Genomic DNA, 64,185 nt, shown 5'->3' with positions numbered 1-64,185 from the left:
AAGACTTTCGGTTCACTTCATTTGCTTCAAAGAAATCACATATTAGTCTTCAATCTCCCCTACTGTTGTGGGAATTTTGGCGAGACTTAGTAGTGCTGAATTAAGAGGGCAGGGAATTGGGAGCAGATGCCAACTCCAGCTCTGACATTAGAGTCATGTCATGCGACAGTGATGCACACACACACAAACTAGTAAATATTAATGATAATATTTGTTCATTTTTATTGTTATATATTTGAAATGGGGGGAGGGAGGGAGTATATCCTGATTACTATGTGGTTTTAAACTGCCATTCAAAAGTGTGGGTTCAGTCGGTTTAAAAAAAAAATTTTTTAGAATGTGATTTATTCCTGTGATGGCAAAGCCGAAATTTCAGCATCATTTCTCCAGTCTTCAGTGTCACATGATCCTTCATGTGGATTTGATGGTCAGGAAACATTTCTTATTATCAATGTTGAAAACAGTTGTGCAGCTTAATATTTCTGTCGAAATTGTGATAGGCCTATATCTTTTCGGGATTATTAAATTAATAGAAATGTTCAAAAGAACAGGATTTATTCGAAATAAAAATATTTCGTAACATTAGAAATGACTTTACTGTCACAGTGTCACTTTTGATCAATTCAATCCATTTTTGTTAAATAAATGCATTAATTTCTTTTTCTTTTTTTAAATCTTACTGACCAGGCAGTGTATATAGTCAATAATATATTATTCTCAAATAATATTTACAAATAATTACATGAAATATTTCAATTATAAAATAAAAAATATATAATTTATTCAAAAGAAATCATTTATTTGTATCATTTATAATTTATTTAAAATGGAAATATAATGTATTTCTTAAAAAGATAAAACTATATTTATATTTCTTTTTAACATGGCTGCATTGTACATAAAGTTGTACAAGATGTACATGCACTGCACTTTAATCTACCAGCACCAACAGGTTTCTAAGGACATACGTACAGCCATTACATCTATGTACTCAGGTAGTTGCCCAATTCGTTGGCTACCATCTTAAAAGATTCAATAAACGGCTCAGATATGCAGGCAAGTCAGATCAGGGAAAATTCCCCAAGTATGGAGCAAGTTTACATTCCTCTTAACAGGTCAGCCTTTGATTCCAAACAACATTAAGAGGATATCACTTGCTGAGGTAATTCATTTGTGGCTGCGTGGTTTATTTGAGTAAGCTTTCTCCGCTAGACTCTCCCCCGGAGCAACATGTACAGACTTGTGCTGGGAGCAATTCAAACATCAATTTACATTTCCCTCCTCTGAGCTTTCCCCTTTTCATGCACTGTACATGCCGAGTAAATATTTTAATTGCTCATCCACCTTCAAAAGAATTCACACAGAGGGCAGAGAGTGATTTCGTCATACTTGCTTTTGTTCATGATGGCAGAAGATTTACAGTGGCCTGTAGTGCCATAAACATTTTCAGTGAATTCTGATAAACATTTTTTTTTTTTTTTTTTTATGTAAGGATGCAAAAATATTAAAATAATTATAAAAGTAGTCATACAACATGTGCACTATATTTCAAGTTTGGTTAGACAAACAGACTGAAATTGAAGTTGTTATTCAATGAAAATTTTGAGCTATGTCCAATTCAGGTTGATTCAATGAATCAAACCAGTCTGTATGATTCATATGTGAATCAGTTTGTTTGCGAGTCAGTTCTCAAGTTGAGCTCACTGACACAATGATGAAGCCACAGTGATTCCTCAGTTCACCAGAGAGGAAGATTAACAGTGAATAGCACACCTACATTTTTAATTGGTTAAAATATAATGGGAAAAAAAATTAAATAATGTTTGCTTTTTGCAGCAAAGCAAATCTGTTTACAGCACCAGCAAAAGTTTAACTTTGTTGCTTAAACATTTGTTATTTAGTTTTAGCATTAACTCCTTATGGATATGCAATAAGTTATTCTGCTTCTGCTCAGTGGGCGTACGTGACTTTTAAAAAGTCCTTTCACAATGTACAAACATAAGAAATCTGCCACCACATGCTGTGTATATTTGAACAATTTCAATGTTTGGTTAAGATTCCTTTGCATTTGTGAATGGCTGAGTGAAACGTGAATAAGATTTTAATTAAATCCTCTGTTTATTTCGAAATGCACTGTAAATAAACGCTTTGCACATAGACCGTCGGCTTTGCATTAGTTTCTGTTCATGGTATAGAAAACTAGGCCAAAAAAATAAACAGAAAAATCATATCAAGACATTAGGAACGAATTCTGTAAAATATACAGAGCCGATGTAGCCGTATCTCTTTTCAAGTCAAGTTCCTGAAGGGTTCTGTGAAAAAGAAAAAGTTCATTTGAGGTTTATCCAATGCACTACACTTGCTCACCAATCAATAATCATCTGAAGCTCCAAAGAAGTAACATTATCCTTCATACTGCGCAAAGATCTAACTTCGGGGATCAGAAACTACAAAGTAAGGGAAAGAAGTGACAGTTTAATTTATAGCATCATCAGAAGAATGGCCTTTAAAAGCAAGCTAACCTAAGATTCATGCACACGAACGCTCAGGGTGATCCACTGAAACCTTCCAGGTGGTGCACAATATGTAGTATTTTATAATATGAAGTAAAGCATTTGATGCAATTCATCACTTAAAGCCTAGATTCATGTTTCTTATGCATGACAGAAAGGGATTTTTTTGTAACATTAATATAGGCTACTATTAAGTTAATTAATTAATGGTCCTCAGGGTCAAAATGACCCCAAAATTGAAAATAGGAAAGAAAATACGTGTCATATCTGTTTTTTGGTGTTGATTTTATTTACCTTTTTCATAATTTTTTTTTTTTTTTTTTTTTTTTTAGATTTGGATTATTGAAATAAATAATATGTGATTACAATCAAGTCTTGTCTTTTACTGGCAACTTATATAGCATTTCTGCACAATTACGAGGCGTTATTGCAAAAACAGACACTTCAAAATCCCATTAAACTGTTGCAAACAATTCAAACACAAATTTCATTGAACTTGTGAGTCAGATACACTACTAAAAATAAGAATAAAATCATGTGATACAGATACATGATGGGACTAAAAGGCAAGTATAGCAGATAGAAATAAATTCAATTAAATGATAAAACACTTAGAAGAGGATATTAATAAAACACTGGATATATCAGTTAGTACCTCAGTAATCCCAGGTTGACACAACGCTATAAATATAATATGATTTCCTTCAGGCTTTTGGAAGGAAACATGGGAGTGGAAAACCTGTCATATGGAAGAAACATTTTGGCAGCAAACTCAAGGACTAAGAACAATTGGATATGGCTGGCATGGTATCATCAGGAAAAAAAAGTAATACAGTATCAAAGTTGTGCACACCAAGCACATGGTATTATGGAATGGCTGTTTTCCTGATCGCTTGCTTTGATGTGTCACAAACACTGTCACTCATTCTTTCCTCGGGACATTGAGGAAAAACACTACTGAAAAACAGAGAAAAACTATGATACTTGCGGGTTTTACTGCTTGGTTTCACACGTCTCCATGTTTCCTTTGTCTTTAAATATGACAGCACTTCACAAATGATTGCAGCTCTAGAAGTTTGGAGGTAGTGAACTCTGAAGATTGAGAGTTTGCAATATCAAGCAGCTCGCTTCCGCCATCTACAGTTCATTCACCAGTATTCAACCACGAGCCTGCTTAACCTACCGAATCAACACTAAACAAGAGAGAAATAGTTTTTAGATATTAAGTTCAACTCCTTAATAAAGTTTACTGTTGCTACTGTAAAAAACAAAAGGTACCAAGAGGGTTGCTATGGTAAATTCATGGAAGGGATTGTAAAAATTCTGATCTCAAGAGGGCGCTGTATGATAAGAAACTTTTTAAGCGCAACGTTGGCGCATTGGAATTTGTTTTCATAGATATATTTTCTTTATAGATTTTTTTAAAAACTTATTTTCGCTATACATTGCTAAACATATAAAAATCCCACAGCATATTGTCAATTTATGAAAACTAACTCGATCAATTAAAATAAATTATAATACTGGCTTCAATTATGACTGTTAAATATTAAATAAAATGAATGTCAAATTCAAAAGTAGATGTAAATATTGCACAATTTTGATAACACAATAAATGCTCCAATAACATTTAAATATTCGGGAGTGCTTTGTGTTCTGTGTTTTCAGAGTTCATTCATTCATTCATTTCATTCATTCATTAATTAATTCAAGAAAAAAACACTAAACATTTAAAGAAAAATGCATCCAGGTTTTATCCTTATATCGGAGGTTTATGTAACAAATAAGCAGAGGATCTACGTACGAAGGACTACGCACGACTTTTATTTTGGCATGTTTCCTCAGCCGGGGACATTTACGGTGCCTTAAACTCTCTTCCTTCACAGTTTATTATGCATTGATTGTGTAACAAGTTCACATCATGCTAGATAGTAGTACACAACGAAACAACGAATCTTAATGGATTTCACGTTAAACGAATAAATCATTTGAAAGAGTCGGGTCGTTGTGAAGGTTTGTTGTTTATTGCTGGGCTTTTTTAAAGTCTGAGTTAAGTTGAGGACAAACGACAATAATAATATGCTAGCAGTTAGCATTTAGCACATAAGCACTATTGCTTAAAACACTCTTTAAATTGTTTTATTTTTATTTAGAAAGGATATAATCAAATATCAGCATAACCACATTTGTCGCGTTGTTATTGTGTGTTACTGTGAAAACCGAGCCTGTTATAGCATTCAGTCATTGTGTATGTCTTTTGTTGTGTTCTTCAGTGACTGTAATTGCTCAGTCTATGTTTTACCATTTATAGAGATAACTACGAAAAAAATAAACTTTATGATTCTATATATAAGCCATTATCAATTACTGTAGAGTTTCCCTGTTATGATAATACTCTTACTTTGGTGTCTACTTAAATATGTCCAAAGTTACAGTCTTAGATCATCCTTATTCACAGTTACTTAACAATGCCAGTAGAAGGTAACAAGGACCAGGCCCTGCCTCCCATGTCCAGCCCTGTCAGTGCCCTTACTCCTGGAGTCCAAGAAGACAATGGCCTTTCCATCCCAGGAAGCAGTAAAGAAGAGCCAGCGGCTACTTGTCCTGATAATGTTGGGGCACAGAATCCTAGAAAATCACAGCCCCTACTCCACATCAACCGTCAGGAGATCCGATCAGTGGACCACAACTCTCAGGCTGCTGAGCTGCAGGGATTGGGAGTGGATGTATATGACCAAGATGTTCTCGAGCAAGGTGTGTTGCAGCAGGTGGACAGGGCCATTCAGGAGGCCAACCAGGCTGCGGCCAAAGCAGAGGCAGAGAAAGAATATGAGTCCGTACTGGATGACGTCAGGTGAATTTATGCTTCCTTTGTTGATCTTGAAACATTGAACATGTACATTTGTCAATGAATGAAATCTCAGTGTGAATGCTGGAATGTGATGTCACCTTTTGTAATTGACTTGTAATGTATTTCAGGTCATGTACAAGTGCTTTGAGGCACATCAACAAAATTTTAGAGCAGTTAGCCCCTTATGCTGCCTCGAGCAAGGACATCAGTCGGAAAATTGAGTCTGTCAAAAGACAAAAAGAGAACAAGGTGAGAATATGCTGGATTGTTGTTATTATAATAATTTTTTTTGCTTGGTCTAGCTTATACCACTATAGATTTTACGTTGTTGGAATTTGATTAGATATCTGCCATCTCAGTTTTAAAACATAATCTATCATATATATATATATATACACACTTTATATTCATAATGAAAAAAGAGCTTGTCATTTTCAAAAACGCACTGTTGTTGTTATTTTTAAACCCTTACCACACAATACTTCAGAAGCCTGTTATCTTTTACAGGAGAAGCAGTTAAAAAAGATCAGAGCCAAGCAGAAGAGATTGCAGGCTGTTCTTGATGGAGAGGATATCCAGAAGCTTGAGGCAGAATTATTGATTGAGGATGATGAAGGTAAGTTTGAAGCACAGTCCTTTGCAGAAGCTTTACATACATTATTAGCCTTATCATTGGTGCATCATATACTCCTTTGATCTTGCTGAACAATCACTTTGCTTATATGCCATGGGCGCCATAAATTATACACTTTCAGAATGTCTGTATCTTGGATGCTTGTTTTAATATGCTATTGTGGGACCAGTAGTGGTACTTTTTAAGGGGCAACGCTGGCGCCTTGGGATTGTTTTAAAAATGTTTGTTTTTTTTTTACTTTATTTTCACTATATATTGTTTTCTAAACATAAAACTGCACAGCATATTTGACATTTTTGACCACTGGCTCAATCAGTTGAAATAAATTATTTTATTGACAATTATTGCTTTTAAATATTCTATAAAATTATTTTAAAATTTATGATAACACAATAAATTCTCTAATGCAATTTAAATATTTTGGAGTGCTTTATGTTCAGTGTTTTCTGAGGTTATTTATTTATTTATTCATTCATTCTTAAAAAAAACACCTTGTACACATTTAAACAAAATGTTACGGAATGGCTGTATCATGGAAAGTTAATTTCTCTCATTATGTTCATTTGAATGTTTGCTTTAAAATGCTTTCATGACAATAGTGGTACTAATCTATACTCTGTTTGTCTCTGTTAGAACCAGGCCCATCCACTCTGGGCAGCATGCTTATGCCAGCTCAGGAGTCCGAATGGGAAGAGCTCATCCGCACAGGTCACATGACCCCCTTCGGTTCACGGATCCCTCAAAAGCAAGAGAAGAAAGAGCCGCGGAAGGTTATGCTCAGCGAGAACTCAGGATTTGACAAGTACCTTGACGATCAAGCCATGTTAGCGGATAGCAGGAAGAGACCCATGTTAAAGAAGAAGATCACCAAGAAGCTCTCAGGAGAGACGACGCATGGCAAAGAGCAAAAGAACGGATCCCTCTCCAGCAAAGATAAGAAGCTCCAAAAGCGAATGCGTAAGCTCCAGAGGACCGCCTTGAGGGCTCACCCCAAAGCTAGGCCCAAGGTGGAGAAGGAGCCGACCCGAGCCAGGAGGAGGAAAGGCGATGGGGAACAGACGTCAGATAGCGAGGGTTCGGAGTACGTCCCGAGTGATGAGCTGATGGATCCTGAGGAACCAGAGAGAGATGATGATGATGAGTTCTGGGTGGATAAAGATGAAGAATACGAACTCAAACCGTACAAGAAGAAGAACCAGGCCAAAACCAGGAAACCTAAGAAGGAGGACGAGAGCGACGAGTACATCCCTAGCAGCTCAGAGGATGAAGACTCTCAGAAAGGCGGAAAAGTCAAGAAATGTAAAGATGATGGAGATATCGAGTGTTACAGGCAAAGGATTAGGTAAGTTTAGTCTGAATCCATCATTTCCTAAACTGTCACAATCATTACAGTCAAAGGCCATTCATATGTTTAGTTACTTTGCCTAGCATGTATGCTAGAACAGATAGCCTAATCCACTGATGAAATTGGCTGCTGTTCCTTGACTAAGCAAATTCTATGCCTATTCATATTTTCTCATTATGGTATGCATGTATTTATTCCAGTGTTAACGTGCAAATAGATGGAAGCAAACCTAACAAGATTTATGCATTCGTATTTATAGGAAGCAAATTGAGTTGGCATGCTCTCTCTCTCCATAGTTTCCCTGCTCTGGTTGGTTTGAATGTGAATGCAGCCACTCTCTTCTGCTATGGTGAAGCACAGCAATGCTGAGTGGTGGAGGAAAGGGGGGAAAAAAACATAATTAACTGAACCAATGCTTAGTCTTGACTTAATTACAAGTGCAGTCTCGGAAGCCCCAGATAAAGGGAACAGTTTCATTGCGGAGTGACAGGACCAACCCCAAATGAAGATGGATTTTTTTCCCTACACTCCTCTCTCCGTTCCTTTCTTGGGGAGCTCAAACTCCTAATTGTCTGTATCAATCTTAATTTGCTTTTCTGACGACACTACCACTAACTGCTGTAGCTTTCCCTGAAGCCAGAAGTGGGTCAATTAAATCTGGCCTGCTGGAGTGAGGGGCAAAGGAAGGAAAGGTCTCTCGCTCTTGCTCTCACTCTCTCTTCTGTTTCTGTCTTTGTCTGTCTGTAGTTTTTTGGCTAGGAAATTAAAAACCGAGGCCAGGGACTTTTGGTACCTGACTGTACCTTTCCGACTTTCCCATTGGAGGCATCTTTAACGGAGTCAAATTTTAAATGTCAGCAGTAGACTTGTTTTAGTTTGAGAAGATCGTTAATCAAATACGTTATGTGAAGTCTTCAGCATGGGAAATGTCTCGATGGGGTCTGTCGTTTAGCTTGACGCTGTGTCCACACCGGTTTGTGGCCTGTTTCTATTTTTTAACACGATGATGCACGGCTACTCAAGCCATTTTGTTACTGAACCTTGTGCTTAGTGGTAGGACGATAATGATTTTTAAGGCCTTGCTGATATCTTAGAGAGAAGTGTTGCTGTAGGCCATTATAAATCTGATATATACAGTATTTCACACTTATATTACATTTCATTAAAAAATTTCACATTTCATTATTTTAAAAAAAATCTGTAAAATACAGATTTATACTTTAAATGCTGATAACTTAGACTGCAAGGTGGTCAAAGGCCAATGTAAAGCCTATATATATGATATCACACTTACATCACGTTTTATTTAAAGTTTGGAAATGAATGAATACAATGCAATGAAATTTATATTTATTTTACATGATATTATTTGGAAACAAATCAATGAGAACAGAATAATTTTAAGTTGAAAAAGAAAAAGCCCTGTAAAGTAAACAGGTTTATTCATTAGATTCATCTTCTTGATTCTGTAGTCCTAGTTGGTGAATGTACTGTGATTATGTGCAGCTTCAAGAGGCTTCAAGCTGATGCCGGTTGTGAAGAGAGCATTACAAATGTAGTGGTAATGTTGTGGTTTTGTCTTCTTGCAGGAAGTGGAAAAGGCAAAGACTTCGAGAAAAAGAGGCAAAGAGAGAAGCAGGGGAAGAGGAGACTGAGGAGAGTGAAGCGGAGTTTGATGAAGGATTTAAAGTGCCTGGTTTCCTTTGGAAGAAACTCTTCAAGTATGGCTCGCACAAATCACACATAGTGAAAGAAAACAATCAATAACTTACACATACACATACAATGGCTGCGTCCAAAAGTTAAAAAATGCTGCCTTCGGAGGATGCGTTCCGAGGTAAGAAGGCATCATGGCCCGCCTGAATCCAGTGTTAGCTTCATTTCTTGTCTCCTGAGATACCTTCATCTGATTGATTTTTAAAGGCAGCATAGATGTATCTTTCGCTGCCTTTGATATCCAACAATCCTGTGCATTCCATTCCGTAACTTTTTATGTCATTTATAGTGAGAAATTACTATTGTAGTAATTAAATATTCTTAGTTTTTACCAAAGCTCTCACTTTTTTTTTTTTTCTTTGGATCATTACCTTTACCATTACGTTTTCGAAGTCTCTCCGAAATCAGTTTCGTGAGGTGCAAATCTTCCCTGCAAAGTCATCGCCTGATAAAGCAGCGAGGCAACAAGTCAGCTGCCTAAGTTTTTGGACACAGCCAATGTGAAATATTAAATGTGTACAAAAATTACTCACAATTTTAAATGTACTGTATGTGTCCTGAAAGCTGAGCTGTGAAGTGCTTTAGGCTTAGAAAGAAGTACTCAGGCTGTTGTGTTCTGGATGTGTTTTACAGCACATCAATTGGGCAACACTTATGGCCCATTTATCCAGAATCAATAGTGATAATGGCCCTATGATTAATTCATCAGCCACTGTGTTTGTGCTGTGGCTGCGTTTTGTGTGACAAAGCGTTTGCTTTTGTTGTCCAGGTATCAGCAGACAGGTGTCAGGTGGATGTGGGAACTGCACTGCCAGCAGGCAGGAGGCATTCTGGGAGACGAGATGGGCCTGGGCAAGACGATACAGATAATTGCCTTCCTGGCAGGCCTGAGCTACAGCAAGCTAAAAACACGTGGCTCCAATTACAGGCAAGGGACCCTACGTGCTTGTAGACTTTTACTGTATTTATCAAATTTAATTTATGAAAATCTTTTTCTACCTCAGAATACAAATAATTTCTACGTAATTAATCATTTCTATATAAGAATAAAAATTATACACTGCATATTATTTATATATTATAATTACGTAGATATAGTTTAATATCTTTATTTGAGGTGGAAATAGTATTCTTTATATAATATATATATATATATATATATATATATATATAATATTTATATTTATAGAATATAATAGCTTCCATAGTATTTATACCTTCTCTCGCTCTTTTTCTATTTTTCTTCATTCTGTCTTTGTGCTTTGAGTCTCTTCCTTTCCAAAACACGCTCATCATCATCAGCCATTGAGTCCAACATGCACCCATACATGTGTACAAACACTCATAAACACGAGCACACATAAACACAGACGTCGGCTGTCTCCCCAACCCCTCCCAGACTCAAAGTCTCGATTGCGATGAATATTTCAGCAGCTGGATTTCTGGTGGAGAGAGGTTTGCCGTGAATTATTAAAGACGTTTCAATTATGATATTCCTCTAATTCTCTTAGTGGCGACATCAAAGGAGAAACAAGGACGTGACATGAAATAGAGACTGCTTGTTGGGAGGGGAGGGTGGAAAATGAAACATGAAACATGTAATTAAACACGTTTAAGGTAGTGCCTTTTTACTTTTTTTGCTTTTCTTGCCAAACACTCTCCGGGTGGAGGCCCTCCTGGCTGGTCAATAAGCTGTCTGGCGTCTCCCATCCGCAAATTGATTGTTTGCAAACTCAATTATGGCTCGCTATCAATGGCTTTCACAATCCGGAATATCATATCAAGCCGTAATGCTCCTAAAGCCATTTAGTGCATGTTTTTTCAGTTCATTTCTTTAGTGAACACTCAAATGGAGAGGAAGACCAGAGCAGATGTGGTGTAAGCTCATGGGGTTCATCACCTTAAAGTTTAATGTGTAATTGCAAGTAAAACATTTTAGGATTTCTCCAAAATGTAAAATGGACAATCAGCCAGTAATTATACTGACACAAAACTTACCCTCATTTCGATAAGGATGACATCACTGAAAATAATGTAACTTGTTCAGTAAGTGAGCCAGATGATGATTCACTAACTGCTGTGATGGATTCAATTCAGTGAGGAATATATATATAACATACAGTAAAACATAGTGTAGCTCAATTCCTCAGTGAATTGAATCCATACATATTTATTGATTCATTTAAATGCTGTGATGGCCAAAGCTGACTTTTCAGCAGCCATTTCTCCAGTCTCACATAATCCTTCAGAAATCATTCTAATTTGATAAATAAAAAAAGTAAAAAGAACAGCATTTATTTGAATAAATCCTTTTATGACATTATAACTCTTTACTGTCAATTTTTATCAATTTAATACATCCTTACTGAATAGTATTATTTCCTATTTACTATATATTACTAGCTCTTATTAATTTCTAATTAAAAAAATCATACTTACCCAAATATATATATATATTATTGCTTTGGTGCTGAGGAATGCTGTGCAGGAATGATTTTTAATCGAAGGCTTTCATTTACCCCAAATGAAAAGCAGATGACTTATTGCATATTAAACACCTAGTAAAAACATAGTTTCTCCAGTGTTGTGACCACATTCCCTTCTCCTATAGGTATGCTGGACTGGGACCCACGGTCATTGTGTGTCCGGCTACAGTCATGCATCAGTGGGTGAAAGAGTTCCACACATGGTGGCCTCCTTTCCGTGTTGCTGTCCTCCACGACACGGGCTCCTTCACCAGCAAAAAGGTGAGACACGCTCTGCTGGAGCTGAGGATGTCCATTCTTGTGACTTCCATAATGTAAACTGTTTTGTTTACTCTCAACATATGTAATCTCAATGCTCTAACTTTTCTATACAAGCAACATGACAACTAGATTAAGATGAACTGTGTCGCTTCGGCCTGTAACGTTTATGCCAGCGTGAGATTTTCCCCTTGTCAGCAAATATCCTAGTGTGTGGAGTCGAATTGGCTCCAAGGAAATGTTAAATTAATTAAAGCTAAGGTAGCAGGAGCTGCTGTGGGGCGGCTGTGAAGTGTTTACTGTGAGTGGTCTTCACTGCCCCCCTCCCCATCCTGCCTGACACAGTGATTAATGGGGGTTGTTGTCTGGCAGTCCGTGCTTTGCCCTCTAGGTGGAGAGATGGTCTCAAGAGCTTGTGGGAGAGAGACAGAGGAACGTTTATGCAACGTTGGCACCTAATGATACCGCCTTCACGCTAACACTAACACTCCTGTAGAGCAGATGTACCTGATTAATTGGCTACAAAGTAAAAAAAAAATAAGTGTGGAGGGGGGGTTGGGAACAGAGGTTAGTCGCTTTGCACGTCTATAATTGGAACACTCTTGAGACCGTTCATGTGAGACGTCAAAGCAGACGTATAGACTCGTCGTTCTGATGAAGACGCTATCGCCAGGGGCTTGATACCGGCAACCTATTGCAATTTCCTCAATTTAATTAACAGCCAAAAAGGACATTGTTGTGCTAGTGAGTTTACTTTCCGGTTTTACTTTATTCCTTATTTTCAGGAGAAGCTCATCCCGGAAATAGTGGCAGGTCACGGCATCCTCATCACTTCCTACTCATACATACGCATTATGCAAGATTACATCCAGAAGTACGACTGGCATTACGTCATCCTGGATGAGGGCCACAAGATTAGGAACCCCAACGCTGGGGTGACTATGGCATGCAAGCAGGTGACCGTTGCTTTCTTTTCAGAGATTTTTCCCGCATTTTACAATCAAGCTGTCAAATAAAGACTTGCGGTTTTCACAAAGCACGCAAGTAAAGCTAGTTGACCTTTTCGAAATGAACTTAGTTCAGTCTGCATCAAGTTAAATGAGCTCCAGAGCTATTGATTGCTATATTAAAAAAATCAATTGGAAATTTCTCAACACTTTGATTTGGTATTGAATAAACTGAAGCTAATGGAGCTTTAAAACCAAATCCATCTTAAACGGGGTTTCACTGTCAAGTAGTATCTGACCGCTTGCACAGGTAAGCTTCCAAAACTATTTTGATTACTTGATCAACTTACATCTTTTATGAAGGATTGTCACTGATTTCTTTTTTTTCCCCCCGTTCACAGTTCCGGACACCCCACCGTTTCATCCTCTCTGGCTCACCCATGCAGAACAACCTCAAAGAGCTGTGGTCGCTCTTTGACTTTGTGTTTCCAGGGAAGCTGGGGACCCTGCCTGTCTTCATGGAGCAGTTCTCTGTGCCCATTACCATGGGAGGATACTCTAATGCGTCTCCAGTTCAGGTGAACCACTCATCACCCGGAGCTTACTGATCAGTGCAGTTAAAATTCTCTTATTATTCATATATAAACCTATCATTTACATCAAATATAACGGTGTGATGAACGCAGAACACACTGTATATTACACGGAGATGGAAGTGCCTGTATTAATTCAAAGGCATATAAAAACCTTCTAACAGCGTACTGATGCCTGCATGGTGAATGGAATGTAGATGTGCCATTATTAGGAAACCTTTTTAATAGCACACTTACTTTATGGATTTCATTTCCGAACTGCTTTAAAAGGCTATTGATGTTTCCTTTGCCAATAATAAAAACCTTTACTAATTATTAATGTTATTAAATGGTTGAAGATAGCTAACCCCTGACTCATGGTGCTCTCTCCTTTCCCAGCTGTCTGCATAGTCCTGCTGTCCAGCCTCATACGCTCATACATTTTCTTTTAATGGATATTCATTTGAGAAATGAGAGAAGACTTTAAAATCTTGCAATTAGAATTTACACACTTTATGCTGTACATATTTCTTTGCACCAAAAATATATGAAAAATTAACTAACGTCTGTCCTGTGCACTAATTCAAATCATGTTGCAATCTCGTGTGTGTGTGTGTGTGTGTTTGACATTCTACTTTAAAAATATGTGTTTCAGAGATTAAATCTGGAGTTCTTTTTGTAAAAAAAACAAACAAAAAAAAGAAACATTTTGATATTATAGAAAGGTTTAAGAGCCTTTTAAACAACATGTATCTAATTCTTTTATAATTATGCATGCTTGTATGACCGTATATTAATTCAGAGACAAATTTATTTTTAAAAGTACAAATATTCTTTCACATTGCAGGACCGTTTAAAACGAACTAGTCTTGTAATAAAATAAAGAAGCAAGCACAGGCATCTAGTGGCTACACAATAACTCTGCAGACACAACAAAGGGGTCTTTAAAAATTGTCAAAAACTTAAAAGTGATAATGAAATTATTGAAGAAATTAAAAAACATTAAGTCTTAGCTCTTTTGCAGCCATCTCTATTATGAAGCATATGCTGTATCACTACTTATTCACACATCTAATCTCTGCTTCTCTGTCTCACTCTTGCTCTCTCTCTCTCTCTCTCTCTCTCTCTCTCTCTTTTGTCCTCTCAAATGGGCCCTAATCTGGGCTCGTTGTATGCCCTGCAGTGTTGTGGTTCCACTGCAGGCTTACTTTTGATCTGCAAACCCCTTTAAATTACAGCTAAATGGCATTTGGCCTAACGCTGGATCAGGAGAACATTATTGATAAAAGAGTGTAGCCCCCCTCTGGAGTCCAGCAGCACTCTTATGAATCTTTAATGTGTCAATCTGCTGATAGGAGGAGAGAAAGAGAACAAGCGGCTGTTGACATGCCTCAGGACACACTCATTTGTTTGGCTTTCATAAAATGTATTGAAGTGGATGCTTGTTAATTAGCCAAAAACATAAACATAAATATATTTTAGTGGGTGTGTTTGCTTGCAAAAAGTTGTAAACTACTGTAAGTTTGGGGTCTGTAAGATTATTTAATGTTTTTGAAAGAAGTCTATTATGCTCACCAAAGCTGCATATATTTTATAAAAATATATATGATATAAATAACTGTTTTATATTTTAATGTATTTTAAAATGTAATTTATTCCTGTGATGACAAAGCTTCATTTACAGCAGACATTACTCTGATTTTTAGAGACATTACTATGATCCTTCAGAAATAATATACTGATAATAATATAATATACTAATATACTGATTTGGTGTATTTTTGTTGAGACCTTTTTTTTTTTTTTGTCACAAATGGATTTATTTGTTTTATTTTTAATCCTCAGGTCCAGACAGCCTATAAATGTGCTTGTGTTCTTCGTGACACGATTAACCCTTACCTGCTGAGGAGAATGAAGGCTGATGTGAAAGCAAACCTCTCTTTACCTGACAAAAACGAACAGGTGCCCATGCAATACTTAAAAGAAGTGAATCCATACTCCACTAGTTATCTTTGTATTCCTTGCATGACAACATCACTTGCATTTTAGGCACAGTCTGGCCAGTTAGTTCATCTGAAAAAGTAGTTCCAAAGAAAGTCAAAGCATCAAGCTTGAAACATTGAAACTTCCTAGTGTTGAATAATCAAATATATGCCAAACATCAACTTAATTACAGCCCATAATGTTTTATTGTCCAAACAGGTCCTGTTCTGCAGATTAACGGAAGATCAGCGGCAGGTTTACCAGACTTTTTTGGACTCCAAAGAGGTTTATCAAATTCTGAATGGAGACATGCATGTAAGGGATACATGTGTAAAACACCAGTGTGATTGCTCAAAATTGATGATCTTCTATTCCCCACTATGTAAAAAGCCTTATTCATTATTCAGTCCACTTGAGAGTGTTGACATCCCCTATCATTATATGTTCACATACAGTTGTGTTCAAATAAATAGCAGTGCATTAATAAAAGTGAATAAAGTGCATATATCTTTCAATAGCTTTTATTTCCATATTTCAAATGTACTGAAAACATTACACGTTCAATTCCAAATCAAAGCTTATCAAGTCTGCGTTGTTCTTTTACAGGAAGCAAAGAAAAGGATTCTTAATCTGTTAAAAAAAAATAGCAGTGTTGACTTCACTTTAAATTACTGAACTAATATTTAGTTGCATAGCCATTGTTTTTGATAACTTCTGTGTATCTGCGTTGCATCGAGTCAATCAACTTCTGGCACCTAGAAACAGGTATTTCAGCCATGAACAAACTACATTCCACAGTTCCTGTGAATTTTAACGTCACCAATGGGGTTGAAGTCATTTACTTCTGTGTGTTTCAGGTTTTTGTTGCCATTTTAAAGCATTTAAGAACATTTTAGCTGAGCATCCTATAATGTTCTGTTTTTTTATACATTTTCCCCTCACCAATCAACTTTTTAATCAAATCAAATGTCATGACAGCTGGGTTTGTTGTTTTTCCATTACACTATTACATCTACAAGTAAATTTTTTGCAATGCAGAAATATCACTAATATTAATAACAATGGTTCATCAGGTTACTGATGTTGTACTGCTATTTTTTTAAACACAATTGTGCTTGTTTAAAAGAGTGTAAAGAAAAAACATTTAGAGAGTTTCTGGAATTTGTATAGTGGGATGTTTGAACACGCCAATCCAAGTAGTGGGATCCAAAAGTCCACATTGGGATTCAAAATCTAATTTAAACCTAAAAATAAAGTTTTAGTATTTTAAGGCATTTTATCATGTAAAATGAATAAGAATGATTGTATGATTTGCCATTATTTCTTGGTCACTAAAAATTATCATTCTGTCAAGTTATCCAGGACAACATGATCAACAAGTTTTAAAGGAACTTGTGTAGTTCGCACAGCTCTCATAAAAGCAAACATAGGTCAAATTACTAATACAAACTTAAGGCAAATTGTTATGCTAATACCAATGTGAAATGGAAAAAGTACGAAATATGTAAAACTGGACTTGTACTATTCGTAATGTGTACAGATACTTTTGCTTTACTGTGAATTACCTCATCACAATGATGCAGAATCTGTTTAATTGGCAAATTTGTCAGCCTTACACACCTGTGAAGATGCTTGCCTTGTTGCATAAAATAAATAGTCATTGTGAACTATTGACTCTCTTTATGTGCAAAGTGTCATAGCAAGGAAAAGCTCCTTTATACAAACTATTCATCACAATGCTCTAAATGTGTTTCGAGTTGACAAAAGCTGTGGGTTGCAGAGCAGTTTACAAACCCCTCTTATGTGGTCACAAACTCCATTAAGCCACATATATAATGCAAAGACTGCTGCATTTACTTCAAGGAAGAGACTTTACTTTGCTCTGGTCAATTACCTTCATTAAATTAACCAAGTTTATTAATATTAAGATTTGTGTTTCCTATTTCTTACATGGAAAGAGAGAATTGTTTTTCTCCCTCCATTAAAAGTATTAACATATCCATCCGGTGTATTAATCTCAATCCCCCACCCTGTGGTTCTAGGTCTTCTCAGGCCTCATAGCTCTGAGGAAGATGTGCAACCACCCGGATCTGTTCACAGGCGGGCCACGGCTGCTCCGAGGCATCCCTGATGACCAGCTGACCGAGGAGGAGCACTTCGGTTACTGGAAACGCTCTGGGAAAATGATCGTGGTGGAGTCACTGCTGCGCCTGTGGTTCAAACAGGGACATCGAGTGTTGCTTTTCACCCAATCCAGGCAGGTCAGTAAGAAAGGAGCGGTGAAAAGAAGGATAGATAAAATGCACAACAGCAAAGATGTGATTGGGTGATTTCAGCCAAATTCACATAAATAGATCCATCAGGCCGTCGCTGAAGTAAAGAAGTGCGAATAAACCCACAGTATTGATGGATAAGCTGCACTCTCACCATCTCCAGCAGAACCACTAAAGGACCAATAAAGTTATTATGTCATTTTGCCCTCTAATAGAATTCATTAGGAGATCTTATTGCATTGTAGGGTGTCTGTCAGGACCCAGCTGTCTTTGTTCAATAGAAATGAGATTTGGCTTCAGAGAGAACCTAAAACCCACACAGTTGGTACTTCTGTACATGTAATATTAATCTCACTTAATCCTATTAGCACTAATCCTGTTCTTTATGCTCTGTCTGAAACCCTTTCTCCCACACACACACAGATGCTGGAGATCTTGGAGGTGTTCGTGAGGGAGAATGGCTTCTCCTATCTCAAAATGGATGGCACCACTACCATTGGGTCCAGACAGCCTCTCATTGCTCAGTTCAACCAGGTAAATATGAGATAGCAGGGCGTGTTTTATGCTGTCTGTGATGGTAATGGTGCTTTTGAACCAACTTATTAATCCATTCAGTTGTTTTCCCCCCTTTTTACAGAACAAGGACATCTTCGTCTTCCTCCTGACAACAAGAGTTGGAGGTTTGGGAGTCAATCTGACTGGAGCAAATCGGGTTGTAATCTACGACCCAGACTGGAACCCTAGCACAGACACTCAGGTCTGCCAAAGCTGTATTTCACATCCAAAACGCATGTTCTTGCTGTACCTGATGCAAAATGTTAAGCTTGTAGCATGCACTGCTGATCGGTAATGATCTGAACTATTGACCTCTTCCTGTAGGCTCGTGAGCGTGCCTGGAGGATCGGGCAGAAACAGCAGGTGACGGTTTACAGGCTGCTGACAGCTGGAACTATTGAGGAGAAGATTTACCACAGGTTAGTTTCCTGGGACTGGGCATTGAGATGGAGCTGGTAATGGTGAGGAGGACTATTACAATCCATAATGTCCTACTTCTGTCTGCAGGAGCTCAATAGACAGTAATTGAAATGCATTATTTTTTTAATTAGATATCAACACAAATTCGCTAATTGGTCGCTAAAGGCTGTCGTAGACTACTGGGTTATTTGTAGGGAGGCAATGGGAATTTCGAAACACCGCGAAGAGTGGGATTGTTGGCATATTAATTTTGCAATTTCAAACTAACCTGCGTTTGTTAAACTGATAAACCATCCAGCAGGGTGAGATTTTGGCATGTCAGTGTTTAGGCTATAAAGAAAATAATTCAGGAAATGTGGGGCTAGAGTGTATCTTAATGGCGATTAAAAAACAACTACAGTATTTCTTGTCTCTTTCTATAGACAAATCTTCAAACAGTTTCTCACCAACCGAGTGCTAAAAGATCCTAAGCAGAGACGTTTTTTCAAGTCTAACGACATTTATGAACTTTTCACGCTGAGCAATCCTGACGGCTCCCAGGGAACAGAAACCAGTGCAATATTTGCAGGTAATTCATGGATACGTTAACCATTTGAGCATATTTTCTTTGCAAGAACAGCTCTGTTCATTTGGCTGATGTGACAGAGGAAAGAGGAGATGTATTAAAATCAGGCAATGTAAACAGAATTTAAAAAAATGTTTGGTACAATGCAAAGACAGGGACAACTTTGTACCTTATCTACTCCTAAAAGGTGTATATTATTAACTTAAGTAAGAGTAATAATATGAACCCTTAAAGTACTACAATGCAGTTTTCAGGGGTAAATAAGATATAAAGATGTCCATTTGTAGATACAGTACAGAACTCTTCTGAATTGTGTTGTATTTGTTATTATTTCATAGGCACAGGATCAGATGTGCAGGTTCCAAAAAGACACAAGACCTCTCGTCCATCTCAGGGGACCTTGAGACCATCACAGTCTCATTCATCTGCATTTTGCGTTGAAGACCAAGATTCCTCATCTCTATCAGGAAACAGAAACGCTACCTCAGTCAACGGTCTCTCAAACAACAGTGCTTCTGGGCCACCGAACAATAACCTTGAACCTCATTCCATTGCTGACCGTTCGACAAACAGCACTAGTAAAGATCTTTCTTCTACGAACAGCCCTCAAAAGCACAGAGAGAAGAAAAAGCACTGTGAAATGCCAGAAAAGGACACGTTACCCTCAGACGGACCCAAGCTCAAGCATAAAAAACGCAAGCACTCTGAGGATGTCAGGTTTGAGGGCTGCCGTATTTCTCACCTGGTGAAGAAAAAGAGATACAAAAAAGAGGAAGAGGAGGAGGAGAGAAAAAATGAAAAAAAGAGTGACGATTATGTTCTAGCCAAACTCTTTAAAAAATCAGGGATACACAGTGTCATGAAGCATGACAGCATCATGGACTCATCGAACCCTGACTATGTACTTGTGGAAGCTGAGGCCAATAGGGTTGCGAAGGATGCGTTGAGAGCTCTGAAGGTCTCCAGGCAAAACTGCAGGCTGCCTTTCTCAAGAGGGTCTACGACAGCAACCCCACCTCCAGTCAAGTACGTCTCCTTTAAAGGGTTATTTTACCCAAAAATGAAAATTGTCATTAATTACTCACCCTCATGTCGTTCCAAACCCGTAAGACTTTCATTCATCTTCGGAACACAAATGAATATATGCCACGACGCATATATGTTGTGTTGATGTGAGAGCAGACGTTGTTGCGTGAATGTGCGTTGAAGATTATATTTTGTAAATAAAGTACTTATGTTGGGTTTTTTTGCGCAAACAAAACTCTTGTCACTTCATAAAATTGAGGTTAAACCACTGGAGTCACATGGATTACTTTTATGATGCTTTTACTACCTTTCTGGGGCTTGAAAGTGGTAGTTGCGTAGACTGTCAATGGAGGGACAGAAAGCTCTCTGATTTCATTAAAAAAGATCTTCATTTGTGTTCAGAAAATGAACAAATGTCTTACAGGTTTGGAACGACATGAGTAATCAATGACAGAATTTTCATGTTTGGGTAAACTTACCCTTTAATTTTAACTGAACAATATTATGTGTCTTGTAATATTATAAAATGTCAATGATAAAATAAGGCTGTTTTAACATACATTTTTCTCTTAGGAGAAGGTTTGGACAGAAGAAAAACTCACTTCTTTCTCAGTCATCTGGAACAACGGGAAAAGCAGCAGAGAAATGCAAGGTATGTCTATATGGGTACAATATCCTGTGAACCCCCGATAAAATAATAAATGATGTTAAGCAAGTTTTTTTTTAATATAGGATGCAGCTATTATAAAGAAGTCAGTGGTGAAGAAGCCAGGATCTGCTGCTCACTTCAGCGGTGATGGAGCACAGGAGGAATCCGCTTCTCTCTCCTCATCCTCTCTTCTCGCTAGAATGAGAGCCAGGAATCACCTCAATCAACCACAAAGACAAGAGGATGAGGAGGAGGAAGAGGGAGAGACTCAGTCTGCCGCCGTGCATGCGACTCCTACTGAACACGACGAGCTTCTGGTCGACCTGAGGAACTTTGTGGCCTTCCAAGCTCAGGTGGATGGCCAGGCGAGCACCAAGGAGATCCTGGAGTACTTCACCCCGAGACTCACTTCCACACAAACACCAGTGTTCAGAGAACTGCTGAGAAATATTTGTGAGTTCCACAGACTTTCCGGGCAGGAAGGGATGTGGAAGCTTAAAGCTGACTTCAGGTAAACGGAGCAGAGCATATTAAAAGATTACGAAATGTGCAAATGCAATTAATTTCAATAAACTTTCCAGAACTTTCCAGGTTGGCCATAAAAAGTACAAAAAGAAAGAATTGTATTGGCCCTATTATTGTAAAACACTCCTATTGTATGAAAAGAATTGTCTTTTATTATTGCTTGCTGTTTTTTCTTTGCTTTTGTAAAATTCCTGGAAATTACTTGAACTTGGAAATTTCCTGAAAACTGTGTTGGTCAGGTAACTATTGATGAGACCAATATTTGTTTTGCTGTACTATATTATAATAATATTGCAATACCATTGTAATACTATTGTAATCTTTTTTTAATAATGGAAAATGTACTTTTATATAGTGCTTCCACCCTAAGGTGCTTGGTGCCAAATTGTTTACATGACGTTTTAGTGAGTATAGGTGGCTTTGAAAGTTATAGCCAACATTATTTAATGTCTTGAGAGTATCTACCTCTACCTCCCACTTAATGTTTGTTCATCGGGAACAAATGAGATTTAATGTAATTGCAATGTGTAAAGCCAGTGATGGAGTTTAGGGAATACTGTTATACGTTTGAACAATTAAATGTATTCATTAAAAGTTACCTAATAAACATCATCCTTTACATCAACTCCTTAGTACATTTTATTAATATGATCTAGGAAATTTAATGCATCACTAGATGATGAGCCGGAAGATGCACCACCACACAAGGGCTTATCTGAGCTCATTTTGAAAAGAACAATGATTTTCTGTTGTTGCACATTAATCACAATGCCATGGGCTCTCAGGGACAGGGTTTTATTCCTTGTAAGTTAATGTGTCAGAAATTAGTGTTCGTCTTATATTGTTTGTCAGCGCGATTTAGTACACAACCAATGAAAAACAAACCGAAAAAAAAAAAAAAATAATTAAATTGTGCTTTTGTGTAAATACTTTTCTCTTCAAACTAGAGCGAATGAATCATTAAAAGAACTAACTGTGAAAATGCTTGTTTGAAACAATATAAAAGAAAACAACAGATTGAGTTTATGAATTTATTCAATGCTCTGTTTCCGACCTCATTAAAACTTTATTCGTTTATGTAGTCGTTAATGCTTGGGCTCAGAATAATAGTATTTTACTTATTCGTTTGTAGTCTATTAACCAAAAGTTGTCTTTTTTTTTTTAATGGTGGATATTTGTGCGCGCGCAGTCCTGTCGCTGGCCGTGGTGCTGAAAGTTTTTCCTTTTCTTACGAGGCCTCGTGCGCACACAATTATTCTGTTAGTTAAAAATTAAAAACAGCAATTGTTCACCAGCACATGCACTCTAAAGACAGCGCTTTATGACACTCATTTCAGCTGGCACATATACTGCTGTAATACACTCACTCTCATCTCTCCCATTCAGCCTCTCAAGATCGTAGAAATCACTTGATCTATTGGTTTGCTCAATCTAAATATATCTCCGTTTCGTATAATAATAATACAAATGTCAGGAAGTTATACAGAGCTCGTCCCCCAGTTTCCGATGCATTTTGACGATAACACCAACTTTATTTTCAGCAGTGCATAAATTAATTACACGCATTTAATAACTAAAATATCATTATATTCCCCTCTTAATATCATAAACGTTCTACGCCAGGGAAGCACTTAATAGTGCAGGGGGCCATAACAGGCTATTATCCTTGTGTAATGCTATTAGAGAACCAATTATGCACCATTACACTTGCTTTTTTGCCGTTTATGTGATTTCATCCAATACCGTCCTGCACTTCAAAATTTCAGCTGCTACTCGGAGCCTCATTTCCAGCAGCAGAGGAGCGGCGGTGTCTGCGCGCGGCGTCCCGCGTGCGTTTTAAAAGTAATTGAAAGGGTCCCGCTGCATATCATTTACGCGAGAGTGGGAAATAAATCCTTGGACCCCTTGCTGTGAACAAAATCAAAATTTGGACCTGCGAGCGCGCAGCCAGTGGATTCTCGTATAAAGTGGACCCCTAACCCATATAATGAGCAATTACTGGTCTGACAGCCAATTTTAAATTCAAAAACAGTCATCTAGATTTTTAATATAAAAAGCAACTGTGTAAAAAAAAAAAAAAAAAAAAAAAAAAGTGCATCGTGCTTTGTGCCCGTGTGTTCGTGATTTGGGAATATGCATGCATGCATCGAGCTAAAGTTACACTTTCGTAGTATAGTCTAATGCCTTGGAGGTTTTTGACGTTTACCACCACGTGCGCAATCCGGTTGGGCGCGGAGAACCTATCCAAATGTCCTGAAAACGAAAATCTGATTAATTGCAATTACGCGTGAGATTATAAAGGCGAGTGTTGTCATGCTCTAAACAGTCACTAAGACATCTGGTCACTCCCTCCTTGTGTGCGCGAGAGCGGATAAACTGGAGCGCTCAGTGATTGACTGTGGGAGTGCGATTGCTCAGCTGAGGTTGAGCAGGAGACACGAGAATCGCGATCGCATCAAGACCATCTATTGGTACAGATGTTTTTTTTTTTTACTTTATGCACTTCAAATCGGTTGCGGAGAAGTATTAGTGTTGTTTAAAGTTATTTTTTAAGACGCGGTAATAGTTGGAGAACAGGCTATACTATTGACGTTTGGCCATTTTTTTTTCTATGCAGAGAGAAATATTCTCTCCACTCGCAAAACACCGGAAAACATGTTTTACTTTCACTGTCCTCCACAGTTAGAAGGAGAGTGCTGCAGGACCAATACATGTAAGTAGGCTATGCTTAATTTCTTAAGTTTGATGTAAAATTGTAACTTTGTAATCTTAAATATAAAGGCCTGTATTAAAAACATAAATATTGAGACGCTTCCTTTTGCGTTGTCTATAATTTAAATCTTCATATTATGCATTATATTACGCGATCAAAGATGGCTAATAATCTCCCCAGTTTTCTGGCTTTATTGTGTTTAATGTTGTGACCGAGAGCTTGACAGCCGCCCAGCTGAGACTTTTTGTTGCAGTCTGTCTGAGAACAGATGTTAGATGTCATGCTTTTCAACTGGCATTTTGCTGGTCATGGTTTCTCATTGTGTAAAGTGATCATTCAGGTCTCAAGCAGATTACAAGGAATTAACGGTTCCCTGTGAATTAGGCAACTGAGGGATATCATATTTTCCTTATTATTTAGGGCTATAAGAAAATGCATTTTTATATCCCAGAAATATAATATTTTAATAGTGTCACGTTTTTACACAGTGAACACAAATGGGTTTGGGAATCACGCCTCTGGAGACTTCGATGACGGTTTTCTGCGCAGAAAACAACGCAGAAACAGGACAACCTTCACTTTACAACAGGTTAGTGAGGAGCAAAATATCCCAATGCATACCACTGTCCTGATACTTATTTGCATTATAATATTGCTTTATAAAGTCCTGTTTTTTACTAGGCATTCCGCGTGTAAAGTAAATGCACGTAAATATAGGGCTACATTAATATGACAAATACATAATCTTTTGGAAGTAAACTTGTTTTAATACTAAAGCAAACAAGTAGAGCCTTTGCTTATTTATGCTTAGCCCATAGAGGTTGCATGAGAATGGAAAAATGTAAGACGAGAAAAAGGCCGAAGAAGAGCATAGCCTTGGCCTACAGCTAATGTAAAAAAAAAATGTTTGTTTTTATCCATTTAAATTTTCGCAATGATTCCTGTCATTTTATTCAGTAAATACAAAGTTTTAACCACTTTGTCATCACTTTCATTTTACTTAAAATTTTAAGACACCGATTTTGGTGAGTTTTATCCGTGTTTTACCCATGAAAAGCATTCTCAGCGAACGCAAAGAAAAGCAGATATTTCTTTCTGAATTATAAAGCATGCATTCAACAATAAGGCCAAATAATTATGTTTCACACACAGTTGGAGGCTTTGGAGGCGGTTTTTGCACAGACCCACTATCCAGACGTGTTTACGAGAGAAGAGCTGGCGATGAAAATCAACTTAACAGAGGCTCGTGTTCAGGTGAGACACTTACCACAACTGACCTGATCCAGAGATTTACGAGAAATACATCACGTAAAGCGCTCAGAGCACCTTTGGCCAAAGAAAGTAAATGAAGCCACTCTGTCATTTCCGTGATGCGCTTTAATAACATCAACATAATGTGGAATATTAGATTAGGTTGATTAATCGGTCATTCATAATTAACTAGTGGTAATGTTCTACACTAATTTGCCCTCGTCTCTAAGGTATAAAAATTGCTTAGATGCACTGCCATTTCCGCGTTTCAGCAAATGGAGAGAGGTTGCAGTGCTTTTTGAACGAGACAAACGTCCCGAGAACGATGATTCTAGGTCCTAAACCGCTCGCGCACTGAAACCTTCGATTTCATATTCTGAGGCCTTGCAAAACATCCGCGGTAATATCAAGTTGGCCACGTGTAATTACATTCAACGTGTCTGTATGTAATTTCCTGCATTCCAGATTTGCTTTTGGGTTTCCTTCTGAGCTCAGATCTAATTGTAGGAAATATAATAGTTTCCCTTTTGTTCCCCAGGGTCATCTTACTATCGCTTAAAACCAATGACTGCGACGCGATAATGGAATTCGCTGCTGTAAATTAGGGATTGTAAACAAATTATTTCTCTCTAATCGGATTACCCGATTCCTATTATTAAATCTGAACATGAATCGGTCGCAGCATGCAGGGATATTAAACTTACATTATTATTAGGAAATAAATTTTCTGTTTTGTTGTAGTAGCTATAGTGGGCGCCCACCGTTTTTAAAGTGTCAATTGGCTTGTGCTGCATTAAGAACAAACTGCAAATTGAGATTAATGGTGCAATTATAGAGCATTCAGTGCTGGGGGATCATGACTTCTAGCTGGAAGGTGCAAGGGTGAGATAATGTTGCCACAATTACATTGTGCATATTGTTGTCCTGCCAGTAAACTGTTGTGTCATATTATGTGGAGAGAGCCGGCTATATGTGTGTGGGGTGTTTTGTTTGTTCACATCATTGTACCTTTGCACAATGCTGGCCAGGCGGTGGAGATATGGCTGCATTATGCAACCTTTCCCATTCAAATATGATTAATGCGTTAGAGAGCACAGACTTAATCGAATCTGATGTTGTCAAACAATCACTAAATAGAGAAATAAACGACTTCATCATGGTTCTCTCTCAGAAGCAGGGAGACTGTCAGTAGGAAGTCATTAAAAAATGATAATGAAAAATTGCTCAATTAAATGTTGTTATAGGCAATGACCTTCATTCAATTAACATACAAGAACTTCACTGCATATGCTCAGCAGTTGTGTTCGTGAAGTTTGACATAAGTCACTGGCTTGTTAGATCCTGCGGCACATTTCAGAAATAATTTTTAAAATGTATGCAGCTAACAATTAATATGAATGTGTTTCAAGAGAGGCGATTAAAGGGATAGCTTACCAAAAAAAGGAACATTTTGTCATTATTTATTCGCCCTCATGCTACACTTTTTTTCTTTTTTTGAACACAAAAGGATATCTAACATCTTTTCCGCAGAAGAAATATGTAGGTTTGAAATTACATATAAAAGTGAGTGAAAATGACAACAGAGTTAGCATTTTTAATCAAACTAAAAGAGAGGAAAATTTTATTCCTTGTTTTTTTTCTCTCTCTCTCTCTCTTTCTCTTTAGGTGTGGTTTCAAAACCGGAGGGCAAAGTGGAGAAAAACGGAGAGAGGAACTTCGGACCAGGAGGGAGGCAAAGAGCAAATGAGTGAAGGTGCACCTCCTGCAAGAAACCTCAACCAGTCTCCTGTTGACCATGGCAGAAATAAGAAAGAACCAATGGAACTACAGCAGAAGTGTGTAGATCATCTAATCAAATGCGACGTTTACAAACGATATTTGTTTGCTTTTCAAAAGAGATGTAATGCCAAATTCTTGCCTTTATGCACAGTATTAACAGAGTGGTGGGTTCAGGTGGACCTTTTTTCCCATCTTGTCTGCCAGGGACTCTGCTGAACACAGCCACTTATGCACAAGCCCTGTCACAAGTGGCAACTTTAAAAGGTAAGATCCAGGATCTACTAGATGTCAACATGAAAACATGCACAAATGTATAAGATAGTTTTTATTTGTATTACTTTTTTTCTGCAACTGATGTGGGTGACAATGCAACAGTCTGTGTTGTTGACTAGATAGATAGAAAGATAGATAGAGATTTAGTCATAACTGTAATCTATCGTCGGTCTTGTCACATTAAATTGTTATTTATATATATATATATATATATATTAGGGCTGTCAAACGATTAATCGCGATTAATCGCATCCAAAATAAGTTTGTTTTTACATAATATATGTGTGTGTACGGTGTATAATTATTTTCTATATATAAATACACACACATGCATGTATATATTTAAGAAATATATGCATGTATATACTGTGTATATATAATTTATATTATATATAAATATTTTATATATAAATAACAAATTTTTCTTAAATATATATGCATGTGTGTGTATTTATATAGAAAATAATTATACTCCATACACACACATATATTATGTAAACACAAACTTTTATTTTGGATGCGATTAATCGCGATTAATCGTTTGACAGCCCTAATATATATATATATATATATATATATATATATATATATATGCAGTTTGAAATAAAACATATTTATAATGATAAAGGACATTGACTGCCCCATTATGACACACTATTCCGGTCTACCTCATTAGGAAGTCCATTGTGTTCCTGCTGTGTGCCTGACCCGATGGGCCTCTCCTTCCTGCCACCATATGGGTGCCAGAGTAATCGGACAGCCAGTGTCGCAGCCCTGCGGATGAAGGCCAGGGAACATTCAGAGGCCGTTCTCCAGTCAGCTAACCTGCTGGGAGCCGGGTCTCCAACAGGTCCAGGGGTCGGTCTGGGACAAAGCACTGTTTCTGCAGGAGGAAGCGATTCCAGTCCTGCCTCCGGCACCTCTAAGATCACATCGTTACGAAGAACTCCAGACAAGCATCTGCACTGCCAAAAGGAGGGTCCGGATAAGAAATGAGGGAATCATGGTTGTTGGTTTTTTTTTTCCTAATTGGAGGACACACTTTGGATGAAGGATTTATAATCAAACATTGAATGCCTGCTGCCTCTTTTTTGAGAGCACTGACATACCCTGGACAGGACGGTGTTAAGTGCAATCCCTTATTGTGCATTTTGTGTGTTTGTATGTGTCAAACTAATAATTGAATTGTAATTTTTTCCTCTTCTCGTTCACTTTTACTCATGATTCTTGACGTTGTTTTGCCCTGTTCGGGTCTATGCGGGCGCCTGGTGCCGCAATTCGGTTTCAGTGGCGGAATGACTTTTGAACATGCTCTGTGGCAAACTGAAAACTCCCTGGTTGCTAATGTGAACATTTCATTTTTCACAATCCACTTTGATGTTTGACTTGTGTACTGTGAAGTCAGGTGATGATAGACAGTCTGCATTGTGTCAAGATATATGCCATGCTGAAATATAAATGTACTAATGTGAAATAATATATGTAAGATAATATCAAGGACAGAACTGTATATTAAGTGGTTTGTCATGTTTTATGATATGATCCGGGTAACTCTTACTCATGCTGATGCGATGACAACTGACACCTCTCTTGTAATCACATCTGTACGTCCGTGATAGACTGCAAGAGTCCACACACTGGTCCTGTTTTGACATGTTCTGTAAAACAATTAAACATGTAGGCAATCATGTACATCTCCTGTTGCCTATTGCTCACACCATCTGGCTATGATCAATTATTAATTAGTTCTCAAGCGGTAGGGCTGCAAAAATGGAAGCAGCGGTTGGTCTTATTATTTATTTACTTTAAAGTACATTGTGACTTTCTCATATCACATAGCTATTTTACATGCTTCCCATGATGACAAAGATGTGATAGGTGCTAATTATGACATTACGCATTGGATATACAACAAGGCTCAGTTGTTTTTAAGAGGCTTAGTCATGCCGCTTGAATTCTTTTTGTTATTTTCTTTTATAGCAAAAAAACAAACAACCACACTATTTTAGAACAGCGCAATTATATGATAGTGAACGAGAAATAGTCATTTAGGCGCATATGAACCAACAAATTGGTATTAAAAGGAAATGCGAGTACCTGTTTTCAAAGAAACATAGCAGCAATATTGAAAAAAAGCTACTTCGATTAAGAACACTTAACAGTGCTACCTTTGAAAAGGGGCTGGACTGATTAAATTCTTGTCCTTGAGGATTTTCAGGAAATTACTTTGATAGTCAATAACACAATTGAGTAAACTGCAAGCACATTAGCATTAATAATTGATGTTGAATTATGTATTATCACAAAGTAGTGATTTAATTATTCATGATGTGACACCCTGGTGACAAAGCAGAGCCAGATAATGTCAAAAGTCCTGCCTGATGAAACAGTGCAGAATGCCATTTGTGTTTTATGGTGACACAATAATATACGCTTTGCTCGAAATGTGTGACAATAACTGAAAATTAGAATATTTTAATGTATACAAATAAGGTTAAGTATGAACAGGCAATATTATTAATTAGCTAGTGTGACAGCATCTTTCCATATAATAAGCAGAATTCATATTAAACATGATATTAAGTGACATATCTCACAATAAACAGATGAAAGAATTGACTAATCTACAACAAAATATACTGAAAATAATTAATGTTCTCCATACCTAACTTAAGACCAAGGTTCAAATTGGTTGTGCCATTTTTAATGATTTTATCAATTTTGGATAGGCTAACATCTAGAGTATTATTATAGATAATTTGTTAAATAGCAAATATTAAATAAATATAACATCTCATAATAAGTCTAAATGTAAAAATTAAATCAGAAGCCGCGCTAAAAAATTAGTTAGGCCTACGTAAAGTAACGAAAAAGCAGCTAAGATCACGTGACACCAGTAAAGTCTTACGTTATGACCATTTCTAGAAATCAACACAATGCTTGCCGAGCACACATATTTGACTGATTTTTAAATTTATATATCTCAGCTCAAACAAAAAGATTACCTGGTCCAGCTCACAAAACATAGGCCTATTTGCAAGAGGTCTCAAAAGGTAAAGACAAAGTGCTGCTGAATTCTGTCTTCACAGCGCCATCTAGATCGATCACTGTCGAAATTTCTCCCATGACGTGGCTGACTGACGGACACGTTTTCACCAATCTGCTTATAAGATAAGTATTATGTCTACATTTAGACTTAATATTTTACGTAGAGATTTAAATATAAATGTTTACCTAAAATATTAAGTCTAATGTATTTAAGATTATAAGTATTAAGTCAACTTAGTCAATTAGTAATGTGCTATATGCCTGCATACATAATCTAAATGTTTTAAAATGCTCAAAAAGCCGTTCAATTTTTTGACATAAATATGCAGAAATGTAGGCCTACTTGATGAGTAGCCTACAGTTTTTCTTAGCCGTGTTAATATATTTTCTAATTTATTCTATGTTGAAGGGCTTAATTGCCCCTATTTTTAATAAACACTATTTGTTTACATGCCCGCCATGGACATAGCTCTTCAGAAGTAGGTGGTATTAGGGGCGGGGCATGCTCATTCTAGACAGCTTTTGATTGGACGTTCAGGATGAGTCATTAATATTTCTACTCTATTTTCCCGGAACAACTGGGCATTTTAAATGACACAAATCTTTAACTCTTATGCTATTTTTTTATTGGTCAATTGAGCAATTAATTATTCAAATATTACATTTGGGCATTTTTGGAAGAAGTTGAGGAGTGTGTTCATCTAATCCTGTGGATTGAAGTGCAAATTATGTTGTATTAAATATATTATTTGATGAAATATTATGTATTTTTTATTAGTTAAGTAGACCATGGGGAATTTTGAAATTGGGTTTAATAATCTCCATCATGAACAACAAGCCTTGCAATGATTATATGAAAATGTGAACTCGTGAAAACCAGGCAAGATGTTGGTTATAGCGATCACAGTTTTCTTGTATCTAAACCTAAAACATGTTTGCTGCTCATATATGACCTGTAATCCTCTGTATGCTTCTCTCGGCCAATAGAAATCATATTGTAATTGCACATTGCAACGGCTGATAAAGATGTCTCCACTTTGAGAAAACCCAACTCAGGGGAAAAATCAATTTAGACACTGTTGCTGTTGTTAATCTTTTTTTCTTTTCCAAAATGAATTCTCGCACAGCAAGCAAACAGAAAAACAAATAGCCTGTGATGGTTTTAAGTAATTTAGAGTTATTGTAGTAATATTTTTAGAAGATTGTTCGTAACATTCATTGCACGTGGATTATTGATTATTCAGTGCAGTAATTCATTCTATTATGAGAAGCATTGTTACATCAAATTAACTGGAGAGAGGCCAAGCAAGCCTTAAAAACCCTAAACTAAACTAAATAATGACACAAATCATTTGTTTCAAATTCTGTTTGAATGAAGTTAATGAGTTCTTTTGTTGCATTAATGATACATTGTCAGTGAAGTCATATCCAAACTCTGGTGCTCCAGTCGTTTGAGATATGGGCTTCCTGCATAGGTCAAGATACGGTCAACATCTGTGCAGTTATCACAGCTGCCCGCACTTATGTAAAAAAGAGATCAATAAGTCTGAGAAAGATAAGAGAAATATTGTTAATGGATCTGATGACGCTCAAAGATTTTCTTACTTGGTGCTGAATATTTATTATGCCGACTGTAAGTACTGTTTCACAGAACGTAAAAGATAAATAATTATCAGCCATATTTCTTAAAAAGCATTAGACAAATAGATATGTTTAGAGATATTTTGTAATATATAACTGATTGATTTACTAGAGAACACAGTTTGTACATACAAAGTGCAATGCACCCTATGTCCACTAGAGTGGTCTATTGTGCAGATACTGAAATCACTCAAACCCACAAATATATCAGTCTGTAGAGCCACAGGAATGAGGTAAAGAGAGCAACGAACCTCATTCTCATCAAGTTTGTTACATCAGATAATACCTGCATTTTTTAATGGGTTCTGTGTGAGGACACAGCAGCCAGGCACAACATTTTGATTTCAAATCTTTCTTTAATGATGATGTAATGAGCTTCTGAAAGACTGTAAAAGTAGTACATTGCTAGTTGTTTATAAGGCAATTATTTCATAGTCATACTCATACATCATCAACCATTGCAAGATAAAGACAGACCACTAATATGCAACCTGCCAAAGCACATCAAGGGAAAAGTTGGCACTTTATGGCACAAGTATTTAGTTTTAAACTGTCAAAACTTCATAGTGTACAATTTTCATGCATATTGTGGGCCGTTTGGAAAATCTGATTAAAAAACAACAACTTAGCTTTAATTTTATTTTGACAAAATGATCAGTGAAGGTTCTGGTTGGGTCTGAGGATGAGGCTGTTGTCACTTCAGAAATGTACTTCCCTTGAATGTACTGTGTGCTCAGTGGGCATGGTCTTTGTTGTATTATAAACAAGTACACTGCAAAATAATATTTAGCTTAACATAATTAATTGGAATGCTTCACAGTTCTTCCCTTGACTTTTTCTGACAGTAAAGAGCCCCTGCCCGGGCTCTTTCCGGTTACCTCAGCTACAAAACACAGTTTAACAGCAATCCTTAAATACAAATCAAAAACAGTTTTAAGAACTTTTTTAACTTATTTAAAAGTCACAGTTAAATAGCTTAGATATACAGTCATGTAACTGTAGATTTGTGTACAAATTTAAAAAGTATTTACCTAATATCTAAACAACTTTACTCGTCACGTGCTCTCCATTGCAAAGTCCTCTAATTCACTCATAGTTATAATATCTGTGTGTCTTTCATTGGTGTTAATGCTGTTTTCCGCATTCTGCGGATAAACATTCTGTCTCCACAGTTCGCTACCTGTCTCAAGCATATCCTGTTCGTCTGTTAACACAGCCGGTGTTGACATTTCAGACGATGACCTCAAGGGTGGCAATGAAGACGCGGCCATTGGCAGAAACCCCCGATACAGCATGTAGGGAGCGTTTAACATCTCCACCGATGCTGGCTGCGTTAGAGCACCTTGAGACCTTTGACGGACATTCAACTGTACGTATTTACCAGTTTCTGGGTCATAAAATGTCTTTTTCTTAACCGATAATGGTACGTCCAACATAAAGTACTGCCCTGAGTTTGGGTCTTGCAAAAGCTTTCTCTGTGTCATGGGGAAAGGTTGGGCAACTATACTGTGTGTTGGGTGGGTGTAATTTGGCTGGATGTCATACTGTGAAAGAGGAGGTGAGGCATGTACCCCTGGATGTGTTGACAGAATGTCCGAAGGTGGAGATGGCATTTCGGCGACATCTCTGATTGATTTGGACTCTAGCTGTTCTTGGTTTTCAGGCGGCATCTTGGGGGTCTCTGCCTTTTTCATACGCCTCGTTGCGAGTCTTTGTGCTCGTTTAAGAGCTTTTTCAGATTTGGGGGGCACCGTTGGAGGTTTACCCAGTGGCCTCATATCACTACAGGCTGATTCTGGCCTTTCATAGCAGGCTGACTCTGGTCGTTCATAGCAGGCAGATGCAGGTCTTTGGTAGTTGTCTCTGTAGGTTTCATTCTTGGGCATGAAGGCCAAACGTATGTTAGCCAAATCTGTGAGGCTCGCTGTACAGTTGTCCATATCCTCTGACATTGTGCTGATGACAGAATGAGTTTCTTCTTCATCAAAAAGTAGGCTTCTTCTCTGATGGCTCTTTGATTGTTTTGTTGTGTATTCTGCTAAGGACAAGTTGTTGTGCTGTGTCTCTTTTACATTATGGGGCCGATGGACAGCAATAGCTGGTTCATGTAAGACTGGAGGGTTAGCAGACTGTTTGGGGAGAATTTCATCTTCTTTCTCTGAACCGCTCAAGTGTTCCTTTGGTGAGCCAACTCTGAAGTCATCACATGACCTGTGAAAGCATGGTTTGACGGTTTTGGTCACAGAAGACGTTCTCATGGTATTATCCTTCACTCTGAACATGATGGGTTTCCCCATCGCTGGAGAAGAAGAGTTGGATCGCGGTCCTGTCGCGTGAACTTTACCATAGTCTGTTGGACTCTGCAAAAACAGTCTATCTTCCTTTTTCTCTTCCTCTGATTTTTCATCTGAGTCTTTGTTTTGAGACATTTTGAAACTTGGTGGAGGTGGTCCACTTGTTTCCTTTGGCTTTAGTTCAGTATCAAGAGCATTTATTGTGTAATATTGTAGTTCTTCCATTTCTTCTCCAGGTGGTGATGTCATATTTATTTGGTTGTCTGCCAGTTTTACAGTGCTAGACGAAGGCAAGTTTGCAAGGGATTCTTGTCTTCCAGAATGAGAAATATTGCCCTTCTCAGTTGTTTTGTCATGAGTCAGTTGTCTTGATCTGCTCATTGTTCCTTCGGCTTGCAATGGTACAGTATTTGTACCTTGGGGATTTTTGGGTTGATACAATTTATTTATTTCTCCTCTATTTGGATGCTCCATGAAAGCTGGTTTAGTGTTTGATTCCTTATGGTTTGTTAAAGCCCTCAGTTGGGTGCCCATTGATGTGGCTCCACCTTGTGAACCTGAAGCTACCAGTGATATAGGTTTTGCTTGAGCTGTACTCATGCTGGGATTCAATTGATTGTAATTTTGTGAAAAGTTCTCTTTAACTGTTTGCTTTTTCAATTGCGATTTCTCCCTTGAAATTATCTCTCTTTTAGACTCTCCCCCTGTATCTGGCACATTTACGAGTGAATCTTTATGAATTCTTAAAACCGACTGATCATAGAACTCTAGTTTGGGGAATACATCATGCTCTTTTGTATCATCTTCAGCAGAGATAACTTTCAATCTAGCATAGTCTACGATAGCTGATATTTCTGGTCTTGTCCCCTTGTTGTTCCTTTGTGTAGCCTCTGATTTGGATAATATACCTTCTTTACTTGTGTTCTGTTGATTTAACTGAGAATTCTCTTGTTCATAACTTGCGCTTCCTTTTGTTTCGGGGACAAAACTTCTCCCTGGCTGAGACTGGTTTGTATTAGTCCATTCAGCCTGTTTTGTCTCCGTAGCTTCAACATTTCTTTCTTTCTTCCCTCTGAGACTGTTTCTCTTTTCATTAACTTTCAAATCACCATTATGTTGTCCACTCAGACTTAATACAGGGTCTTCTTTCTTTCTTTTGTCACTGTTCAGTGTAGGTTGTTTATTATCATAGATATTTATCTCTTGTTTCCGAACTGGTCCTTGACTGGTCTTTTCTGATTCACTTGGACCATTTTTCTTAGGTGGTGTGATTTCTTTTCCAACATCATATGTATGTTTTGGTGTCGTTTCACTGGTACCGTTCAATTTATCCACGGTTTTGGGTTCATTTTGGGCTGTAAGGGTCTTCAATGGTAACGTCTTTTGCTCTGTAAAGTCTTTTTCACCCACACGGTCAGTCACGACTGCTCCTTTCTTTCCTTTCAAATGTTCCCTCTTTATCACTTCATGTTGGTTTTTGTGGCCTGCCATGAATTCTTTGTTTGATGATACTTCCTCTGTAGACACTTTTATGTCGTCTAAGTTATTTTTTGGGACTTCAAAAGAGGCCTGGTCTTGTTTTACAACATTACACACATCCTCACCAATACTGCTAACTTTATCCTTATAATTATTAACATCTGTGGCAGCGCCATCTTTTAAAACCATCTTCATCCTGTTTGTAATTTCATTACCCGTTTTAAATTCAACTTGTAACTTTTCTTGTGCCCTCTTCTCCCCGAAATCCCCCTTTCCATTCTTTTGCAGAGTTTGGGCATCTTTGTTTGAGACAGACTTTTGTTTCATAGCTATTATAGAATCCTCTTGTTTTGACTCATGTGTAGTTTTCTGAACTTTTAAGTTACATTTTTCTCTTACATTTATTGTATTGTTTTGCGGCATAAATGTATCAGTATGATTAAACATTTTGTCTTCACCTTCCACCATTTGAGGCTTCTTTTTAGGTATTGTCCATCCAGGAAATGTACTTTCTGTGACTGTATCCTTTGCCATGGATGCATTAGAAATGGGTGCCTTTACAACTTCAGTATTTGTTGCTCTTCTTGATTCACTCATTATTGCAGGTTGTTTAGCAGTCAGGGATGCATTCTCAGGTTTCTTTGGGGACTTTCTAGAATTAGATGCATCATCAATAATGTTTCCTATCATCCTCAGACTTTGTGTTTTCTCAGTGTTTCTCATTTGCTCTTCAACTTTCTTTTCCTTTGGCTGAATATCATTTCTCCTACTTTGCTTTGATGGGTCAATATTATGAGTATCTTGATCTTGTTGTTCAACATTATCTAAATCTTTTGCCATTAGGGTGGCATCTCTTGTAGAATGAACAAGTTTTGTTATATTGTTTCCTTTAATCTGTTGCTTTTCAGCCATGTTGTTGGAACAAGTTATTGAAGGGATATCATGTTGTGCTTGCTTGATTTTGCTCTCATTCTCTTTTAAATGATGACCTGTAATGGATTCCTGCTGAATGGGTGCTTGTCTTGTGTCATCTGGATGTGTTTGTGTGTTATCCAAGCTTTTCTCTTTGGATGCCAGAGTTTTGTTGATTCCATGTTTTATTGTTTTTTGTGAATGGTGAGTTTCAATTTCCTCCTTTTCTTTTTTTTCTCTCTCATCCTGCATATGTTTTGATGTGAGATTAACGTGATCTCTGACTGGAAGCCCATATTTAACTAAGAGATCCTCATATGATGTACTGATTCTTCCTATGCCACTTGACTTATCCGTGGTAGCAGGCGGTTCACATTTTCCAATCTTGTCTTCTTTTTCTCCAATGTTTGAAGACACTTCAGTCTGTCTGTGAACGTCATCATGCTTATTTTCTGCTTTGTCATTTTTAATATGAAAGCTTTCGTCCTTCACACATCTCTCAGTTTCATCAGAACTCACTTCATCTTGTTTTCCTGTATTTTCTTGATCATCAATATGACAGTTACTTGACACACAAATACTGTAGATCATAGGTTCATCGTCTAAAGCTGCTTCTGTTTTTCTTGACACACAAATACTGTAAATCATGGGTTCCTCTGCAGGCTCCTCTTTGCTAGGTGTAAGAATGGTGATGTTTGATACATCTGCTGTGGATTTTTCATTCTGTGTTGAAACAGGCTGTCCATTGTCCTTTTGAGTTACACCCTCATCTACTAATACTTTATGCTGGGAGAAAACATTTGCTTCTAGTTTGTCTTCTGCTGCTTTTTTGGGTTCGGAATTGCCCGGATTCACTTCTTGAGACTCTTTTGTGAACTTGTGATTGTTTTTCTTAAGTGATATATCTAATGGTCTAGGAAATCCTTGCTCTTTTTGTTTTGGGCTTGCACTTTCTGTTTTTTTCTCTCTGGGTTGACTGTTATTTACTGCTTCTGAATTGTTTTTTATTCTTGACATACTCTGATGGCTCCTGGGGAGTTCATTCTTGTCAAATGAGAGCAGAGTCTTTGTATTTTCATCATCTTGATGGAGTTCTTTTTGCTGACAGCTTTCTTTTGCTTTAGCTGATGCTATTTGTGTTAGTGATTGTTTATTTGTTCCTGGTTTTGACTGACTCTCCACCATTTGGTTTGCAGAGGTAGTTTCTACAGCTTTTACTTGTGAACTATTATTTTGTTGCTTAGCCAAGTAATTTTCCTTTGTTGTAATGTTTTTGATTATTAATGCTTGTCCGTCTTCATTAGTAAAAGGTTTTAGTGTTTTTGGCTCCTGGGTTCTTTGTGAGGCTGGATTATTTGCTGGTACAGAGTTGATTCTGACCATATTTTCTGTTGATGATGCCTCTGAATCTGAACTGTGCCCAGAATTATGTTTGTAGGTTCTATTTAAAAGCTTCTCTGCATCTGCACTCAATGTATTTGTTTGAAGGTTTGAGGTGAGCTCTGATTTGGCAGGTTCCATTAGTCGTTTAGAAGGTGGAATTCCATTTTTAAACTTCATGTCACTTGATGAGGATGTCAGTTGACTAGCTGTAATCCCAGAGCTATTTTTGATTGGTTCATTTTTAGACTGCTCCACAGTAATCTTACTTTTATGATGTACATTAGGTTCCTCTGTGTTTCTGTCCAATCCCAAGAGAGAAATTTTATTCAAACTGCTGTTCGATTTTGTAGTCTCCGTGCTTGTAACTTGTAAGTCTTTTTTGGTTTGGTCAGCAGGTTTAGTCATAGCTTTTTCAGAACAAGTATACTGACGTCCATACAGAATTTCTTTCTGATCATGCTGAATTGTTTGTTTTTCATGAAGGATTGCAGGTGGATTATGGGGAGTGGAGTTTTCTGTCTTGACTGCTGCTGTCAAATGACCGGACATCAACTCACTTGGTGACATTTCATGTCTCTGCTTTGCAGATTCCTTGTTGGTGTTTACATCCTTTGGTGAGATTCGGGATGGCTGGTAGTTTTTCTGGACATCACTTTTTATATCTGCCACTCTGTCCGGAGTAAACCTTTCTTTCTTCATCTCTTTATCATCTGCTGGATGTTTGTCATTCTGCCTTTCTATAGCCAAAGGTTTATATTTTACGTTCTCGCCCTTCTTCTCCGAGACTGCTTTCTGATTTTCTTCAAAATGAAGAGGTTGTTTTTCCATTGATGGTGGAGATCCATTATTGGGATGATCATTGTTTGTTTTAGTTTGTTCTTTGTTCTGGGTAACACTGGAATAAGTGATATCTGGTAAGTCTTTTTTGGTTTGATTAGCAGGTTTAATCATAGCTTTTTCAGAACAAGTATACTGACGTCCATACAGATTTTCTTTCTGATCATGCTGAATTGTTTGTTTTTCATGAAGGATTGCAGGTGGATTATGGGGAGTGGAGTTTTCTGTCTTGACTGCTGCTGTCAAATGACCGGACATCAACTCACTTGGTGACATTTCATGTCTCTGCTTTGCAGATTCCTTGTTGGTGTTTACATCCTTTGGTGAGATTCGGGATGGCTGGTATTTTTTCTGGACATCATTTTTTATATCTGCCACTCTGTCTGTCGTTTCTTTCTTCATCTCTTTATCATCTGCTGGATGTTTGTCATTCTGTCTTTCTATAGCCAAAGTTTTATATTTTATGTTCTCGCCCTTCTTTTCCAAGACTGCTTTCTGATTATCTTCAAAATGAAGAGGTTGTTTTTCCATTGATGGTGGAGATCCATTCTTGGGATGATAATTGTGTGTTTTCATTTGTTCGTTGTTCTGGGTAACACTGGAATAAGTGATATCTGGTAAGTCTTTTTTGGTTTGATCAGAAGGTTTAATCATAGCTTTTTCAGAACAAGTATACTGACGTCCATACAGATTTTCTTTCTGATCATGCTGAATTGTTTGTTTTTCATGAAGGATTGCAGGTGGATTATGGGGAGTGGAGTTTTCTGTCTTGACTCTTGCTGTCAAATGACCGGACATCAACTCACTTGGTGACATTTCATGTCTCTGCTTTGCAGATTCCTTGTTGGTGTTTACATCCTTTGGTGAGATTCGGGATGGCTGGTAGTTTTTCTGGACATCGCTTTTTATATCTGCCACTCTGTCCGGAGTAAACGTTTCTTTCTTCATCTCTTTATCTGCTGGATTTTTGTCATTCTGCCTTTCTATAGCCAAAGGTTTATATTTTACGTTCTCGCCCTTCTTCTCCGAGACTGCTTTCTGATTTTCTTCAAAATGAAGAGGTTGTTTTTCCATTGATGGTGGAGATCCATTATTGGGATGATCATTGTTTGTTTTAGTTTGTTCTTTGTTCTGGGTAACACTGGAATAAGTGATATCTGGTAAGTCTTTTTTGGTTTGATTAGCAGGTTTAATCATAGCTTTTTCAGAACAAGTATACTGACGTCCATACAGATTTTCTTTCTGATCATGCTGAATTGTTTGTTTTTCATGAAGGATTGCAGGTGGATTATGGGGAGTGGAGTTTTCTGTCTTGACTGCTGCTGTCAAATGACCGGACATCAACTCACTTGGTGACATTTCATGTCTCTGCTTTGCAGATTCCTTGTTGGTGTTTACATCCTTTGGTGAGATTCGGGATGGCTGGTAGTTTTTCTGGACATCGCTTTTTATATCTGCCACTCTGTCCGGAGTAAACGTTTCTTTCTTCATCTCTTTATCTGCTGGATGTTTGTCATTCTGCCTTTCTATAGCCAAAGGTTTATATTTTATGTTCTCGCCCTTATTTTCCAAGACTGCTTTCTGATTATCTTCAAAATGCAGACGTTGTTTTTCCATTGATGGTGGAGATCCATTCTTGGGATGATAATTGTGTGTTTTCATTTGTTCTTTGTTCTGGGTAACACTGGAATAAGTGATATCTGGTAAGTCTTTTTTGGTTTGATCAGAAGGTTTAATCATAGCTTTTTCAGAACAAGTATACTGACGTCCATACAGATTTTCTTTATGATCATGCTGAATTGTTTGTTTTTCATGAAGGATTGCAGGTAGATTATGGGGAGTGGAGTTTTCTGTCTTGACTGCTGCTGTCAAATGACCGGACATCAACTCACTTGGTGACATTTCATGTCTCTGCTTTGCAGATTCCTTGTTGGTGTTTACATCCTTTGGTGAGATTCGGGATGGCTGGTAGTTTTTCTGGACATCGCTTTTTATATCTGCCACTCTGTCTGTCGTTTCTTTCTTCATCTCTTTATCATCTGCTGGATTTTTGTCATTCTGCCTTTCTATAGCCAAAGGTTTATATTTTACGTTCTCGCCCTTATTTTCCAATACTGCTTTCTGATTATCTTCAAAATGAAGAGGTTGTTTTTCCATTGATGGTGGTGATCCATTCTTGGGATGATCATTGTTTGTTTTAATTTGTTCTTTGTTCTGGGTAACACTGGAATAAGTGATATCTGGTAAGTCTTTTTTGGTTTGATTAGCAGGTTTAGTCATAGCTTTTTCAGAACAAGTATATTGACGTCCATACAGATTTTCTTTCTGATCATGCTGAATTGTTTGTTTTTCATTAAGGATTGCAGGTAGATTATGGGGACTGGAGTTTTCTGTCTTGACTGCTGCTGTCAAATGACCGGACATCAACTCACTTGGTGACATTTCATGTCTCTGCTTTGCAGATTCCTTGTTAGTGTTTACATCCTTTGGTGAGATTCGGGATGGCTGGTAGTTTTTCTGGACATCATTTTTTATATCTGCCACTCTGTCTGTCGTTTCTTTCTTCATCTCTTTATCATCTGCTGGATGTTTGTCATTTTGCCTTTCTATAGCCAAAGGTTTATATTTTATGTTCTCGCCCTTCTTTTCCAAGACTGCTTTCTGATTATCTTCAAAAAGATAAGATGCTTGTTTTTCCATTGATGGTGGAGATCCATTCTTGGGATGATCGTTGTGTGTTTTAATTTGTTCTTTGTTCTGGGTAACACTGGAATAAGTGATATCTTGAAACAAGTGATTCAGCTTGTCTGCTGTGATTTCCTTCTTAACAGAGTGACCTTCTTGACCATCGCCATTGATATTCATGCTTGATTTTGTTGCATTTCTTGCAAGAATGCCTTGTTTGGCAAGTCCCTTTTCTTTAATCGCAGATATTTCCTTTTGAGCATGTGCTTTCAATTTCGACGTCAGTATTTCTTGTTTGCTTTGGCCTCTTTCCTTGTAAGAAAACACTCTTGTTGTGACCTTGTCAGGATCTTTAATCATTATTCTGTCAGTGCTAATATTTGTTTCATTTGTATTGTGGAAATCCTTTCTTATATAGCCAGGTGATGGACTCGTGACATCCTGCACTTTGTAGCCTTGTTGTTCTTGCTCTTTTACAGGCTCTGAAATGGTTAGTTTATCAGCTGTATCATATTTAATTTGATTTTGTGAGTGTTCTGATTTAGCCAAAACAAATGTATTATCCTTTAGTCTCCTTGCTTGCTCATTATCTCTAATGGCAAGAATATCATTGATGCTGAACCTGTCTTCTTGTTTAGTTGTATTATTTTGATCTGAGGTGTCAGTTGGTACCACTGAATCTTTATCCTGCTGACCAGGATTTAGTGCACCGTTGTTGGTGGAAAACTCATTATGGTTTATGTGTAGGGTACTTGATGATGTATTGGACATTTTATAACTCTTTGCAACAGTTTGTTCCATCATCTCTGATTGTTTTAGTGTCCATTGTACACTTTCCTTAGTGTGCCTATCTTCACTTGTCGATGCCATGTGCCACTGTTTGTTAGGCTCATACTTGTATGGCTGATATGAGTACAATCCTTCATTCTTTTGACCTCTATGGTCTTGTAAAGGTGCATGAGCTCTCTGATCAAATGTATTTTGCGTTGCCATACTGTTAGAAGACGCCGCTTGCTCAAGATCATTGTTGACATTGTAGCTTTGTAAACCACAATAGACTTCCTTTAGAGGAGATGTTTTGTTCTGGAGACTGTTTCTTGGTATTCCATATGATTCAGTAGGCTTTGAAAATGTGTTTAATTGTTTGTCATGTACAGATTTATCACTGTAAGGCGTTTTCCTGGGTGATATTGTGTCTTCCTCCTTTGCAAGTCGACCGAGTTTTATGTCTTTATTGACTTTCTGCATGTACGTTTCCTTTTGGACAGAATAACTGTCATTGGCAGAGTATTGCTTGGCAGTTGCCTTCCTCTGTTTGTCCATCTCAATCAGCGCTGCTATTTCTCCTCCAAATAGCCGTGATTCCGATCTTCCATTTGTTTCCTTGACAGAACCAAGATGGTCCTGAGGACATCTTTCTTTAATGGCCTCGTTTTGGCTATATTCAATACATGTTTTTCTTCCAAAGTCCTTTCTTTGTTTTAGATCATTTTCACTCATGTTATCGCTCTGACCATATCTCTCTGATGTCTGAGCTGGCAGAGAATGTGTCGGTGGGTAAGCCTTTGGAAGCATATTTGCTATTTCTGGCCTAGCAGGACTAAAAGTACCATTGAGATCTTTTAATTGACCTTCTGAAGTCAGAGAGCTTTTACCTTGTGCTGAAAGATTGTGTGTTGAGAGCTCTGTGTTAGCCAGCGGATCTGTGCTGTGAGAGTGACCTTCTGAACTTCCACGGAACGATTTGTAATTAGCGACTCCGTCCTGAATTTGAGGTGAAGCTAATGTCAAATTATCATATGATCCAAAGCCATCTGTATAATCTTTAGGGGTGATGGGGGCTGCACTGGGCTCTCGGATTAGATTACATGAGGCCCTTGCATCCGTTCCAATCAAATTCTCCTGAGCCGTTTCTTGGGATACAAGAATATCCGAAAATCTGGATTCGCGGCCCTCCAGCTTTGACGTCTGCTTATTTCGATCTGTTATTTCTTGCCCTTTGAATCTAGTTGGACTGTATGTACTCTTGACTCTTTTTCGGTTGTCTTTGAGGTTGAACAGCAGACTTGAAGCTTTGGATTTGTAGCTGTCACGCAGATGTTTGACATCAGTCTGAAGTTTAGGTTCAGTTTCACCCTGAGAGGAATAATCAGAAACAGAAGGAGTGTGTGCAAACTGCAGGATCTCAGACGTCTCTGTTTCTTGTCTTGTGTGAATAACCGGTGTGAGGAGCTGAGTGATGTTGAATGGCGTCACACTGCTAGGCACTGTGCTCTCGACCACTAACTCGTGCGCAATTTTGTTATTGCTAAACAAATTTGAATCCGGCCTGCATATTCTCTCATTAGTAGGTGAGACCGTGGAGGGTCGGTTGCCTGGAAGTTTGTTCCTTACAAAGTTATTGTTTTTCTTCCAAGGTGGATAGTTGGAAGCCATCTCAGATTCACACCTCTTCTCAATCGCTGAGGCTTTCTGGAGGACCGTGGACCTGGAGCGCTGGCTGGCCACAACGTCCTGAATTTGTCTCTGATTGAAGAATCGACTTTCGCACGGAGAGTTAGGAATTCTATTGTTGTCTTTCAGCTCTTTGTACATGGGAGAATCGTACCACCTTGGGAATTCACTAGCTGACATAAACCCTGACACATTCATACTTTCAAAGGGGAACCTGTTGTACTCTTCCCACAGCTGGAAGGGACTGAATTCGCTATGGAAAAAACTGTTTGTGGAGTTCAATTCCTTGATCTTTCTTTTTGAAGAACTCATCAGGACTGTTGTGTCCATCTGGGCTACCGCGGCAGCCACGTCGGATGTGTAAAAATGGTTTCTGTAAGACTGAAAGGGGCCTGACTTAAAATTCTGATGATGTCCTGAGAACTCAGTGAGTTCTCTCTGGATGTTTAACAGAGCTGATCTGTCCCATGATTCACTGCCAAAGTCTCTATACCTATCCCTTGCCAGAATAACGTCACACGTCCCACTGTCATGGTAACACTCCCCTGAACTAAAGGCTTTGATTAGAGATGAAACTCTGGATGCGCTCCTGCTCTGCTGCCACGTCACCTCCTTGGAGCCATTGTTCATATAAGAAAAGCCTCCCTCCATAAAAGCCTGTTGCTGATGGGTTACATCCGTGTAAGAATGCTGGAATGTTGAGGCCATCTCGGACTGTCCTTCTGCCTCCCCTGAATCCTGAATCCTGTATGAAAATGTCTCCTGGGAGACTGTCTTTTGCTGGGTTTCCTTTGCAAAAGCATTATGTCGTTCGGTCGGAGACGAGGGGAATTCCGAGTCATTGTAAATGGCCTCCTCTCCAATGCACAGGCTCCTGAAGGCACGATCGGTGAGGTTGCTCACCTCCCTGTCCGTGTCATCCATAAAGCTGCTACTGCTGGATGTGTCACTGAAGCCATCTGAGTATTTGTGGTGGCCCTGCATGCTTCCCCGCTGGCCTGTGTGGCGCTTTTCCAGGGAGCTCATTTCACACTCTTACTCTCATGGACAGGTCACAGTTGTCCCTGTCAGTCTTGGAGATGGCTGACGCAGGGTGTCTTGCATTTAAGTAGTTCACCTTCTAAAAGGTGATCAAAATGCCTTCCTTTCCTGCAAGAGTAGCAGAGATGTCATAAACTCGCAGTTCACTGTTACAGTAGTTCTCAACAAAGTTCTCGCAAATCACACTGCTATTGCTGAGTGATTCAGATGTCTAGTGCACAATTGACATTTTATAAAGTATGACATCCAAACCGTTGAGCTCCACCTTGCATACTGCACATTTATATCATATATATTTAGAGAAGGAAACTGCTTTCCATTCGTACACAGGATCACATATTAACCTTCTCTGACACTTGCTTACATGCACATGGCTTTCATATGGTAGTATTGGTAGAATTATAAAGCATTTGGTTCAAGCATTATATCCATGGTGGTTAAGGAGATTCACCCTTCCATATGTATAGTGCTTTGAGTGCAGAGAGAAGTACTGTATACATGTAACAAATTATTATTATTATTATTATCTAATATTAGATCATTTGTGACCAGTCACAAGTAGCACGGGTATATTTGTAGCAATAGCCAACAATACATTGTATAGGTCAAAATTATCGATTTTTCTTTTATGCCAAAAATCATTAGGATATTAAGTAAAGATCATGTTCCATGAAGATATTTTGTAATTTTCCTACCGTAAATATATAAAACATTTATTTTTGTGAGTGAATGCAGCACAATCGCGAACATAAATGGACAACTTTAAAGGCGATTTACTCAATGTTTTGATTTTTTTTGCACTCTCAGATTCCAGATTTTCAAATAGTTGTATCTCGGCCAAATATTGTCCTATCCTGAGAAACCATACATCAATGGAAATCTTATTTATTATTATTAACCCATGTGCCTGGTTTTGTGGTCCAGGGTCACATTTGGCCTTTTGTATGTTAATTGTTAACATTTTGATTTTACATATTACAATAGAAGGCATAAATGTTTATTACAGTTGTGACAATTGAAAAATAAGATTAAATATGGATTCTTTAAATATTTAAGCTTCTTATGCAGAGCAAGATTCAGTACAACAAATACAATGACAATTATTTCTAGATGCTTTGTTAATTCTGGGGAATAGCTATAAATACCCCCTACATTATTGTGGTTACAAATTTAAACACGCAAGTAAAAATAAATTCCCCTGATGCTTTGAAACATGCAAGACATTTTAGTGTGAATAACTTTTGAATACCCTTTGCTTTGTGTTGATCTAGTATATTGATAAAGTATATGTTTATACTTTATTAATCACTTGCAGAGTTGTTTGTGTTGTCTGAATGATTAAAAACAGCGTAATGGTTCTCAGCCTAATCTTTAGATGAAAATAATATTATTTATTTATTATTGTTTTTAACAGAAGCAAAATTGGGTATTTGTTTGAAGCTGATTTGCATAGTCCACATAACTCTTTTATTCTTGTCCCTGCCTGCCCTGCCTTCACATAGCGGTTGGAACGCTACTGAAGCTACTTTCATACAGCACTGTAACCATAGACACATCCCTTTAATAATCAGATTAGTGCTCATCTAAGACAGATTCTTAAACTGCCACTCCTACATTTTTAACATTTGGTTACATCTTTGCTTTTTACAAGTAGTATGACAACATAATAAATAGTAGTTAGGGTTAAACTGCATGTTCATCATATGTTTTATGTAAGATAAATAAATTAATTAATTAGTACACTTAAAAGTATCATGGTTTTATTGCAATGATCATGGGTTGGATGCTGAATCACTCAAATCAAATGTGTTTAGCATTGCCGTATCCTTTAATGCTTTAAATGCAGTGGGTTTTTTTTGCAGTATGGTTCTCATGTCCACAAATAATAACACATTTAACATATTGTGTTGTTCAAGTACATATTTCTATAAACCATATAATAATAAGCAACACATTTTCAGTTTGATATTTTTATAACAGCTTGCATAAACTATATCCATGTAACATTCTGAACTCAAGTGAGCTTTTTTTCTTACCTTTTGCTCTTATATCTCATTTTTTAGTGGAGAAAATATTTCTCTTGCTTCAGAAAGAAGCCATTCCTTATCCGTAGCATACTATATGTGGCAAACTCTGAGGGTTCTCCTTAAAGTTGACAAAGAGCAGATGTAAAGGCCACTTTGTGCAAGGGCCCCGGCGGGGCTAAAGCAACGAGGGTTCAGAAGCAGAAACACGCTGAAATAGCAGTGGCATCAGGCAGAGACGATCGAGCTGGAAACATGGGATGAAGGCTTGAGACAGCACACGTATTGGAATAACCATGTGGTGTCAAGTGTCAAGCAGATAAAAAAAATAAAAAAAATGTTGTAAAATTATGTTGTGCCGTGACAGGCCTTAATAGTCAAAATTACATTTGAGCACCATTGGAGTTTATAATGCCAACAGAAAGAAAAAAAAAGACCCTGTTGTTTGTGGCATGACATGTATCCACTTGTGGAGTTGTTGTGGTGGATAGCATGTATCTAACCAGATGAACATGTGCCCACGGTCTAAAAATAGCTTGTTGCTTCACTAACAAGTGTCACCCACTTCTTTTGGCTGAATCGTGCCTTAGACTTGTCAACAGATGATATCTGATCCCTCCTTGGGATTTTTAGCCTTTTTCCATCCTGTATTTGGATCCCAATTTTCAATTGTACTTAATACCAGCAACTGTCAGTTATTAAGGTTCAAGAACAATTTATAAACTGCACAGTCTCTGTCGCCAGTTATCTTAATAAAAGGGGGGAATAAATGGGTCACAATAGGAGGGGTATTTTTTAAGCTGGCACCTCCCCCCTCAGTCAATCCATTTTCAAATGTCCTCCTGATGTCAAGCTGTCTCACGCCAGTCTTAACTTTGCAGCCAGGCACTGCTATAATAGGACATGGGTGCAGTGAGCTCTTTCCCAGGAGTCTTGGCTGCAGCAGAGGGCCTGGTGTGTAAAGGTGATGGACACTCACATATGGAGCAGCAGGGCCGCCCTCTCTCCTCTTTAGAGCTCTGTTGCTAAGCTCTCGTCAGAGCTGTTCCACTCTCGCTCACCACTTCCTCACCACTCACAGCTGTAGTTTACAGCACTGCCTTATATCCTCAGCTGAACAAGTTGACATGTTATGATGAAAACAACATGAGTCTAACAGCTGAGAACATGAGCGATACAATTGCAGTACTAATGCCTAATTTTATATATATTTTTCATTCATTTTTGCAAATAGTCATATTCTCTTGGATTTGTTTTTGATAATTAAAAAGGCATGTTTTTTTCCTGAAAATAAAATAAAAATAATAATCTAAATGGCTACAAAACAAGATTTACATAAGAAACAAAATCTTTTTTTTTTTTTTTTTTAGTTTTCCAGTTTAAAATAAGAGATTTTTAGGTGGAAATTCACAGGATAAGCTCAGAAATTGTTTGTTTGAGTAGCCCAAAACAACACACACACACACATATGTGTGTGTGTGTGTATATATACACACACAGAATTTCTTTTTTTCAGTGTAAAAACCTCTACATATTCTGCCATGTCGGGGATAGTGGGAGCAACTTTCGCTATCATGGGTAGATGAGATTTAAGGGGGCTCAGTGGGATACTGCACTCTTGTAAAAGTTCTGATTATATTACATGTGTGGCCTTGAGAGACTAGGTAGGTGCTGAACCCCATAACAGGCTGGAATGGTCTCTTCCAAGCACTGGTCATTCCCTCTGTGAATCACCCCGCATGACTTTTATGGGATCGTACTGCAATTACAGACATTCTGCTTGTCAAATATTTCTAAATGCTTTAAAAGGTAACAGATAACAATGTTGTTTTAACACACTCTTAGTTTATTTTTGAACAGCTGCAAATGCAGAGTTGTTGTCGAGATATTGAAACCACTGCTTGCACGCTCTCTTTCGCTTTATTTTGGACTAAAAATATCTACAAACAATAATGCTTTTTGTATTTGTATGTGGATTGTCAGTATAAGCACATAAACCCTGTTTGTTGGCCCAACACAGCAACATCGGCTCAACCAATGGTGTGAGTTTGGGGGCGAGGCTATCTGTTTATCTAACCAATGGCAGGCGGGGAGAGTGTTTAATCACTTTGTCATTATATGAAGTCCACATAATACAAACTAAATGAATTGTGAGGGAGTTGTTGAATCTTAATTGAAATGACAGTTGTTTTTATATAAACTCTGTAGTGTGGCTTCTGTTATTTTCCTATCAAAGGCTAATAATTAACACCGTCAATAATCACAGTCACAGAAAGTACTTAAGCCATCAAATATTAGAATAACATCACTATACTCCCAGGCTCATTTACAAAATCCCGTTGAGAGAAAATAACGCATAGCCCTTCTTATGGCCTCTGTAATGTTCTCGGATATTGATTGTATCAGGGATATTAGCTGGTCTGTGACTTAATCAGCCACCGCCCCCATCTGAATAAAGCTTGAGCTAAATGACTCCCTCCTGAGGGGCCTGCTCTGTCTCTTTTTATTAAAACCCCACAGTCATTATAATGAAAATGTCAATAGATCTTCCCTTACATGCTTTTACAAGAGAAGGAACTGAATTGTGATGAATTCTGAGTGACGAAACACTTTTATACACAGCCCTATCTATTTGATTTAATTCATATCTTACGGGATTTTTTTTTAAATGCTGATCCACTGGGCCTACTACAGTATTTCAGTGGTTCACAGCTAATAAGCCCCGTTCCAAACTTCCAAGGATCATGATTCAAGAGTTTTATTCCCAGAAATGTACGTCACGGTTTACTGACACTGCGAGGCTGGTGGGGAACGGCAACAGGCTATAATATGTAAATAATCTAGGACATTAAACAGTCCCATTTCCACGCTGGGTCTTTTTTAGAGTGCCACAACGCTGGTCCTCTGCATATCCAGTGGTATAATTATAAAACCAATTAACTGAGAATAATTTGCCCTAATGGCAGAGCCAATAAACAAACAAACTGAGCGAGTGATTTAATGGAAGGGTGTCTTTGTGTTGCTTTGTTGCCTTGCGAGTGGCCCAAATGAGTTTAACAAGAGCTCCCTCGAGATGCTACATATACCAGAGATATGAGAGAGCATCTCCTTTTGATTTCCCCTGATTCTCGACTCCCATTAAAAACTTTAAGAGGCAGCTGTGGAGGTCGGTCGAGCACCTAACTGTACCTATAGCACTGACCATACCGGAGATGTCCGAAAGTAGAGACCGGACCCGAGGCTCTTGTGTTAGCCGAGATGTTGTTGTGCGTGTTATTCCGTATCTCCCGCTGACTCGTGTATTACATTAACGAGCCACTTACTGATTGACTGAGAGCTTCTCTCCATGAGCCCTTTTAATCTACTCTGATATGAAATGCATGATTTCGCTGCAGGAGTCAGGTCTGCGGGTGGGCAATGTCTTAAACTGTAATTGAATAAGTGTAAGAATCACTGTGTCTTACAAGGGTAACATAAGTGATAACGGTTCACCCTTTTTGATTGGCGCACACACACACACACAAACACACACTAGTACACATTACGGAGCAATTGGGACCTTATAAACTATAAAAGCTATATATATATATACAGTATATATAGGCCTATATATATAAATCATAAAGTGAATGCGTTACTGAGTTGGATCCGTGTGAGAGGATCTGGCATCTACTGTTTTGTAGCCACATGGAGTCAGTGTAGAGTCCTGATAGCAGGAATGAATGTGGTATGTAATTATTTTACAATGAATTGAGTTTCTCTTGCATTTTGCTGGCCTGATTAACTGGTTAATTAGAATAGAAAAAAAAAACAGGTGTTTTGCAAAACCTGATAAATTAGCTTTAAAACAACTAATTTGAACTACAGACGCAATGTCACTACTTGTATTGTCTAAGGCGGTTTGGAATACCATCACATCATACTGATACTTCTGAAGGATATATAAGTATGAATGCTTAGATTGACTGTTTAGATTTCCAGTATGATGAAGGAACCAGATATGGTATCAGCTGTGATTTTTAAAGTTTCTTGACTTATTCTGTTTCACATGTTATTTAAAAAAATATAGATACACAATATTGCACAGTAGTATTGAGTAAAGGTATGCTATAGTATTCCAATTTTATATCCAAAGCTGTGAAATACAGTCAGTGTTGTAATCAATGAGTTGGAGGCAGCACTGAAAGATAAGTGGTAGTATTTTTAGACAATTGTTTATTGCTTGTTGACAATTGTTGACTGCGGTGACTGTGATCATGAGGCTTGCGTGCTTTGAAGCTAGATGGGAAATGTCTGTAGATTAATGTAGTGACCGACTGATTCCAGCATATCAAAGTTTACTAATAACTGGCATTTTCTTGCACATGCTCCTTTGGTTGAGTTCAACATGTTTCATAAATTATTGTAGACTATGAAACTCTCAACAGGCTTTGTCTCCAGACAGCATATAACAACATGCTGTATTACATTTTTCCTTGATCCAGTAAGAACAATGGAACGATTTTTTCCAAACAATACAGAGTTAAAGACAAAAACTGAAGTATTGCACTGGCTGGACACGTGTTAAGCTGTAGCCATATACTCTGTTGCTATATATAAGCACATTGTGTAATTCAACTCCTCTTGGCAGCAGTTCTCAGTAGGAGAAACCACTAGCTCAGCACATTACTCTACCCAATAAACCATTATGCTTCAAACCACGAGATGGGTGGACAAGAACTGTGTGCTGAAGACAGAAAACTGCATCCCGTGGACATATTTTCAGTAGTCAGGGTTTAAAGTCTGTCATCATTTACTCATCATGTCATTCCAAACCTGTGACTTTCTTTCTTCCATAGAATACAAAGTATGAATTTTGAAAGACATTATGGTCAGTTTGTAAATTGTTATACAAAGATTTGAAATAAATTATGCATGGTGCATAAGATGTATGGACTATTTTTAAGATACTTTAATGATAGTTTTGCATCCTTTTTTAAAGCTTAAAAGTCCCGATCATTGTAACTACATTGTGTTTAACAGAAGAAAGAATTTTGATCAGCATTAATACATTTTTTTGGGTGAACTAGCTTTCAGCTTACATTTTTAAACCCAATTTTTACCAGTCATAATAAATGTAATATTTATATAAAGGGGGTTTTGGACTCTCACTTTGGAAAGTGAGACATGCCACTGTCTTCACTCATTATCTAAGCTGAGTTCTTATACCTCACTAAGATCTGGCTGCTGCTCCTATACTTTCGGATGCTGTAGGTCCAGCTGAAAATTTGTGCTGCTTCCAAAGGATCTCTCAGGAAATGACATTTCCTACGTACTTTTCACTGGCAGGGGGAGTGATTTCAGGATAGAGAAAGAAAATGAGTGCGGGTGAAAAAAAGAAAGACTGGGAAAGAGGGGTGTTTCTAACTGGGAACAGAGCACGCACTGTTTCAGATTACACACACACACACAGTGAGAGGGAGAAAGAGAAAGAAAAGGAGAAAAAATCTCAGGGACTCCTTTCTTTTCTTGACGTTTAGTTGGGTTTATGGAGCCTGCGGGTCTGCAAAATGAAGCTCTCTGCTGTTGCGATAGTTCTCCTGACTAGGGCTTTTATTGGAGGTAAGGATGTGTGTTTATGTTGGCCTTTTAATATGCAGTGACGAAACTGGCAAAACTGGCTATCAGGGGGTACATGGTCAGTGAGATGATTTTTCAGATGACTGCTTCACGTTTGTCATACATGTAAAGTAACTGCAGTCTTTATCTGCATAAAACTATTTAAGCAAAACCTCTTTGACCTACTTTTACTCTATATTTGTGTATTTTTCTCCAGTGCATATTTCAAAATATGCCAGACTGCATTGTTCTGAACAGTCTTAGTTAAGCAACTAGGATTTTTTCTTTTTGTTTATGTCCAAATCTCTCTTGTGATGTGGTTTTTGAATTGAAAACAGAGCCCCGCTTGACCCCTGAGGGACTCGAGTAATTGGGACACAACATAAACATGACAAAGGCTTTTAACAGCTGGATACAATCTTGTTGTCGTGTTCCCTGCTCAATCCTCTAGTTCAAGAAGGCAGACAAATGTTTTCCACCTGTAGTTTCTGTTTGGCAGAGCATATTGAGCCCAGATGCATTCAAAATATTTGACACCCTTTAATGGTCATGGATTTAGGCCAGAATAGGAGATATCACAAATGAAGCTCCAAAGAAAACTGAAGGATATTTAAAAATTTTAAAAAAACATTAAAAAAAAAAACTATGGTCAATCTAAATTTGCTATTTTTTCTAATTTGCTAATTTGCTTTTCATGATCTCTTTTATTTCTCTTCTGTATGCTCATTTAAATTAGGAATGACTTTCTTGGATTTAAATCAATATGACAGAATCAAATATACTCTATTTAATATAATACATTAGCAGTAATAATACAGAGAAACATGTTGTTTTTTTCCCCAGAGCTGAGTGCCGCTTTAAATGTGTCCGTCACTCCTGGGCCAGTCAGCATGTGTATGGAAGGAGACAACATCACTTTGTCCTGCTTAGTGTCTCAGAGGAAGAGAAGCAGCAGTGTCCTGGTGCTCCGTTGGCTCTACTTCCCCACTCCTGAAGACGAGCACCTCGTGGTAAGGATGGGCATGAAGAAAGCCAAGTATTACGGCAACTACAGCAAGCACTTTCCCCAGACAAAGTTCCACCTGTGGGAAGAAATGGACGGACAGATCTACCGTCTGCTTATCCTGAATGTGTCCCTGGAGGATGGGGGTAACTACACCTGTAAAGTGCAGGAAATACGGAAGCACAGAAACAAGTGGAAGGCCTCGTCGAATGGAACAGGGAGCATGGAATTAAGAGGTAACTTGAGGATTTTTTTATTAAATGATGTAAAATACATTATGTACTCATCCATTCAGTATATGAATTCTGAAGGCTAATGTTGTCTCAAATGAAACACTATTTCTTTTTTAATATAGAAGCATTCACCTTTTTCATTTGTCAAATGTGCATCCTCTCATTTAGTGTCCAAGCACCTAAAAATGTTTTTTTTTTTCTTATTGCACATTACTTATTATACATATACTGAATGATTAATCATACATTGAAACCACATTTGCAATGTGTTTTGGTAGTTGACACGTCTGCCATTTTGGCTCCTCTGTTTTGATGCATACAAAAACAGAACACTATGTACTACGAGTACAATCTGGAAGTTCGGACTCTTCAACATTCAACTCATCTGAATAGTTCTCGTGAGACATTATGGGCCTCATTTATAAAATGTTGCGTAGAAACCATCCTACATTTGATGTTACGATCATTTCTCCAATGTGCGTACGTTTTTGGCTCAGAACGAATGTATGCACAAAAAAAGCCTTTCAAAGTATTCTCCATTTGATATCGTGCGTGAACACAGACAGTTGACACATGCACACTAGAAAGTTACATTTTTGTCCAGTGTCTGTGCTATTTCTCTCCAGAAGTTACATGACCGATACATATGCACCTTTTTAAACTAGATTAGCTTTTTTTCCTAAGACCCCTCACACTACCGTGTCAACGTGGGCATTGTTGTTGCTATGTCTTCTGTGGTTTATTGTTGTTGGACCACCTCCTCCATTAGTGCAACAACAAAAAAATGCAAGACGCATTTGATTATGCATGCTTAGAAAAATTGCACAATGTGAAAGCTTTTTACGCAAGTAAGCAATCTGGAGTATCGGCGTTTAAAACTAACCATTCAACTCAGAGCCTAGTCACTAGTGCCAGCGAACACTGTGGTTGAGTTGGATGTGGTGTAAGAGTGATGTCTTGCCACGGTCAGGGCTAACCACACGACAGCTGTTTCCTCCAGTTCACTAATCCTTCAGTATCCAGCACAGGGTCAATTTCAATTCCACAATTAGTGACAAAGGTCATTGTTAGCTATTTGTAAACCTCTTTTACAGAGGGGATGGTCTGTCTTTTCAGAACATCACAAAAGAGTGACTATATCAGATTCACAGTGACATTACTCCATGTCAACGGTTCAAAGCCCTAATCCAAATAGTTTTAGAATGGTCCATAAAATTTTCAAATAATCAACAAGAAAATGAGGCGTAAACGTTCCCATTTCTCACGTTGTAGCCTTTTCTTACATGCTAGCTTCGGTGTGTTTGTAAGTCTCAGGGTTCCACCTTCCACATATATACATCATTTCCACTCTAAATGTGTTTTGGGCCAACACAAACAGACCATGAGCTTGTTAATGAGAGCAACCTGGACATGCTGTGGGGACAGAACGAGGAGGCTTGGCAAGGATGCCACTGAAAACATTTACTCTGGCTGCATTATGAGTTTTCCTATGGTGTTCGGACAGCGAGAGGTCCCCAATGCTTCAGCGTCCACTAGATTAATCATCTGCCTGATAAACGGCAATTGCCTGATTCTAGCAACAATGAAGAGAACAAAGAAGTATTTGTTTGCACTTAAAGGGACAGTTCACTCAAAAATAAACATTTTGTCATTATGGACTTTTGCATGCCGTATTGCATGCCGTATGACTTTCTTTCTTCCATAGAACACAAAAGGAGATGTTTTGAAGAATGTACTAGAGCTTTTAAACTTTAAAAAAACATGCAAAAACACCATATCATTCATCAGCATTTTATAAAAGTATTCCATGAGTGTGTTTTACTGTAAATAAATCTTCTGAAATCACTTTGTGTGATCAATAGACTAAAATATAAGTTTTTCCACTGATAATCTTCACCTTCAACAGTTTTTGTCACGATGTTGTAAACTGGATCAATCGAGTCATCTGAAAAGATCCAACTCAAAAGAATGATGCGTTCACAAATCAGACATTGCTTCTCTCATGAACGTGCCAGTGAGAACTAGAGCAGATGTAAAGATTTTCAGTGCATAATAAATTACATTTCAATCTGTTCCTCACACAAAGCTATTATAGGTTTCAAAAGACTTGGAATATAGTGCACAAGTCGTATTTCTTTTTTTATGTTCCACTGAAGAAAGAAAGTCATATGGGTTTGGAATGACATGAGGGTGAGTAAATGATGACACAGTTTTCATTTTTGCATGAACCATTTCTTTAAAGAAGCATTGTACCATTTAAAAAGTGAAGTTATTTATTATGCTTCATCATCGGCAATGAATAACCATTGCATTTTCCTTTGAATAGTTTTCTTTGTATAACTCATGCTTTAGAAGCTAAATTCTAAAAGTAACAAGTCTGAAATGTCTGTATATTTAAGCAGTTTATTTTGAGAAGAGAAAAACTGTGGTTTATTTTTTAAAACCACCACATAAAGTGCACATATATAGCTGATGATTTATTTGAAGAAAAACACCAGCATATATCTCACTGATATAAAGATGTGGGTTTGAGGGATATAAGCAACAGAATATTACAGTAGGGTTTAGACAACCACAGATACCCCACTTTACCCGACTCTGAGACCAATACAAGAAAAAAACAAGTGAAAGAGTAAACAAGAGGCAATAAGGAAGGAAATGTAGGTCGTAGGTTGAATTAAACTGGGGAATTTGTTATGTACAACAAAACAATGTCAACTAGCTGAGATCCCCCATAAACATAGACCAAAGCAGGACTACAGAGTGGGGTTAACCACTTCAACCATCACTACAGCCACAGGGTCGGCCAGCAAATGACTTAATGCTTTTCCAAAACAAAAGCGGCACTCAAACATACCCCGTTCCTCACCCGTTTGACTTCGGATGTAGTGTGGACTTTGTTCTCGAGTGTTATTTCACAGTGTTTCTGCAGATCTGAAAATGTGCTGAACCCTTCAGTTTAGCAGGGGTTTTATAGAATGGTTTTGACTAGAAAGAAAATGCAGATCAGATGTGTAACTGTATATCTGCTGTGGACACAGTGTCCGGTTTGTTTTTTTGTTTTGTGTTTTTTTGAGCTCTGCTCTAGTAGTGCCTTTCACTGCTCTTGTAATTAAGATAATGTAATAGTGTGTAATTTTAATATATATAAAAAATATATACTTTCTCCTTGCTTAATATACAGAGAGAACCATTTGTAGATTGATTTACCCTTCCATTCCATTTCTTTAGCATCTTAACCCTTGGGTCTTTAGTGACCCGGGACGTCAATCATTTTTCATTCATACATTTTTTTCAAGTTATACATCAACTTTCTTAGTATTCCTCAATCAATTCATTATAAACTATTTAACAAGAAAAAAATATATACAATTATAAAAGAATGCCTGTTTTACCATTAATTTGTTTGTAATAATTGTATAGGGTCACTAATGACCCGATGTGTGTAACAGTGTAAGTATATTTTTTCTGCACAACAATAATTGAATCTCTGATGACTGAATAAGTGCAATTCACCAATTTTCCACAAGGTGGCAATATCTGACACACAATGATGAAGTGACGTTTCACTCATAGTTACCGCAGGCAAAAAACAAAAGAATAGGAAGTATCATCAGCAAAACTTGAAATGGCTCAGCAATTTACTGCGGAGCAAGTACTGAATGCAATCAAATATTAGTGTCACTGTGACTTGATGGTGGTTCTGGTGAAGAAGCTGTCAGCGATCAAAATATTGATTTTGAAGATGTTGAAAATGGTAGTTTTTAGAATATGTTTGAGGTTGCGAATATGGGCCAGATGCTGGAAAATGAGCTCTGATGAGGACAGTGATGATGGTATGAAACATCTGCTCAAACTGAACCATTCCAAGCTCCAAAAGGAAACAAAATATGCTTTATTTTATTCTCCTGTAATTGTTACTCTAATATCAGGAGAGTTTTATATTATCGAGAAGGTAGAGATCCAGCCGTGTTAGATATAGATCCGGGTCGCTAAATACCCGAATATGTAATAATGATTGGCGAAACATTCATGCATTTAAAGGGGTAACCTGCCCAACACAGCAACATTGACTCAAGCAATTGTATTGGTTTAGGGGCAGAACTATGTGTCTGGCTGACCATTGGCAGATGGAGGGAGTGTACAGGAAATTTCAAGTTTTTGTCATGCTAATGGCACACAAATAAGAAGGTTCTTGCTTACACTTTTTATTGCGTTTCATCATTAAATCATCTACATTTTATTGAGCTCATTTGAAGTTTTAACTATCTTACAATTATCTTTGAAAGTAATTCTCTCCAACAGTGCCCTCAACATCTGCAAGCAATTTCCCCTGACCTGTTTAAAAAATGCCATGCAGCAAGCATTGAACGAAGAAAACTTAAAGAATAAAGTATGATTTTCCATGTATTCTCAAAAATCAGAACTTAGTTTCCCAGGTAAACAAGTATTAACAATAATTAATAGTAGACTAAGTTATTTAAACATTGATGTAATGCATGCTGAATGTATGAATAGCTGTTTATAAGCTTTCTGTGGTAGATTTATTAAAGCCACATTTCTCAGGGTCAAAGGTTAAGTATTTTTAGAGGCCGCTAATGCAACTTCCTTTTAAACTAAATGTCCTTGCCTGGTCATATTGAAGCCTCATCAAGCACAACCCTGCAAAAAATCTCCACAGTAAACAAGATGTTGGAGAGAATGACCGGGTTGAGACTTGACCCAAATTTTCAACAATATGATAATACAGAGATTTTCCCCTGACCTTAGATTGTAAAATTGCAATACAAATGTTAAGTGCAATAAAATCCACAACAACCCAAAAAAGTTTGCAATTGAAAAAAAAAAAAAAAAACCTGACCTAACCCCAAAGGTCAATAAAACTACAAACTGATTCCAGTGCTCATAAGATCTGTTTTCTTTCTTTTTCAACTTTTAAACACTTTTTTTTCTTTCTTTTTTTTTTACTTCAAATGCTTCCAACCAGCTACATAAATGAAGTGTGATTTAAAATTGTAATGGCATTTTATTAGCACTGTCAAGTGTTAAGGCACCTATGGACCCTTTTCATGGACTGATGATGGTGCGTTACCACAGTTATCAACATCGCAAATCTAGTAAAGTGTTTAATATTTTCATTTTTAAATATATTACTTTGGCAGTAAATTGTAAAAAGCAAAATAATGCTGTTTCTAATACAACAGCTGAGGGAGTGACGGCAAATTTGACATCTCTCTCTCTCCTGACTGCTGTAATCAATCTCTCTCTATATTTTTCCCTCTTTTGAAAGTTGTAGAAAACGCTATTGCGGATTTTTTTTCTTTTGCTATTAGAGCAAATGCAAATTCAAAATTATATTTGCTTTCATCTCCCATTCACCGCTATAGAAATTTACCCGACTATGACAAATTCTGCTTCTGAGAACCCCGGAAATGAAATATGAAAAGGGTCCATTGTATCTGTTAGCTTTCCTTCTTCTTCTTCTAGCATACTCTCTTGAGAAGGTACTTATTTTGAAAAAGTAATCACTTCACGACTGCTAAAAAAGTAGATTCTATATAGTATGAGCGTGTGTAGTATGAATGTAATCTGGATGTACTACATTCGCCATGTTGTCATTATAATGTGACCTACCTGCTTCACTGCCATTTACAAATCCTCTCCCGTGGCCTCATGGGATAGTAAAGTGTTCAGCATATGCACACTTCAGAATCGTAAGTAGGTCATCCGGGTCCTTTTTGCCTACTCTTTTACGAGTACTTTGAATACGGACATACTTCTTTTGCCACATACTGTGTTTCGCCTACTAAATAAGTCTGCGATTTTGGATGCACCCTATATCTCCACAGCGCTTTAGCGTATTGAGACGAATCTTGGTACATGTAATCACAAGCATGACCTGAGCCAACATGCTGCATTTTGGCACAGCTCTACCTACTGGTCAGGAGACATGAAAAATAGCTTTGCCCAAAAATCATAAAATTCTTTTAATTCAGTATTTATTTTAATGAAACTGGTCTTTATAGATTCCTTGAGTCATAAAACAATAATTATGCCATATTCGGTCGAACTTGCTGTCTGCCATTTAATTTTTTTTTTGAAAAGCTACTTTTTCGAACTCATCAACAAATTTGATGGCATGGTGCCAAGCTTATTTTGAGGCTATAAATCTGAAACACTTTGGTATATTGACCTTAAACTTCATATGTGTCACTGTCTCCTCACACATTAATTTGGTAACAGTGCCACCTATGTCAAAGATGATTGTATTTGGGATTTTTACCAAATATATTCTAAAAATGTCTTTAATTATTAATTGTTGCAGTTGCTCTGATGCTCCCAGCAATGCTTGCATTACTCATCATGCCTTTTTGTGATTGGCCCCTTAATTGCAGCTGTATTTATGTCTCTCTTTCTCTCTTAATGTTTTCAGTACATCATACACCCAGCACAGGAAAAGCTGATGTCATATGGAGCATGTTTGAAGGTATGCTTTTGCCTCAATATTGTAATAAAATAGAGCTTGTTTATTGCAGTCTGGTGTATGGTCTCCGTCACTGATAAAGACACTGGCTTGGATCACAGCTTAGTGTTAGATAGCTTTTGGCTAGTGTGTTACATCTCCTCCCTTCTGGTGGAGAAAGACCAAACCAAATTCAACCAAGTGTAAACCAAGTGTGCTCACGGTGTTTGGTTTATTTTTGTGGTCAGCTTTGCCCAAGCTTTTATTGGAATAACGATTCTTCCTTGGTTTATGACTCTTTACAACATTTCCAAAATCCACTACATTTTAAACACAAAATAAAAACACATTATTGTGGGTGTAATTCATAGTTTTAATAACATTTGTTAAAAGTAAAAAGAATGTAATACTGATTGTTGGAGAATGTTATCATTTGTTTGTTTGCAGGGTTCGCGCTCATCGTAATAAATTGTTTACAGCGCATTATTTTGCTGTGATCTTTTTCAGATTTGTATCTGTGTGCTGTGCTCATCTGCTCTGTCGGTCTGGTCTGCATGCTTGTCTTTGCCATGACCATCACATGTCAGCACCTACAGCACAAACGAAGACTACGAGGTGATGAGCTTTTTACCCTAGAGTCCAAATTATTTACCCGATACTTTAACGATACAATGTCATCAGTGCAAAAATTCATTTCAAAATGAAATTATTTTCGTGTTGTACAATCCTGTTTTTCTTGTTATGTCACATAGATTATTTATTCATTTGTTTCTAATGTTTTTTATGCTTGTTCTGTCTCCATCTAGCCAATTATTACCTTGTGAAGTGCCCAGAAAACAGGTAGACCTGGTTCACCACTGCTTTACTGTTGTTGTATGTACGATTGATTCTTAGACTAACATTCTTGTTTTAAATGTCCAGCTCAGGGGAGACAGTAACCAGTGTGTCCAGCTCCTCTCCTGCAATGCACAGAAAAGAGAAACGACACAAACCTCATCTCAGAGACGTCACTGAACCACTACCACCACCACAGATACCAGCTAAAGGTACATTGAAACACCATGTACTCCCTGGGTACATATTGTGATATCAAAAATAGTGGGTAACATTAGTTAATGCATTAGGTATCATGAACCAACAATTAACTTTTTAAATGGCGTTTAATAATATAGGTTCATATTTATTATAAATACAAAATTGCATTTATGCATTTGGCAGATGCTTTTGTCCATTGTAATTCACATTCATTCAATATACATTAATTTAACATGTATTAGTGAATGTAGAAATGAACATTAACCAAGGTTAATAAATGCTTGAAATAATTAGCTATTCCATTGACTAATGTTACACTATAGAACCTTATTGTAAAGTGTTTCCAAATTCCGAACCCTTGAAAATATATATATTTTTCATATTATGTTTTCTTCGGTTTGTTTTCTAGCACCTGCACCAAGAAAACCACGTAGAAGCAAACTTTTAAAGCCACAACCTACAAAAATGGTAGGAATGCCGACTCTTATCGAATTCATTTTACATAAGAGCATTATTTGCTTTCATGCTAAAACGTTAGAAAGATTAAGTGATGCTGATATGGTTTCATAATTGTCCTAAATATATATCTTGCTAAATTACTTTTATAATGTTTTTCATAATTAATTTTGTATGTGTAATCTTTTTATTCACAATTTGAAATTTGCATCTAACAACGCACTTTCTTTAGCCTCTCAATTGAATTTCCACAGACTAGAAACATGCAAGAGGGAAATAATGTAGCTTTCTCATAGAGCTCTATGTTCACCACAGTTATTGCTATACCTACCTCCATTTATGGGTGTTATAATTTTATTTACTATTATTGCTTTCCAAAGCGTGATTATTTATTTAACATGGTTGATTCTTATTAGATTAGTTTCCAGGGAAATAATCACAGAAATGCAGAAAAGCAGCAAAAAAAAAAAGAAAAGAAAATGTTTTAAGATCCAGCATTGTGTTGTGAAATCCGTTATAGATCAGACTTGTTTAAATGAGTGTAATTGATAGGGTATCGGATGTCTATGCTTCTGCTCTGTCCACTTGCGTTGTTTGCATTCCCTTTTTAGAAGTACTTGCTTTGACCATCTGACATATCTACTTATCAGATGAAGTGCTTGTTCCTACTTGAGACTCCTAGTTACATCCGTCTACGAACAATCCTAAAATTATACCTATAATTTCATGTTGTTCTGTCTGACCCCACATTCCTCAGTGAATACTAAACGCCCCTTTTAGACCTCTGACCACATACTGTAGTGTTCATATATCTGAAACGCCCTGTCTTCGCTCTTCTCGCCCTCAAGCCAAGGGTGGTAGAGGACAGTCTGACATACGCAGAGCTGGAGCTGGTGAAACCAAAGCCTGAGCTGAAAACAGACTCCACTGGATGTGCACAACTTGAGCCCGAAACACACTGCACGGGGACTGTTTACGCCCAAATACTTTTTGTGGAGAAGCAAGTGTAAATATGTATATTAAGAGTTTCATACCAAAAATTATTTATGAGATTGTTTAAAATATTTTTGACCTACATACTGATGTTCTGGTATTTCACATGTACTAGTATAACTCTGTAATACAACAGCAGCATCTTCTTTTGATATATTTGGGCACATTTATGTACCTCTAGATTTAAGACCTTGCTTTCTTTAAGCAAAAAGAAAGGATTACATAATGGATTTAACTCCAAACGTGCATAATTTGATTATGCAATTTTGTCAAATATGTAACAATTTTATTTTTTGCTATGTTGAAATAAAGATTTGTCCTCTAAAAGCAGAGGATGATAGAGTGTGAGCTAAAGAGCACAATTTATTGTCTCATTTACGTCCGCTTAAACAGACAGTCATAACGTATTGTGTATTGAAGCATATCAAAGACTATTTAACCCTCTGATGTAGCCAGAATAACATTTATAACCTTCTTTGTTTAAGTTTACTTTCCATAACTGAAAATACGCATCAACTGTAGTGTGTGTTAGATAATTTCAATTCAGCTTGACTGTGACTATTTATAAAAAAGAATGCGTTTTTACCATTTTAATGCATAATATTTGTGAACAATACTTGTTATAAATAATACATATTTTTATATTTATAAAATGTTTAAATTATAATGTAAATTCTATATATTTTAGGGCTGTCAAATTAATTAATTGCGAATAATTGCATCTGACATAAAAGTTTGTGTTTATATAATAGGCTATATGTGTGTGTGTGTGTGTGTGTGTGTGTGTGTGTGTATGTGGATGTGATTCATCAATTTGACAGCACTAAAAATAAATAAATGTATATTACAAATATAAACATATTTAGAATTATAAACAGCAATAGGGACTAAATATATTTAGCATCATATATATATATATATAGCTAAATATATTTAGTATTTAAAACATTTTTGATAATAATAAAATCTGTAATATTTTTTAATTCAGTAGTGCTCATAATTTATTATGTTTTATAACTGCTAAAAGCTCTGTCTACATAATTAGGTTTGGACAAGTTATTATTATAAGCATGAAGCCGCTGATACAATGCACATCCTGTCCTCCGTTCTTGAGTTTAGTCTGTCTCTCTCTTTCTCCATTTCTCCCACACACAGCTAAGAACCAGTGACTGTGATGAACCCTTTAATGGTTACATTTATTAAAATCATACTAATTGTAATCATGCTTAATAATTAGCTTTACAGTGCATTATAATTGGGTTAGGCTACAAG

At 37.4% G+C, this 64,185-nt stretch overlaps 4 protein-coding genes and 1 long non-coding RNA gene across 5 annotated transcripts; 3 read left to right on the top strand and 2 right to left on the bottom strand.

Annotated features, from left to right (window-relative positions):
• Positions 1–4,394: 4,394 nt before the first annotated feature.
• ercc6 (excision repair cross-complementation group 6) lies at positions 4,395–22,193 on the top strand. Its single transcript, XM_079854909.1, has 20 exons — positions 4,395–4,526; positions 4,972–5,367; positions 5,493–5,613; positions 5,872–5,980; positions 6,632–7,340; positions 8,933–9,064; positions 9,829–9,987; positions 11,671–11,806; positions 12,589–12,759; positions 13,152–13,328; positions 15,168–15,284; positions 15,525–15,620; positions 17,348–17,566; positions 18,002–18,112; positions 18,216–18,335; positions 18,458–18,552; positions 18,976–19,121; positions 19,457–20,144; positions 20,718–20,796; positions 20,877–22,193. Exons 2-20 carry the CDS (start codon positions 4,982–4,984, stop codon positions 21,306–21,308), a joined length of 4,203 nt encoding a protein of 1,400 aa, XP_079711035.1. The 5' UTR covers positions 4,395–4,526; positions 4,972–4,981; the 3' UTR covers positions 21,309–22,193.
• Positions 22,194–23,577: 1,384 nt separating this feature from the next.
• drgx (dorsal root ganglia homeobox) lies at positions 23,578–28,811 on the top strand. The gene is made up of 6 exons (XM_079854680.1): positions 23,578–24,031; positions 24,520–24,620; positions 25,184–25,285; positions 26,948–27,117; positions 27,213–27,325; positions 28,011–28,811. The coding sequence occupies exons 1-6, from the start codon at positions 23,974–23,976 to the stop codon at positions 28,328–28,330; spliced, it is 864 nt and encodes a 287-aa protein (XP_079710806.1). The 5' UTR covers positions 23,578–23,973; the 3' UTR covers positions 28,331–28,811.
• Positions 28,812–28,888: 77 nt separating this feature from the next.
• On the bottom strand, positions 28,889–30,419 carry LOC307148822. Its single transcript, XR_013819488.1, has 2 exons — positions 30,340–30,419; positions 28,889–28,992 (listed from the first exon to the last, which is right to left on the bottom strand). It is a non-coding gene; the product is annotated as an uncharacterized lncRNA (long non-coding RNA).
• A 1,572-nt stretch (positions 30,420–31,991) lies between these two features.
• Positions 31,992–47,617, bottom strand: cUnh10orf71 (chromosome Un C10orf71 homolog). Its single transcript, XM_079856404.1, has 2 exons — positions 47,145–47,617; positions 31,992–45,216 (listed from the first exon to the last, which is right to left on the bottom strand). Exon 2 carries the CDS (start codon positions 45,091–45,093, stop codon positions 33,079–33,081), a length of 12,015 nt encoding a protein of 4,004 aa, XP_079712530.1. The 5' UTR covers positions 45,094–45,216; positions 47,145–47,617; the 3' UTR covers positions 31,992–33,078.
• A 4,951-nt stretch (positions 47,618–52,568) lies between these two features.
• vstm4a (V-set and transmembrane domain containing 4a) lies at positions 52,569–63,273 on the top strand. The gene is made up of 8 exons (XM_079856403.1): positions 52,569–52,733; positions 53,574–53,969; positions 60,400–60,453; positions 60,937–61,044; positions 61,236–61,269; positions 61,351–61,475; positions 61,874–61,932; positions 62,769–63,273. The coding sequence occupies exons 1-8, from the start codon at positions 52,682–52,684 to the stop codon at positions 62,928–62,930; spliced, it is 990 nt and encodes a 329-aa protein (XP_079712529.1). The 5' UTR covers positions 52,569–52,681; the 3' UTR covers positions 62,931–63,273.
• Positions 63,274–64,185: the final 912 nt, after the last annotated feature.

This window comes from Squalius cephalus, assembly GCF_949319135.1.
Source record: "Squalius cephalus genome assembly, chromosome: 21".
NCBI lineage: Eukaryota > Metazoa > Chordata > Actinopteri > Cypriniformes > Leuciscidae > Squalius > Squalius cephalus.
The sequence above is the reverse complement of the archived record's forward strand: the minus strand, read 5'-3'. Positions and strand labels throughout refer to the sequence as shown.

Coding starts and splice junctions, on each gene's coding strand:
- vstm4a (XM_079856403.1), top strand. CDS start 52,682: ATGAAGCTCTCTGCTGTTGCGATAGTTCTCCTGACTAGGGCTTTTATT. Junction 52,734..53,573: donor GACTAGGGCTTTTATTGGAG/GTAAGGATGTGT, acceptor TTTTTTCCCCAG/AGCTGAGTGCCGCTTTAAAT. Junction 61,476..61,873: donor ACCACAGATACCAGCTAAAG/GTACATTGAAAC, acceptor TTTGTTTTCTAG/CACCTGCACCAAGAAAACCA.
- drgx (XM_079854680.1), top strand. CDS start 23,974: ATGTTTTACTTTCACTGTCCTCCACAGTTAGAAGGAGAGTGCTGCAGG. Junction 25,286..26,947: donor TAACAGAGGCTCGTGTTCAG/GTGAGACACTTA, acceptor CTTTCTCTTTAG/GTGTGGTTTCAAAACCGGAG. Junction 27,118..27,212: donor CCAATGGAACTACAGCAGAA/GTGTGTAGATCA, acceptor CTTTATGCACAG/TATTAACAGAGTGGTGGGTT.
- cUnh10orf71 (XM_079856404.1), bottom strand. CDS start 45,093: ATGAGCTCCCTGGAAAAGCGCCACACAGGCCAGCGGGGAAGCATGCAG.
- ercc6 (XM_079854909.1), top strand. CDS start 4,982: ATGCCAGTAGAAGGTAACAAGGACCAGGCCCTGCCTCCCATGTCCAGC. Junction 5,368..5,492: donor TCCGTACTGGATGACGTCAG/GTGAATTTATGC, acceptor AATGTATTTCAG/GTCATGTACAAGTGCTTTGA. Junction 11,807..12,588: donor GCTCCTTCACCAGCAAAAAG/GTGAGACACGCT, acceptor CCTTATTTTCAG/GAGAAGCTCATCCCGGAAAT.